The 72089-nt window shown below is 37.5% G+C and overlaps 1 protein-coding gene and 1 non-coding gene across 2 annotated transcripts; one reads left to right on the forward strand and one right to left on the reverse strand.

The window, feature by feature from the left end:
• The first annotated feature begins 19218 nt into the window (after positions 1-19218).
• On the forward strand, positions 19219-19325 carry LOC131615350 (small nucleolar RNA R71). The gene has a single exon (XR_009287769.1). It is a non-coding gene; the product is annotated as a small nucleolar RNA R71 (small nucleolar RNA).
• Positions 19326-44093: 24768 nt separating this feature from the next.
• Positions 44094-44852, reverse strand: LOC131613775 (uncharacterized). The gene has a single exon (XM_058885417.1). It carries the CDS (start codon positions 44850-44852, stop codon positions 44094-44096), a length of 759 nt encoding a protein of 252 aa, XP_058741400.1.
• Positions 44853-72089: the final 27237 nt, after the last annotated feature.

Genomic DNA, 72089 nt, shown 5'->3' on the forward strand with positions numbered 1-72089 from the left:
TCCTGCGAGTAACCAAATCATATTTATTATAGTTTGGAAGACTAGCGGTTGTTTACCGGAAATCACCGTAAACAAATTGGCACACCCGGTGGGACAGTGTCAAACAGATTGTTATTAATCGATTGTTTTGTTTTGTCTAGAAAATATCAAGATCTTGTATGAACCTTAGGAACGGTAAATTAACAAACAGTGCACAACCGATTCCCAAACGAAGGTACAACAAGAGAATGGTCGCTACGGCCAGTGCAGGGGGAGATCAAGATCCCCCACAAGGGTCAGGAACCGGAGCGGCAAATTCCACGCATGTTTCGACTTCTACTCAAGGAGCGCAAGAGATACCGGCTCCGACTGGATCAAGACCCATGGATAGTTCTCAGGCTATACCTGAAAATAATACATCAACGACAGGGACTAATCAAGTTTCAATATCGACTACCGCGCCCTCGTCTTCGAATGCTGCCGGAATGCAATTTGCTTCGACAAATGCTGGAAATCAGTTATTTACCCTAGGATCATCCGCGTTCGAATGGAGAAAAAACAGTCAATATGGCATGCCAAATCCATACATGACAGGTACACGGGGGGCAGGACCCACATATACTACAAATCCCACAGCGTTTTCGCCAAATGTTGGTTCAGTAGGACGAAGCGCACGAAACACTGGCTTCTCCGCCCAAATACCCAATTTTACGACAAGCAATCAAGCAGCATTCCGACAAGAGATGGACGCAAGTAATCACGATATGTTAGGAACCCTGGCCAGAGAATTATCGTCAATCTTAAATCCTTTGGCAACAAATATTGCTAATACTAATCGGGAGAATGTGGAAACTTTTCAAAAGATATCATCCCAAATGAATCGAATGGCAGAATTTATGGGTGTTCCACAACCCAAGCGAAGAAATAACCAATCCTCTTATCGAGAAGGAGACCCCATTCTAGAACGTATCCAAAATGCAGTGCCTCCGCCTGGTACAACCACTGCTGGCGTAATTCCCCCACAGAGAACAACAACGGTCGAAAGGAATCGGGTAATAGATTTAGAGCCTTCGAACCGAAGAACTATCCCCGTTCAACAAGAGTTTGAGGAGGAAAGGCCCAGATTAAGGGTAGTAGGTAGGGACAAACACCCAGACGAAGTAGTTCAGAGGGTCAGGAGAGAAAACCTAGCCACCGAAAATAGCCTAACTGCCATGATAGAGAGAGTTATGGCCAATAATGGCCTCCATACTGGACTTCGACGTCCAAATTATACATCTCCCATAGCAGATTATATCATGCAAACAGAGTTGCCAAGGGGCACCAAAGTGCCAAAATTTACTAAGTTTTCAGGGGACACGAATGAATCAACAGTAGAACATATTGACAGGTATCTGACAGAAGCCAGAGACTTAGCAGGGAATGAGGATTTAAGGATTAAATACTTCCCTAATTCGCTGACAAAAAATGCGTTTGTTTGGTTTACTACTTTACCTCCAAATTCTATAGATGCATGGGCCCACTTGGAGAGATTATTCCATGAACAATTCTACATGGGTCAAACCAAGATAAGTTTGAAAGAACTGGCTAGCATCAAGAGGAAATTCTCGTAGTCTATTGACGATTACTTAAACAGGTTCCGTTTGCTGAAATCAAGATGCTTCACGACTGTCCCGGAGCATGAATTAGTCGAAATGGCTGCATGTGGCCTAGATTATTCAATTCGAAAGAAACTGGATACTCAATACCTGAGAGATATGGCCCAGTTGGCAGATAGAGTTCGACAAGTCGAACGGTTAAAAGCAGAAAAGGCTAGAGCTAGTAAGAGTTATAAGAAGGAAAAAGTAGCATACGTCGAAGCAGACGAAGTTGATGGCGAACCCTTCGAAGACTCATGCGACATGGAAGAGGTTGAAATAGATCTCGCCGAGTTAAAGGAAGCGCCACCCTATGCTTGCAAATTACTTACCCCTTCTAATGGAAGGAATCCAGTAGATAATGATAAAAGTGATAGATTTCCCAAGAAAACTTATACGTTTGATGTCATTAAGTGTGACGAAATATTTGATTTATTGGTAAAGGATGGCCAAATGATAGTGCCTCCAAATTCTAAAATTCCTCCGTTGGAACAACGGAAGAAGAGAGGTTTTTGTAAATATCATGGTTTCCTAGGCCACAAAACCTCACAATGTTTTCTTTTCAGGGATCTAATCCAGAATGCTATCAAGGATGGACGTTTGAAATTCGCTGACAAAAGTAAGAACCCTATGAAGGTTGATGCCGATCCTTTGAACGTGGCTGACACTAATTTGTGTGAACCATTTGATGTCAACATGGTGGAAGTGTCTGAAATTCATGCTGCTGGATCAAAGACAATTTCAGATGGAAAGCAGGCTACTGAAAGCCTAAGTGACAACCCGATCCTCAATACTGATGTTGAAGGATCCTTCGATGCTGAAATGACTGAAGATCCGAAAGGAGAAACAAGTGAGTCCACTGAAGACCTCACGATTAAGCTTCGACAGATACAAATTTCTGAAGTCCCTCCGGCGGTTGTTAACATGGTCAATGCTAGACGTCCCTTATCTGAAATCGAAGAACTAGAAAAATGGTTGATGTGGGAGAAAGCAAACCTTGAGATTCCGCCAAGAGGAAACATTTTGAAGGATTATCTTTGGAATTGCCATATAAAGAATGGTGGAAAAGGGGTGATGTGCCCAAGATGTTCAATTATGACAAATCGGAGGATCCAGGCCAATTTCGAGAGGGCTTTGCGAGAAAGGTTAGAGCAACCTTGGAGAGGAGGAAACCTATTGTTGAAAGTGTACCCAAGGTCTGAAGAAAGCTTGGTTAGGTTTTTGCTTAGGTGCCACAGTGACAATTCTGAAGTCGCGCTATGCCATAGATGTGGTTCAGTCTATGACGAATTGCTGGCAGGATCATTCGAAAGGGCGTATCTTTACATGGGCCGGGAGACTCAGGGGCTTTGTCCTAACTTATTTGGGTTCGATAATCGAACCCCATCGAGAAGGCCTGACAGCCCACACCCTAGAGCTCGAAGAGTTACATTCAAGGTTCCTGCAAACATACCCAAGGATAGATGGGTGCAAGCTGGTGCCAGAACCGACAAATGGCGAAGTTGGGACCAAGGAGGAAGAACTGCAATGGCATATAGAAAGCAATTCCAGACTTCCAATCGAGAGATGTATAGGTTGGAAAACTACAAAGGAAAGAACCCTATGTCTAGGTCTCAATGGAGAAGGCATTAGAGAATGAAGAAAGCCCAAAGGGAAGTCAAACCGAGGGAAGTTGGAGAGACAAGTAGCAATCAAATCCCAATGCAGGGGGCAAGGACAAGTAAACCTCCGCTCGAGCGCAAGTTGTTCGATTCTAAAAATGAGAAAGAAGAGGAAAGGGGTCATTCCAACCTTTGGAAAGAAGATGATAGAATGACAAATGATTTTGACTCTGATGGAGTATCATCTATAAACATGAACTGCAATGTGGTATATGTACTCCCTCATGAGTTTAATCAAGAAACTGAAGTAGAAGACTGTGAAGAAGCTGACGTCGAAGAGATGGCGAAACGCAGACCTGTGTGTTACTACGTGCTGAACAATGACGCAGTCGAAGAGCAGAATGCCTTCTTCGAAAGACCTGATGAAGGTATGCGAAACCATTTGAAGCCACTCTACATAAGGGCTAAGATCGAAAATGTTGGAATTAATAAAGTCCTGGTAGATGGAGGGGCAGCAGTGAACCTAATGCCCCAATACATGCTGAAAAGAATAGGTATGTTCGATACTGATATAAGGCCACATAATATGGTTTTGTCTAACTACGAAGGCAAAATAGGGCAAACCTTGGGAGTTGTCCAAGTGAATCTCACGGTGGGATCAGTCACAAGGCCAACTATGTTTATGGTCATACCTGCGAAAGCAAATTATAATCTCTTGCTCGGAAGGGAATGGATCCATGGGGTTGCTGTTGTGCCTTCGACAATGCATCAAAGGTTAACTATTTGGAGAGGAGATGGCATAGTAGAGAATATTGAGGGAGACCAGAGCTACTACATGGCTGAAGTTAACCAAGTTAATAAGACTAACTTCGATAGAAACCTGGCAAACATAGGACCTTGCCACGCTGCGGAAGACATATACACCCCTAACAAGAATGCATTGTATTACTTGTCTTTGCACACAAATGGTTTCCAGTGGAACAGGGAAGTAATGGATGGCCCAGAAGATACCCCACCAACGGAGCAATATCCAACAATACGGCCAACAGGCTGGGATGACGAAGTTGATGATGTCTGAGTCATCATTTTTCGAAAAGATTTCGGCTTACGTAGCCGAGAATAAAAGAAAGACGGCTCTCGAAGCCGGATTGTCAGACATGTTGTTTAAGGAAGTTCTAAAAAAGGAAGTAACTCCAGATTTGGGGATAGATACGATCCCCCACCTACCTGAAGATTTAGTCCAAGTCAAAGAGATTTCAGGAGAAGAGATAGGTCAAAGATTGGATGCAATCTACGATGAAGAGCCTTTGGGATTCGAGAAGGACCCAATGGGATCAAATATCAAAATGTTAGGCTAAGATCCACTCGAAGAAGTAAATCTCGGAGACGGAGATCAAAAGAGGGTAACATACGTCAGTGCGAAACTAGAGCCAACGCTGAAGTCAAAAGTGGTTGCGTTGTTGAAGAAGAACAAAGATTGCTTTGCATGGGATTACGATGAGATGCCTGGTTTAGGGCGCGATTTGGTCGAATTAAAGTTACCCATAAAGGAAGGAAAAAAGCCCATCAAGCAAACTCCTAGAAGGTTCGCACCAGAAATTCATTCGAAGATTAAAGCAGAAGTCGAAAGACTCCTACGATGTAAGTTCATCAGAACCACAAGGTATGTCGAATGGATTGCTAATATTGTACCGGTTATTAAAAAGAATGGTTCATTAAGAGTATGCATAGATTTTCGTGATCTAAATGCCGCAACTCCTAAGGATGAATATCCCATGCCTGTGGCAGAAATGTTAGTGGATTCAGCCGCAGGTTTCGAATATCTAAGTATGTTGGATGGATACTTTGGTTATAATCAGATTTTCATTGCAGAAGAAGATGTGTCTAAAACAGCTTTTCGTTGCCCAGGGGCAATAGGCACCTATGAGTGGGTTGTAATGCCTTTCGGTTTAAAGAATGCTGGGGCAACCTACCAGAGCAATGAATTCCATATTTCATGATTTTATAGAAACGTTCATGCAAGTATACATAGATGACATCGTTGTTAAATCTGTCTCAGATTACGATCATCTCGATCATCTAAGCCAATCATTTGAAAGAATGAGAAAACAAGGCTTAAAGATGAATCCCCTCAAATGTGCTTTCTTTGTGCAGTCTGGAGATTTCCTGGGCTTCGTGGTTCATAAAAAGGGGATAGAAATTAATCAGAATAAGACAAAGGCTATTATGGAAACCAAGCCTCCATCCACGAAGAAAGAATTGCAGTCCTTGCTGGGGAAGATAAACTTCTTAAGAAGGTTCATCTCTAATCTGAGTGGACGGACGCACGCAAGCCTTCTCCCCTCTACTTCGTCTAAGGGAAGGGAAGTTCGAATGGCGTGTCGAACATCAAGAAGCTTTTGATAAAATTAAGCAATACTTGATCCATCCACCAATCTTATCTCCCCCAAATGGGAAGAAGCACATGCGCCTGTATATTTCAGCTTCAGATAATACAATAGGCAGTATGTTAGCACAAGAAGATGAAAATGGCATTGAAAGAGCCATTTATTATTTAAGTAGAGTACTCAATGATGCAGAGACTAGGTATAGCGCAATAGAAAAACTCTGCCTTTGTTTATATTTCTCTTGTATCAAACTCAAGTATTATATAAAGCCAGTTGATGTTTATGTTTCGTCTCATTGCGATGTTATCAAACATATGTTATCAAAGCCAATATTGCACAGTCGAATTGGCAAATGGGCTTTAGCCCTTACTGAGTACTCACTTATATTTCAACCTCTCAAGGCAATGAAAGGTCAGATTGTATCAGATTTCATTGTTGACCATGCAGTGGTTGAGAACCCTCAACAATATGTAGATTTGAAGCCTTGGAAGCTATACTTCGATGGTTCGACTCACAGAGAAGGAACTGGTGTTGGAATATTGATAATTTCTCCTGATGGAATTCCAACAAAGCTCAAGTACAAGATTGAAGGTCCTTTATGCTCCAACAACGAAGCTGAATATGAAGCACTAATTGCTGGACTTGAAGCTTTGTTAAAATTGGGGGCAACCAGAGTCGAAATTAAAGGAGACTCCGAACTAGTGATTAAGCAATTAACAAAGGAGTACAAATGCATCAAAGAAAACTTGATCATGTACTTTGTCATAGCAAATAGTCTGCTTAAAAAATTCGAATACGTGGAGTTAAACCATGTTTCAAGGACCAAGAATCAAGAAGCAAATGATTTGGCACAGTTAGCCTCAGGATATAGGGTATCAAAAGAAAAATTAGAAGAACTGATCGAAGTTAGAGGGAAAGCAATGGCTACCAAACATTCCCCAAGTGACCTGGAGAATTCACAATTAGGCTTTGCTAGCAAAGAAGAATTCGAAGTGTTAAATATAGACTCTTTAGCAGACACAGATTGGAGGAGCCCAATTGTGAACTATCTAAAAAATCCTTCGACAGACACGGATAGAAAGGTGAAATACAGAGCCTTGTCATATTTTCTAATGGGGAACGAATTGTTCAAGAAAACTCCTGAAGGGGTCTTGTTAAAATGCTTGGGTGAAGCAGAAGCATATTTGGCCCTCTCAAATGTACACAGTGGAGCATGTGGGGCACATTAAGCAGGGCACAAAATGAAATGGCTTTTGTTTAGATATGGAATGTATTGGCCTTCTATGTTAAAAGATTGCATAGAATTCGCAAAAGGTTATCAAGAATGTCAAGAACATGCAGGCATTCAACACGCTCCAGCAAATGAGTTAAGCCCAATAATAGAACCATGGCCTTTCAGAGGTTGGGCACTAGACTTAATTGGAGAAATTCATCCTAAGTCTTCTAAGGGTCAAAGATACATACTAGTAGGAATAGACTATTTCACAAAATGGGTCGAAGCGATACCACTGGCGAATGTGGACCAAGAGGCTGTGATTGAGTTTATTCAAAGACACATTATATATAGGTTTGGAATCCCGGAAAGTATAACCACAGACCAAGGATCAGTATTCAGTGGGCGGAAAATGCAAGACTTCGCCAAAGAAATGGGTTTCAAATTGTTCACTTCTACACCTTACTATGCTCAGGAAAATGGAAAAGTCGAAGCAGCAAACAAAATAATAATCGGTCTCATAAAGAAACATGTGGAAAAAAAGCCTAAGAGTTGGCACAAAACCTTAGACCAAGCGCTTTGGGCTTGTCGAACATATCCAAAAGAAGCTACAAACACTACGCCATTCCAATTGACGTTTGGGCATGACGCAGTACTCCCAGTTGAGATATATTTGCAGTCAGTCCGGATACAAAGACAGGCAGAAATCCCTCCTAACATGTATTCGGAATTGATGATGAATGAATTAGTAGACCTGGATGAAGACAGACTTCGAGCATTGGAGATGATAAAAAGACAAAAAGAAAGAGTGTCCAGAGCATACTGATCGCGACTTTACGTGTCTATAAATATGATAACTGCAAGTGCACAGTCGTGTCGTGTAGTTTTAAAAGATATCGAATCCACAGGGACTATGAATCGATCTACCGTTATCTAAGGTTACTATGTAAAGCTAGGAGTACTAAAATTTTCGATTGTTCCTAAGGGAAAGTGATTGTGAGAAAATAAAGAATAATAATAAAAGACAGGCGTCAGTATGTATTTCGTTTAACTAAAGGTAATCCGAAGGTCCATTGGTTTTCGCATAATTAAATTAAAAATCTTTACTAATTCCAATTGATTAAAAATCCTCGTCTCAAACTTTCGCTCTGTTGAGTCAGACTACTGTCCTAATCCTAATGTACGCTTTCGCCATCCCATTAGATTTTAGAAGAGCTTTTTGGAAACAATGTAATTAATAAAATGCTTGTTTTACGAGGTTGTTATCTATTTAAATCTCCTAATCTCAAACTTTCGCTCTGTTGACTCGGAGCAAGCTAATACCCCTAACGTACGCTTTCGCCATCCCGCTCGAGTGTAAAAACAATTTTTGAAAATAAATAAGTTCCAATTAGTTTTAATACGCTTTCGCCATCCTTAAAACTAATGTCCTATGTCTACTATCCAGTTAAAGATCTCAAACTTTCACTCTATTGATTTTAACCTTTGACCGTCCTAATCCCTCAAACTTTCGCTCTATTGGTTTTAAGACTTACTAATTAAATTAGACATACAAACCAAAAACAAGTGATATTTAATAAAACATAATTTAAGCCAATTTATTTCGGACCCCTACGGTTAACTTACTTTACATACCGACACCTCTAGTATTTTAGCCAGACATATTAATACGATTAAACATACATATATTGGTTTGGTTCATAATAATAAGCATATTAAATGGCATATAATATATCATGCAGATAAATAATATAAATAAGGCGGTAAATAAAAAAAACCTGAATTAAAATAAATCTGGATTGAATTGAATCTTGAAGTACTCGAACTTCCACCACAAGTTGGCTGGATCGTTCTTCAGAATTTAAATGGCAGAAAATAAAAAACAAGGAAAATAAAGCGATAAATCTAACGTAAGGCTAGATCTATGAAAAGTTCACAACAATTTCCAGTGTAGAAATCGTTGTGAGAAAATAGACGGTTAAATGAAAACAGAATAAGGAAAAGCAGTTCGCGGTACAATTTCGGCAGCACTTCGTTGGCAGGAAATCGGACCCTTTGGACTGAAGTGGCTGCCTCTATTTATAGGTGAGGCTTTGCAGTTGCTTTGCGTGAAAAACGGGACTTTTTGCAGACCGGGACTTGGAGACGTGCGTCTCCTATTCTTCAGGGAGACTGGGTACGTGACCTGAGACGTGCGTCTCAAGTGGAGAAGATGTAGGAACATGGAGACGTGCGTCTCCCTTTGCTGACGTGGCATGGAAGATGTGGAGACGTGCGTCTCCACTTGCTGGGCAGGTTTGGGCCACGCAATTTTGTTCCTTTGTGGGCTGGTTCGTCTCTTTTGGGCCTTTTGGGTCCTAATTGCACCCCTCTTTAGTTTCGGCACCCTTTTCGTCTTTTAAGCATAAATATTGGTCATTTAAGCTCGATTTTCTTTCCTTTTCGCAAATAGTCGGAATTGAAGTGTAAAACCTGAAACAAAGCAAATACACGCGTAATATCATAATAAATTGACATAATAAATGGAAAATGCTATAAATATCTATGGTTTTTAGGTTAAATATACGATATAAAATCGTGTTATCAAATTCCCCCAGACTTGAACCTTTGCTTGTCCTCAAGCAAAATAAGAAGATAAAGATAAATGAAACACACTTCCACCACGTCGTTCAGTCATACTTAGCTACATAGTGTTCTTATTCGGAAGTAACGAATCTTAGCAATAAACCTATAGTAACAACACTAAACAACTCCCAGCATGCATACCAATCCGAATCATGCCATTATAGCTCGACCTATTTGACTTGTCATCATGTTTCACCCTTTTCATTCGCGCGCAATCACATTAAGCCCATTATCTTGACACGCACATAGCAGAGTAGTCGGTTAGTGACTATGATCCTTCTCATGGAGTTCTGGCACAATATGTGGTATACTCCTTAGCATTCACTTGTAGATTGTGGGGAATCGGACAATAGTCCTTCCTACCAAGTTCATTACCAGATGACTTCTGAACCAATCGACAGTGAGTTTTTAAATTCTTTGTATATGAGATTTGCGACCGTTAGGTTAAATGATCTTGTGAGGATCACCTTACTTAGTAGGCACATTTCTTCTTATAGCTGAACACATAATTATTATGAGGATCATACACTTATATTCATCGACTCTCTGCGTAGTTTGTATCTAAGACGGTGCCGACTGCTAGAATAAACTACTAAGGGTTATTTCAAAACTTAAAGTCGATGGTTTTGGTATAACGGGTATTCAAATCGGTTATGTATACTCGGGGGTTTTAGAGTGTTGCGACAATAAGGATATTGATTAATTCAGTTTCGGTTCGTTGAGTGATTGAGTAGCTTCGTATTTCTTGAACGTGTGGGGTTTGCGTTTATCGTTTAGGAGCAAAAAAGTTTTGTTATGGCTCAAGAAAATGGAAGAAATTGAAATAACTACGGAATTATACATATAAGACTTAAATTCCATAAATATTCTTTATTGAATTAGAAAAACATTACAAGGAAGGGAAATAAACTGAAGGGAAATAAAACTAAAGGAAATATAAATAATACGACTCCCCCAGACTTAGATGATGCAATGTCCTCAGTGCATAAGAACTACTCCTCATTGTTGCGGTTTCGAGAACTGCTCGCGCCTCTTGTACGAACACGGCGACGTCTATCAGGAGAGTCATTAACACGAATGTCAAGATCATGCAAATATGTGGCAATTTCAGCGTATTGACTTTCGTTCCTAATAGCATAGTCACGGTGCTCCTGTTGCATCTCTCGGATGAGCCTAATTGTTTCAGTTTGGTTTGTCTGCATAGCTTGAACGAGTTGATCTTGACGTTGAATAGCAGCATACATGGCTTCAAGAGTGATAGGCGGAGGGTTGTTTGGAGGAGGTTGGTTGACATCAGCTTGTCCTTGGTTGAGCTCTTCTTCATTTGCATCCATCGGTTCATTAGGATGATCAGGTTGGTTATCTTGAGGATTGTCTTCAATAACCCTCCAACGCTGAACATAACGGATGTTGATTCTTTCAGGACATGGAAGGATGACATAAGGAATCAGAACTTTGTTGACGACCAAGGTGTATCGGCCATCATGGCGTGGTGAAACCAAGTGGGAGTCACGGCAATAGGTGAGGTCAAGTGATTGAGCAGGCATCATGAGATGAGAGAGTGAAAGGAGCTCGTCACCAAGACCTAAAGCACAGGCCAAGGAAGTAATAATTCCGCCAAACAAAAAGGGATTTGTAGCGGGGGCGTTGACACAGCCTTGGATGTGTTGGAGCATAAACGGTGCGGCATTAAAACGGACGTTGTTTAGCGCACAGTAAAGGAAGAATAGTTCATGTTGATTTACCTTGTGGTTGTTGGATCGCGCAAAAATAGTATGCCCCAAAACACGTTGAAAATAACGTATAGCGGGGTTTTGAATGTGAGAAGCATGTAGGGCCCTCCAACCAGTTTGAACTTCGCCAGTGAGGTGAAACCATAGGTCGAAGGCATGTTGTTCCCATGAACGACCATTGAGTTCTTGAAAGATAGTGCGGAGAGCATTCGGTGATGTATTGAAATTCAAGTACGTAGCCACAACTTCTTGGTCCAGTGTATATTCACGGTTGAACATCCTAAATTGGATGCTACCGGTTGAGAGTGGTTGATCAGAAGGAGTGTCGTAACTGAAAGAACTCAAGAATTCTAAGACGAGCGGCTCATAAGTGGGTACGAGTTCGGTACAGAGATGGTGTAGGCTAGATTTAGTGAGTAAACGGGTAACACCATCAATGAGGCCTAGAGTTTCTAGACATTCGGTGTTCACAAATTTTGTGGGAACAACCGATCGTTCGTAGAAAGCGAGGTATTTGGTTCTTTGAGCATTATTGTCGTCTTCGCGGAATATAATATTGTTAAGGTTAGGGGGTGGTCTCTCAGGACGCACACTACGGATGATTGAACGTGGAGGCATGATGAGTTTGAAGATGAAAAATAGAGATGGTATTAGAATGGTAGAAAAGAAATGGTATGAAGGTTGTGAAGAATAAGAGTGGTGGTGGTGTGGTTTTATAGTGAGGTTTGAAAATGGTGTGGTAAATGGAGAATTAAATATGGAGTAATGGTGGTGTTTGAATTTTTGAATAGAATAGAGAAATGGGAAATGAATGGAGTTTAAGAGGTGAATGATGGAGGATGAATGAGGTTAATGGAGTTTAAATGGAATAAAAAGGGGAAGAATGAGGAGAATGAATTTTGAAATTCAAATTCAAAATTTAAGAGGGAGAGAGGAATGGTCTGCGTGGTCAAATGCAGACTGCTAGCCTTGGGAGACGTGCGTCTCAGGCAGCCAGTCTGCTGGGGCAGAGCATGGAGACGTGCGTCTCCTGTCCCCTGTTTCGTTCCAACTGGTCCCACACAGATGGAGACGGGCGTCTCCTGTGGCAGACAAGTGGGTCACGCATGCAGATGACCAGCCAGTGCTGACTGATACCATTAACAGCAAAAAGTGTCCATCAGTTCAGAACAGTGTCTTATTTTAATACTATTAACAGCAAAAAGTGATAGCCAGGTAAACATATATAGCAGTTAATAGCAGTGTATTATAACACAGCAGCAGAATATTATAACACAGCAGCAGTAGTGAATAAAATATTGCATTTAAAATTAAACCAGTACTGAGTGTTAACAATAGCAGAATGGAAAAGTGCAGAAAATGTAAATCTAAACTAAGAATAGAAATTACTAAAACTAGAAATAAAAATCTAATAATCTAATACGGTAACATCTAGCCACGTCTATTGTTGTTCTGATTAGACTGAATGTGTTTGAAGACTTCGTCGAACTGAGCATTGACGGTGTCGATGAAATCGAAGAAATGCATTTGCAAAGTGTGAAGCTCGTTTCGCACATGTTGTACATCTTGTTGTAGTGCATTGATTGCTTGTTCGTGCGTGTTCAGATTGGGCATTCTTTGATTCACCGAAGCGGTAGATGTAGCGGGTTGTTGTTGCTCGACCTCGACATCAGTCATATCAACAGTGTGATCTTCAACGGAATCTTCAGAACGAGTTTCAGGTTCATACTCAGATACAGGCTCGTCAATAGGAAGAGGTTCATAATCAGGAATGGGTTCATCAACAGGAAGAGGTTCATAATAACCAGGAGGTGTTTCAGGTTCAGATTCAGATGCGGGCATTTCCTCATCAAAATGTTCATAAGCTTGAGGAGTCTCAGGTGATGGCTCTCTCTCAGGAATCTGACCATAGTAAAGCCAGTTGGTAGGGTTGTGCACACTTGTCCTAGGGTTCGGTAAGGTGAACTGATACCAAACTTTGTTATCAATGAGCAATTCAAAACGATCAGGTCCAAGATTACCGATGATACCTCGATTGAAGCAGAAATTGATGTCCATAGAGGTATGGGTACCAAAAGGTGTCAATCTAAGCAAAGGCACTCTCATTCCTATGGCATTAGCGATCATAGTGACAAATCCGCCAATCCTAATGGGTGAAACTTCGTCTTGCGTGATGCGCTCGAAGTTTGTTAGCATGAATGCGATGGCATTGACCGGGCGATTCTGAGATGTACAAAACATGATGAACAGCTCTTCTCTAGTAACTTCAGTGACATTATCAGGCTTGCCAAAAATATAGTGAGCAAGGATCTTGTGAAAGTAGCGGAAAGCAGGATTGTGGATGTTCTCAGATTGAAATTCATTCTCTTCAGGGTTGTCGTTTCCAGTGATCTTGCCCCAGTATTTTTCCAACTCCCAGTATGGAAGATTTTCTTCAGCTACTTGGGCGTATGCATCAGGTCCATGAGGTAGTTCTAACATTTCAGCAAAATCTCGGATGCAGAAATTAAACTCCATACCAAAGAGTCTAAAGAGAATAACTCCTTTTTTCAGTCCTTGTCCACAGTTTGGAAGATAGGTCAGGGAGCTCAAGAATTCCAGAGTGAGCTTCCGATAAGTGCTAAACTTGCGGAACAAGTGAGAACCAGTCCAACCGATTTGGTTAAGCAGGTGTAGGATGCTTTCTTCGATACCAAGCTTCACCATAGTTGGTTGGTGAGGATAGCAAGTCAATTCCATGTGTCTTTCAGCCAGCTTGTTAAATCTTGCTTCTTGTCCTCTACCACGGAACACAACTTCCATATTGTCAACTTCTTGCATCGTAGTTAGTAATTAAGTGAAAAACCTAGAAGTTGAAAATATTAGGATAAGTTAGAATTAGGCTAGTGTTAATTTAAAATAAAAAAGTCAAAATTAAGCTTAGGTAACACGTTATAATAATAGATATAATTATAACGGAAATATTTTCTCAAATCAAGATAGTAGTTATAATTATAATAATTATTATAAGATGTATGAAAAATCAAAAATGATTAAAATTAAAATTAAAAATAGAATAAAATTTTAAAAATGAAAAATAAAAATAAAAATAATAGGAAAATTAAAGTTTTAATAAAATAAAATAGAAGAATAAATAAATGTGGGTTGTCTCCCACCAAGCGCTTTGTTTAACGTCGTAAGCTCGACGATTTAAAAATAGAAAACTATTTTTTCGAAAAAGCGGGCAGTTCGTCAAGTTTAAAAACTTCGATGTTTTCATCGTATTCGAGATGATGGTAATACTTAAGCCGTTGCCCATTTACGACAAAAGGTTTGACGGTTTCTCCTTTGATTTCTATCGCTCCACTCGGAAATATGTTAGTTATTTCGAAAGGGCCAGACCATCTAGATCGTAACTTACCAGGAAATAATTTTAGTCTAGAATTAAATAAGAGCACTTTATCGCCTATGCTAAAATTTTTCCTAGATATACGCTTGTCGTGCCATTTTTTCGTTCGCTCTTTATAGATTTTGGCGTTTTCGTAAGCGTCTTGTCTAAGTTCTTCTAATTCGTTTATGTCTAGAAGTCGTTTCTCACCAGCGGCAGTGTAGTTTAGGTTTAAGTTCTTAATGGCCCAATAGGCTTTATGTTCTAACTCTACTGGTAGGTGGCATGATTTTCCATAAACGAGTTTGAATGGTGTAGTTCCTATTGGAGTTTTGAAAGCTGTTCTATAAGCCCATAAAGCTTCATTTAGCTTGGTTGACCAATCTTTCCTCGATATAGCAACAGTTTTCTCCAATATTTGTTTTATTTCGCGGTTAGATACTTCTACTTGACCGCTTGTTTGTGGATGATATGGTGTGGCTATTCGATGATTTACTCCATATTTTCGAAGGAGTTTCTCAAGTATTCTTGAAATGAAATGGGAACCACCATCGCTAATTACCAGTCTTGGCACACCGAACCTAGGAAAGATGACGTTTTTGAAAAGTTTAATAACTACTCGTGTATCGTTTGTAGGAGAAGCGATAGCTTCTATCCATTTTGAAACGTAATCGACGGCTACGAGTATATATTGATTTCCAAACGATGACGGAAACGGTCCCATGAAGTCTATTCCCCAGACGTCAAATATTTCTACTTCTAGAATGCCTTTTTGAGGCATTTCATCGCGTCTTGAAATGTTTCCAGTCCGTTGGCATCTATCACAGCTTAGTACAGCAAAATAGACGTCTTTCCACAGGTTGGGCCAGAAGAGTCCAGATTGAAGGATTTTGGTGCAGGTTCTAGATGTGCTATGGTGTCCCCCACACGGTGCAGAATGACAGTGTGTTATTATGCTTCTTATCTCTTCCTCGGGTACACAACGTCTAAAGATTCCATCGGGGCCTCTTTTGAAAAGGAGTGGGTCGTCCCAATAGTAATGTTTTAGGTCATGGAAGAATTTCTTCTTCTGTTGGTAGCTTAGATCAGGAGGAAGCACACCAGCAGCTAGGTAATTTACGAAATCTGCATACCAAGGTGTGTCAAATCGGGCTAAAGCTATTTCAGCTAATTTGTTGGTTTCAGAGTTTGGACGGTATGGTTCGAATTCATTTGCTTCTAATTGGGCGATGAGTCTTTCATAAGGGAAATCATCGTCAATTGGTACTTGTTCGGGTTTCAGATTTTCCAATCGAGAGAGGTGGTCTGCTACGACATTTTCAGTGCCTTTCTTATCTTTAATTTCCAGGTCGAATTCTTGCAGTAACAAGATCCATCTCAAAAGTCTTGGTTTAGCGTCCTTTTTGGTTAGGAGGTACCTAATGGCGGCGTGGTCAGTGTATATGATTATTTTGGCTCCTACCAGGTAAGAACGGAATTTGTCTAATGCGAATACGACAGCTAATAATTCTTTTTCTGTCGTGGCATAATTCATCCGAGCTTCGTCTAGGGTTCTACTCGCATAATATATGACATGTAGTTTCTTATCCTTTCTTTGTCCTAGAACGGCTCCTACAGCATAATCACTTGCGTCACACATTATTTCGAAAGGCTCATTCCAGTCGGGAGGTTGCATGATTGGCGCAGAGATCAATGCTTGTTTAAGCGTTTGAAATGCTTCAGTGCATTTATCGGTGAAAACAAATTCGGCGTCTTTCATGAGTAGTTCAGTTAAGGGTTTGGTTATTTTAGAGAAATCTTTAATGAAGCGTCGGTAAAAACCAGCATGTCCCTGAAAACTTCTTATTTCTCTAACGGTTTTGGGAGGTTGAAGGTTTTCGATAATTTCGATTTTTGCTTTATCTACTTCGATTCCTCTATCTGATACGATGTGTCCAAGTACAATTCCTTGTCGAACCATGAAATGGCATTTTTCCCAATTAAGGACTAGGTTTACGCTTACGCATCGTCTAAGCACCATTTCAAGGTTTTCTAAACATGTTTCAAAACTTCCTCCACAGACAGAGAAGTCGTCCATAAAGACCTCCATTATCCCATCTAGGAAGTCGGCAAATATTGCCATCATGCATCTTTGGAAGGTCGCAGGTGCATTGCAGAGTCCAAAAGGCATTCGTCTATAGGCGAATGTACCATAAGGACAGGTGAATGTGGTCTTCTCTTGGTCGTCGGGGTGGATAGGAATTTGGAAAAATCCGGAGTATCCATCCAGATAACAAAAATGTGAGTGTTTAGCTAGGCGTTCGAGCATTTGATCTATGAAAGGTAAAGGGAAATGGTCTTTTCGGGTAGCTTTATTTAGCTTCCTATAGTCAATGCACATCCTCCATCCAGTTTGGGTACGTTGTGCTACAGATTCTCCTTTTGCGTTAGTGATTACAGTGACTCCTCCTTTCTTTGGTACGACGTGAACGGGGCTAACCCACTTACTATCGGATATAGGATATATTATTCCAGCTTCTAGCAGTTTTTGGATTTCCTTTTTAACCACATCGCTCATAATAGGATTTATTCGCCTTTGATGTTCCCTAGAGGTTTTACTATCGTCTTCGAGCATAATGCGGTGCATACACAGAGAAGGGCTTATACCTTTTAGATCTGATATGTTGTATCCTAAAGCGGTAGGGTATTTTCTTAGGACATTAAGTAATTTTTCAGTCTCGGTTCGTCCTAAGTTGGCGTTCACTATAACTGGTCGGTTTAGTTCTTCGTCTAGAAATTCGTATCTAAGATCGGTAGGAAGTGTCTTCAGCTCTATAGCAGGTTTCTTTGGTCCAGGTATAGGATCAGGGGTTAAAGCTAAGCATTCACTCAGGTGGTTATCTTGATATTCCTCACGCCAGTTGTCATCTTCAAAAATTGGCGGCATAGGAATTCTTAGGGTTTCGGTTTCCTTATTTGGTTCGAATTTTATTTCCTTGACACACTCGTCGATTATGTCAGCAGAACAGCATGTGTCAATTATAGAAGGTGCTTTTAGGAATTGGGAAAGGATAAATTCTATTTTCTCTTCTCCTACTTCGAAAGTAAGCTTTCCTCGCTTTACATCTATAATTGCACCAGCGGTCGCTAAAAATGGTCTTCCTAAAATGATCGAGATGTTAGAATCTTCTTGGATATCCATAATGATGAAGTCAGTTGGGATGTAGAATTGACCTACACGAACAGGGATATTCTCTAACATTCCTACAGGATATTTAACTGAACGGTCTGCTAGTTGAAGAGACATTCTTGTTGCTTTAAGCTCACCTAGATTGAGTTTCTTACAGGTTGAAAGAGGCATCAAACTAACACTAGCTCCTAAATCGCACAAGGCTTTCTCTATGATGGTTTTTCCAATTACGCAGGGTATAGAGAAACTACCAGGGTCTTTCAGTTTTGGAGGCATGTTGTTTTGGATGATAGCGCTACATTCAGCGGTAAGTGTTATAGTTTCGTTATCCTCGAGTTTCTTTTTGTTTGATAAGATTTCTTTTAAGAACTTAGCGTACGAAGGCATCTCAGTTATGGCTTCAGTGAATGGTATGGTTATGTTTAATTGCTTCAGAAGTTCTACAAATCTTTTAAATTGCGCTTCGGTTTTTGATTTAGCTAATCTTTGAGGGTAAGGAATTGGTGGCTTATAAGGTGGTGGTGGAACATAAGGTTTCTCTTTTTCGGGTTCCACTTCGTTATTGGTCTCATCAGTCTTAGCAGTTTGTTCGTCGGTTGTTTTCTTTTGGGTTTCCTTTGGCTCTTGTTGTGACATGGGTACGTTTTGGGTTCTAGGATCTATGGGTCCATCGTAATTAGTTCCACTTCGTAGTGTTATCGCGTTCGCATGTCCTTTAGGATTAGGTTGTGGTTGAGCAGGAAACGTGCCAGCAGGGGCAGCAGTAGGTGCTTGTTGTTGAGCTACTTGTGAGATTTGAGTTTCTAACATTTTGTTATGCGTAGCTAAAGCATCTACTTTGTTCGATAGTTGTTTTAGTTGCTCGCTATTGTGGATGTTTTGATTCAGGAAGTCTTTATTGGTTTGTTGTTGGGAAGCTATGAAGTTCTCCATCATGATTTCTAGGTTTGACTTCCTAGGGGTGTTTTGAGCAGCTACAGGCGCTTTTTGGTAGCCAGGTGGTACAGCAGGTGCTTGTCCAGGCGCGTACAACGCATTGTTGTTCTTATAAGAAAAATTCGGGTGGTTTTTCCATCCAGGGTTGTACGTGTTAGAATAAGGGTTTCCTTGAGCGTAATTTACTTGATCAGATGGGACTCCAGTCAAGAGTTGGCATTCAGCAACTACATGCCCAGTCAATCCACAAATCTCGCAGTTAGGTGCTACAGCGGCAGCGGTGGCTGAAGGAGTGATGGTCAAATTCTCGATCTTTTGAGTTAAAGCGTCTACTTTAGCGTTAACGCGGTCTATACCACTAATTTCGTACATTCCCCCTTTGGTTTGGGCTTTCTCTAGAGCGGCGCGTTCTCCTCCCCATTGGTAATGGTTTTGTGCCATGTTCTCTATGAGTTTGTATGCTTCATCATGGGGTTTGTCCATTAATGCTCCGCCAGCAGCGGCATCTATAGTCATTTTAGTGTTATATAAGAGACCACCATAAAAGGTATGGATGATCAGCCATGGTTCGAGTCCATGATGAGGACATATTCAAAGCATGTCCTTGTAACGTTCCCAAGCTTCGAAAAGCGATTCGTTATCTTTCTGGGTAAATCCGTTGATTTGACCTCTAAGCATAGCAGTTTTGCTAGGCGGAAAGTATCTTGCTAAGAATACTCTCTTCAATTCGTCCCACGTAGTTATGGAATTGGAAGGCAGGGATTGAAGCCACGCTCTCGCTCTATCTCTCAAGGAGAAAGGGAAAAGGCGTAATCGAATAGCTTCGGAACTAACGTTGTTGGCTTTGATAGTGTCGGCGTATTGCACGAACACGGATAAATGGAGATTGGGGTCGTCTACAGGGCTTCCAGAGAATTGATTCTGTTGAACAGCTTGGACCAGTGAAGGTTTCAGCTCGAAATTGTTCGCTTCAATCGCAGGTGGTGCGATACTTGAATGCGGTTCAGCGCGCGAAGGAGCGGCATAGTCTCTAAGAGGACGAATAGCAGCCATCTCTAACTTCGGGGTGATTTGATTGATTTGATCAGTAAAATTCAATTCCTGATTAATCGGAATTTCTGCTACTTCGGGAAGGTTGCGAGCTCGACGTTTAACGTTAATGAAACGTTCGATCTCGTTAATTCGTTGTATTAAGTCTCCTCCTTGTGAACGAGTATTTGGCATACAATCGTTCAAAAAGAAAGGGAAGAATTTTCCTAGTCTCTACGGTGTAACAGTGAGTTACGATATCGACTTAAATAGTCCCCGGCAACGGCGCCAAAAACTTGATCGCGACTTTACGTGTCTATAAATATGATAACTGCAAGTGCACAGTCGTGTCGTGTAGTTTTAAAAGATATCGAATCCACAGGGACTATGAATCGATCTACCGTTATCTAAGGTTACTATGTAAAGCTAGGAGTACTAAAATTTTCGATTGTTCCTAAGGGAAAGTGATTGTGAGAAAATAAAGAATAATAATAAAAGACAGGCGTCAGTATGTATTTCGTTTAACTAAAGGTAATCCGAAGGTCCATTGGTTTTCGCATAATTAAATTAAAAATCTTTACTAATTCCAATTGATTAAAAATCCTCGTCTCAAACTTTCGCTCTGTTGAGTCAGACTACTGTCCTAATCCTAATGTACGCTTTCGCCATCCCATTAGATTTTAGAAGAGCTTTTTGGAAACAATGTAATTAATAAAATGCTTGTTTTACGAGGTTGTTATCTATTTAAATCTCCTAATCTCAAACTTTCGCTCTGTTGACTCGGAGCAAGCTAATACCCCTAACGTACGCTTTCGCCATCCCGCTCGAGTGTAAAAACAATTTTTGAAAATAAATAAGTTCCAATTAGTTTTAATACGCTTTCGCCATCCTTAAAACTAATGTCCTATGTCTACTATCCAGTTAAAGATCTCAAACTTTCGCTCTATTGATTTTAACCTTTGACCGTCCTAATCCCTCAAACTTTCGCTCTATTGGTTTTAAGACTTACTAATTAAATTAGACATACAAACCAAAAACAAGTGATATTTAATAAAACATAATTTAAGCCAATTTATTTCGGACCCCTACGGTTAACTTACTTTACATACCGACACCTCTAGTATTTTAGCCAGACATATTAATACGATTAAACATACATATATTGGTTTGGTTCATAATAATAAGCATATTAAATGGCATATAATATATCATGCAGATAAATAATATAAATAAGGCGGTAAATAAAAAAAACCTGAATTAAAATAAATCTGGATTGAATTGAATCTTGAAGTACTCGAACTTCCACCACAAGTTGGCTGGATCGTTCTTCAGAATTTAAATGGCAGAAAATAAAAAACAAGGAAAATAAAGCGATAAATCTAACGTAAGGCTAGATCTATGAAAAGTTCACAACAATTTCCAGTGTAGAAATCGTTGTGAGAAAATAGACGGTTAAATGAAAACAGAATAAGGAAAAGCAGTTCGCGGTACAATTTCGGCAGCACTTCGTTGGCAGGAAATCGGACCCTTTGGACTGAAGTGGCTGCCTCTATTTATAGGTGAGGCTTTGCAGTTGCTTTGCGTGAAAAACGGGACTTTTTGCAGACCGGGACTTGGAGACGTGCGTCTCCTATTCTTCAGGGAGACTGGGTACGTGACCTGAGACGTGCGTCTCAAGTGGAGAAGATGTAGGAACATGGAGACGTGCGTCTCCCTTTGCTGACGTGGCATGGAAGATGTGGAGACGTGCGTCTCCACTTGCTGGGCAGGTTTGGGCCACGCAATTTTGTTCCTTTGTGGGCTGGTTCGTCTCTTTTGGGCCTTTTGGGTCCTAATTGCACCCCTCTTTAGTTTCGGCACCCTTTTCGTCTTTTAAGCATAAATATTGGTCATTTAAGCTCGATTTTCTTTCCTTTTCGCAAATAGTCGGAATTGAAGTGTAAAACCTGAAACAAAGCAAATACACGCGTAATATCATAATAAATTGACATAATAAATGGAAAATGCTATAAATATCTATGGTTTTTAGGTTAAATATACGATATAAAATCGTGTTATCACATACAACAAAAAGGTGAAAGGTAAAACTTTTAGCAATAATGACTTAGTTTGGAAAGTTATATTACCCATAGATCGAAGGAATCAAGCACTTGGTAAATGGTCCCCACACTGGGAGGGACCCTTTCGAATCTTGAAAGTATTTTCGAATAACGCTTACGAGATAGAAGAGTTAGCGGAAGATCGCAGGATTTTGAGAGTAAACGGGAAGTATCTGAAGAGATACAAACCAAGCATGCATGAAGTGAAGATTGCAATAACGTAGATATCAGAGTATACTACATAAGCCAAAATGGTTGAACTAACACCAAAATGGCTTTGTTATCCAAACAAGCATGTATATCAAAAAATTAAAAGAAGAAGACGAGTAAATTTCAAAATATCTTCCATAAATATTAAGAGGATACATTCATGACAAGAGGTTTGGTGTCCAAAACATGGAAGATTACAAAAAGAAACTAAAGCGAATAAAAACCTAAACTAAAACACCTCCTAGTTGATCCTCTGGTCTAAACCTTCCAAAGGCAGCAGGGGCAAGCTCTCCGCCTCGAACATATTCATCGACCCAGAGTTGCGCATCCTTCTCACTATTCCCTTTTTAAGGAATATGTAAGACAAGAGCCTTCCATATGGAAGACAGGTCACAACCCCTTGACGGGAAGCAGCCATGGAAACGGCTTCGACAAGCCCTTTGAAGATCATTAAAGGGAAGTTGATTTTCTTCCCACGAAGGGCACAGAGGATAGACTCCAAGTCATCCACCATGGTGCTGTTTTGGTCATGGTTTCGTGGTTGAAAGTTACCCACGAGCAGTTGATGCCAAACCCTGATGACCTTGGCACTATAAGGGTCGTTGTCTATGAGAGTCCTCAACAGAAGATGAGTCGTCATGTTGAAGCTATTATCATCAAAGGTTTCGCCAGAGTTGTTGCATCTCATCAAGTTAGAGATGGTGGAAGGAGTGATTCTGATTTGGGCACGTCGAACTTCAGAGACTATGGTAGTTCTTCCCTCTGGATCTATGTGTAAAGACGCAAACATCCAGAAATCAGCCAGCATGTTGGGATAAACTGGTCCTTCCAGGATTTTATAGTAGAAATCAGGTTCTTGATTGGCGAAGAGAGCACCAATGCTGATGAAGTTTTCATCAAACTATTCTTCAGAAATTTTGAACTCTTTCTTTATGCAAGCTCTGATGTTGTTGTAAGTAGGAGGTTGCGCCAAGAAGAGAAGGAGAAGGTTTAAAAAAGGTTTGTTTTTAGGCTGTATGTTTCTGAGAAACAGAGAAAGAGAAACAAACTTTTGAGCAAAGGTTTCAAATAAGTGTGAAGGAAGAAATGTGATATTGAACCTTTATATAGATCTGGGGCAATAGACGAACGGTTTAATTTTTAATGATTGATTAGACTGCGTTTGGTATTCCAAAGAGGAGTTATGGCTTCCGCTGTTTCCCGCCCTTGGAAGTTGAAATGTAATCATGAGAAACTGGTGCACGCACGTCTTAAAAAAGACGTTTTGAAGAAAGTGACGTCATCTTTTAATAATGGTTACGGCTAGGGGAGTGGAAACGTCAAGTCTAGACTGAAAGGGGTGCGAAGGATAGTCAGGTCACGTGCTTATATTTATTAAGATTACTGTGACAATTAAATATATTTTGACAAGATTTGAAGAATTGCCAGAGTCTTACTCATGATCATTTCAAAATGGTATAGAATATGTAAACTGGCAAACAAAAGGTCTACATAGATATATCCCTGGTGGAATTCGATTACAAGATAAACCAATGTGCATTATAGAAAAGTCATTACAAGAGTCGAAAGGACTAATTAAAATCTCTAGGAAGAGTGTCTTTTATCTTCGAATACTGAATCACCCAGGAAGACATGCGAAGTTCAATCAGGGCCCTTTGTTTCTTCAGTTCGTCAATTTCAGGAACTAGTTTTCGTGCAGCCTTGAAATGTTGGATTCCTAAACGTGCAACTTCAGTCAATTCCTGCTCATTGATTTGTTGAATGGTTGCCTTGCGAGATTCAGCCTCCTTTATCTTTTCTTCAAGCTGGACAATCTCTTGTTTCCAGGATTGGATATTCTGCTCACATTCATCATACTCTTTCTGTTTCTCTGAGCGTTTAAGCTTGAGAGCATCACCTTTCTTCGACGCATCAGTAGCGGCTTTCCAAGATGAACTATGAGAAGCCATCTTCGTAGTAAGTTGATCCTCAATATGGCAACGTCGAAGAATGTTTGATTGGAGTTGTTCAATCAGGGAACCCAACAAAACAATCACCTCTGAGACTTCTTTTGAAACCAGAAGAAGATCCACCTTTTTCAGAAGTTGATTCAAGCTATGACTTTTGATAGGATCCTTGCTAAGAATTTCGACGAGGTTGGTTTCGAAGAACTTTTCCTTTATCTGATGAAGAAGGACGAAAGTATCCTCTTTATTACCAGATTCTTGTTGTACAGCTGGAGAAGTTTCGAGCTCAGAAGGCGAAATATTATCAATATCCATCATAGCCTTGAGGAAGCTGAGAGGATCAGTTTGTTTAAGCTGCTCCAATTCTGAAGGAGTAGGCTTTGCTGGGGCAGGAGTCGAAGTAGTTTCAGGATAAACTATGGTCCCAAAAGGTGTGGTTTCGTGGGGAACTACTGTGGCTAACTTGGAGGTTTCTTCCATGACATCTTGTTCAGATAAAGTGTCCTCACTACCAGATGGATGACCAGCTGCATTGTTGCTACCTGAACATTATTGGTCTACTTTTTCGTTCTTGTGGGTAGGTGGAGAATCATCAGTTGAATGGCTCCCTTCGACTGCTGTACTAGGAATGATAGTCGCAAGAGGCTGAGCGTCTTCGATCACTGGTGAAAGCACATGAGATTTACCTGCATGAAATAATTAGAACATGTTATGGTAAGGAAGGTTTCAAGAAATCTCTTCGCTGTAAAAAAGAATATGCATTTACCTTGGAGGTTGTCAAGATCAATATTAAGAGTGAAGGATTTGAGGTCAGAAGTGGCTGTGCCAACATCATCCTACAATCATAAGGTAAAATGTTAACTTAATTATTTTAAGTTAAAAATTTATAAAGATGATTAGGTTGGGAAATCCAAATACCTTAGCTAGGATGTTATCTAGGCTCGAATTGTGGCTCTCGACAACGAAAGCGTTACTACCACCTTTCAAAGGTGATTCTTCAGAAGATACCTTGTCACCCGGAGAAGTAAGTTTCGAAGACCCAGATCCCTTTTCTTTTCCTGAAGGAGTAGCGGCCTTCTGCCTTTTCTTTTGGGCTTGTCTGGTTCGAGGTGGAGATTTGTCATCATCATCTGAGACAACTATTGGAGAGGTTTTTCGCTTCGAATGTGGTGGAGGCTTCGAACTCTGAAAATATAAATTGGGTGAGGTAAGTATGATTCATGTAACATACAAATGAAAGATAAAGTATGTATATACCATGGGTTTCTTGTCAGCAGTGATAGAGTCACTCTCACTGGGCTTGTTGCTTTGCGAAACTTCAGAAGCTTTCTGCGCAGGGAGTTGTTTGATCTTTTTCTTTCGAGCAACAGTTGTAGTTGAAACTGGGATTAGTATTTCAGCGGAAAAGGAATGTTAGTAAAAAATTTGTCTAAACCCAAACCTTCAGGTATTGGAGTCAAGACACGAACATGTTCAAGATCTATATGGAGATGTCCTTTGAAAGTATCCAGGGTATGCTTAGTCGAGACCACTTGTTCAGCGCGTTTTTTAGTGCTTTCTTAAAGAATTTTAAAAACATTCCCACACACGAACCAGTCTGGGAAAGGAGGGCTTAAAGCCACACCAAAATCAGCGCTTGGCAGTGGAGGGAATTTTGGAGGATTAAGTTTGAAAGCCACTTCATAACGCAGTTCTGGTCGAACAGACGAGGGCAGTTTCAACTTATCCAGTTTAGCAGAAAACTTTTCGCGCAAAGTGACTGCAGCCTCACGAACGGTCCGACTAAGATCATCAGGCCTGTAAATGGTTTCAAAGAACTTTTGAAAGGCTTGTATTTCTTTAATATGAGTCGAAGTACCTTTTTGAAATTTTTCCTGCACATCAGCAAAAGCTTCAGTTAGTTCGCGAGTAAGGCTCTCAGCGTCAAAGATTTGCGTGGTGTAATAGTCCGTCCACCATTGTTGAAAATCCGGAGTAGAGTAAAATGAGGGATCGAAAGGGATAGGTGAAAGATTGGTCACACCAGCATATCTGGCAATTTTTGACTCACATTCTTCTTTAGTCAGATGTAAAGTGTGTAAACACATGTGGTTCCTTTTCTCGTACAGACATTTGGGTTTTACTTGAACCAATCCAAATTGCCTTGATACCAGATTTGGTTGGTAGCAGAGGATAACATATTGGCTTTTGGAGGGGCGAAGACGGTGATAGAATAACCTTGGGGTAAGGAAAGCTCCCCAAATAGTCATAGATTCAGTCTCTTGATCTTGAGATGTTGGTGGAAACTTTCGAGTGAACCATTCGGGACCCACTGTCCTATTTACGAACGGAGCCATCGAAGGGCTGAATTGATGACACCGAGCAAACATCATGACATATGCTAGAAAGTGCTCGCGAAGTTTACCAGTCTCTTCTTTTGGGGTTTGCGAAGCCAACCTGGTTCCTTCTACAGTTCGATTTTTAATATCTGGATCTTCTTCATTCACAACACCTCGAAATGGGAGTTGAGCCTCGAAAGTAGCATTGAGCCACAGTTGGAGCAGCCAAAAGGGGCCAGCAAAAAGCAAAGAACCTGTTTTATAATTCTTTACAAGGTCTGTTGCTTCACCTAGGTTCTCATAGAGAAACCCTAGAATTAACTAGCTCAGGTTTAGTTTTGTTCCAGCATAGAGTTGATTAGCCATACAGAGATATCTTTTTGCCACTTGTATGGACCTAGAACAGAAGACGCACCTCGAAAGCCATAAGGCTAAGAAAGCAATGTGCTCTTCGTCTGAGACTACTTCATTATTTTCGTCATGATACTTTTGAATGAATGCAGTATAAGTAACAGTTGCTTCATTGAAGTTAATAGTATCGGTATCCATGACGTTGGGGTCGAAAGGTTCTCCGGTTGGTCGAAGCCCCGTAATGGCAGCTATGTTGAAAAGCGTGGGGGTGATCATTCCACATGGAAGATGGAAAGTGTTGTGGGAAGCATCCCAGAAATAAACTGACGCAACTAACATGGTTTGGTTGTATTCTAAACCAGTCTTGGACAGTTGGATTAAATCATAAATGCCCAGTTCTTGCCAAAAAGAAGCCTTGTGTTTCTCTACTCTTGCCAACCAGGCATAGTATAGTTCAGGGTCTTTTGCTAAGGGAATTGACCTAAAAACTTTCACAAAATTGGTTACATAGTTTAACCTAATTTTCTCTAGGGATGAAGGGTTTACGATCGAAGTGTTTTCTGTATCATCAGGCTTTGATGAAATAGGACGGCCATCTTCATCTATTTTGTTCTTACTAACTAACGGCCCAATTTTATAATAAGCAGGAAAGAATTTATTCAGAGAAGGGTTAGTTTCTCCTGGTAAAGGACCCATGAAAGCATGAGTTTTCCCAGAAAGTTCAAAAGGAATGATTACCTGAGAAGCGTAAATGGCGCGCACTTCCGCAGAATTTGGGTTTGGTATGTACTCTTGATCCCCCATCTGTGTAGATTGTTGAAGTTTCAAAGCTGGTTGAAGAATATTTGAGGAAGACGCCATGAGTAAGTTTGATTTTTTGGAATGGGTTTGAATATAATCAGGAGTGTTCTTTTCTGTGGAGAAATAAGGAAATCAGAGGTGAAAGTTATGTGAAGGTTAAAGTTTCGGTATTTAAAGGTTTAACGGAAACCCTTTCAAATCTTTTGGGTAAAAGCCAAGAGACACGCGGCAGGCGTTGATTTCATCCAACGGCGGTCGAATAGTTATTAGCTTTACTCCTAGTATATAGGAGTAATGATAAGGAAGTAAGACCAGAACGTGGGAATGTAAGTTATGAGTAGACATCTTTGAAAATGACAAGACGTTTTGGAAACAGAGTCAAAAATGATTATGACGTCAGTCAATGATCTTGGAACTCAAAAACGAAATCTTGTTACAGCAAGAAACGCCTATTTCTTTTGTTTTTCGAAACAGGCATTTATTGGGGGCAATTTGTTAGCTGAAGATTTTGTTTAGGAAGAAATGTCCTTCGAAGGTCCGAAATTCGAAGGAGGTGGTTACTGATGACCATCTTTGAAGATAGGGAATGGCTACTGATGGCCATGCTTCGAGAATGATGTTTAAGTTGAGACAAAGATAGTGAGCACCAAAGCTAAATTTGAGAAGAATAGTCTTTGGGACTTAGACGTTTTTGCGAAATATGCGAAGTACTGAAGCTTAGCGTGTTTTTGTGGCGTTCTCGATTGTAATTATGTTGCCACGCGTCAAAGGAGGATTCAGGCGGGATGATTTGAATTTCGAAACAGTTTATGTAACCGCACGAAGACAGATGGCATCCCTGGATTTTCTATAGGCAACGTGGCATTAGATTAGTCTAGGACCGTTAGGGTCGAAATTAGTATAAATAAGGGTCTTAATGTTAGGATTTCGTGTGTTCATTTTGTACAAATCACTCACATATTGCTCAAGTATCAAGTGTTAAGAGAAAGAGTTCGCTGAGAAATGTACGTATGACACCAACACCAATTTAAATACATGTGTATTTTCCTTTATTCAAGTATCTTTCGATATTATTATGCTTTCTTTTATTTTTTGTCATTTACATTCTCGCACTCTTTATTTTCATGTCGTTTATCTTCGAAATATTTAACTTTTCTGCACTTTAGGATTCTCGCACTTTTACAAGTTTTGTCTTATGTTTTATCTCTAACTTTCGCTAGTGTTATATTTACGTGTATAACAAGGTGATTGCTAATCTTTATTTATTTGATTAAGCATTTCTTATTTCGAGACACGCCAATCATAGACACAATTAAAACTATCATGAATAACAACCTATTTGACTATGTCCTAGGATCAATCTAGTCGATCCTGCGAGTAACCAAATCATATTTATTATTGTGTGGAAGACTAGCGGTTGTTTACCGGAAATCACTGTAAACAACACTATATGACAGTGTATAACTGGCCAGCTAGTATTATCAAAAGAATCGAGATTTGGATGCGTAATTTCATTTGGAGCGGCAATCTGGAAAAGAAAAAGTTTGTCACCGTGGCCTGGAAGCAATATTGCGAGAACATTAAAGAGGGAGGGTTAAGGATCACTTCTCTCAGGCATTTTAATACGGCAACCAATGTTCATCAGTGCTGGAACTTTGCGACAATCAAGCAGGATTGGGCTATGTTGCTAACAGCCAGAGTTAGAAGAAATTGTGGCTACATTAGATACTCCATCAAATCATCTCTTTGGAATAGTATCAAAGATTATGTTGGCTTAGTTTTGGAGAATACTCAATGGATTATTGGTAATGGCAAGGCTACTAATTTTTGGTTGGACAATTGGTTGGGAGTTCCTTTGATTAATACCTTCAATATTCCTGCTCGTTTTCACAAAATCCTGTCCTCAAAAGTCTGTGATTTTGTTAAAGACGACAGCTGGAAATTTCATGAGAACGTTATTACGGTTTTCCCTGGCCTTATAGCCCTCGTCAGTTTAATCAATTTACCTCTGGTTCAGTCGGCTGATGGACTCTTCTGGACAGACTCTGTTAACGGTTCTTTGAGCTTGAAGCTAGCCCGCAATTTCCTTCACCCTCCAATGACTTCGACTTCGTGGAAATGTTTCCCTTAGAATCCTAATATTCCTTCCTCTCTATCTATGATAGTATGGAGGCTTATTAATAATAAAATTCCCACAGACAATATTCTGTCTAGGCGAGGGATTCATTTTTTTCCTTCGATCTGCAGCCTTTGTCGTGCGCATCAGGAAATGATACAACACTTATTCTTCGACTGTTTGTATGTGAGGAATTTATGGCATTGGCTTATTGATGTTTCTGGTTCGTAGTACCGGTTTGTCTCGGTTAGGATTGTTTCGACGTAATTAAGGGTTGTTCTTCACCGCATGCTGTTGACGTTTTCACGGCATGTGTGGTAAATATTATGGTGCAGGTGTGGAATGTTAGACGCTGGCCTATAGATCTAGAGGGGGGGTGAATAGATCTCACTAAGTTTTTACAGATTTTTCTACAGACTTGAGCGAAAGCGGTTCTGAATCGACTTGCGTCTATTCTGGACCGCTATTGCAAAGGTCGTATGTGTTTCAAAACCAAATAGTAAGTGGAATTGATGGTGAAGTAATATGATAGCTAACCAATACGTTTAACAACTGAAATCCAATTAACTTCTAGATTGACAACTTTGATTTGCAATGCAGTAAGATTGGATTAAGCAAAAACACAAACACTTGGTGATAGGTTCAAATTGATAGTGATTCAAGTTGTGGTGAATTGTGATGTTTGTGCAGAATTTTAATTCACAATTTTAACACTTGAATCGTTGATCAATTTTGCACTTATAACCAATTATGAACAGAAAGTAAAAGAGAAAGTAAAAGCGACAAGAACACGATATTTGTTTAGGCAGTTCGTCGATCGTCCTCGCTACGACTACGTCTGCCCCCAATTCCAAATTGAAATTGGGTAATCTTTCATTAATGTTGAAAGTAGTATATACAAAGAAGATAACAAAGCGATAAACGATAAACCAATTATGTCGATCCTTTGAATCTTCTTCCCCCTTAATCTTGAGCCAGATCAAGGTTATCCAAGAGCTTCACTTTGATTCCCTTCTGCAGTGTCTTGATTCCTTGAACTCCCCGTTCCTCAATCGTTACACTCAGCCGAATCCTCAATGAACGCCTCTTGATAAAAACCCCCAAGAACCACCCGTCGTGGAGGACAAAACCCGCAGATTTTATTCACCAACAAACCCCACAAACCTTCACCCACTAGGAATCTTCAATTCCGTTCCATGGACGTTATCGAACTCATCACTAACCCGCAACGCAAGAATGATTATGTGTAATTGTGTTGGAGATGATGAAGAACGAAGATGAGAAGCGTTTGTGTATCTTTCAGTCGTTGGTGTTGCTTGAATAATTACCCTTGCACAATATATATGATTGCATAACAGTTAGAACCAAGAAAAACTGATTTTTGAACTTTCTTGATCAGTTAGGTCGACCACTTGTAGTGCTTAGGTCGACCTAACAGAGCTTGCAGAATTTTTCTCTCAGTTAGGTCGACCTGTTGAAGGAGTAGGTCGACCAGAATCCTCTTCTGATGCATTCTGGGGACATTTTCACAGATTAGGTCGACCTAGTTGCCATGTAGGTCGACCTAGCAGACTGATGTGAAGATTTCTTCATTTTGAGTCGACCTAAATGGTCTGTGAGTCGACCTAGCAGAGGTATATGGATTTTCCTTCATTTTAGGTCGACCTAGGTTGACAGTAGGTCGACCTAACTGCTGATTTTCTGCATTTTTCATGTCCCGCTTGTGTTAAGTCGACTTATATGCATAGTGGATCACCTTGTGCTTTCATGAGTGATCAAATGCTTTGCTTTTCTGATTCCTCCTTGTTGTTTGAATGCTCATTTGAGTTTGCCATAAATCAAAAACCTCTTTGAGTGTAATCTTGTATTCACAAACTCCCCCTTTTTGATGATGGCAAACCAATACTCAAAAGCTTTGGTAGTAAGTGACAAGGACTCAAAAAAGCTCCCCCGTACATCCAGCATCTATCTCTCAACAGGGCAATCTCTCACCAAAGCTCCCCCGTACATCCAGCATCTATCTCCCCCTTTGTCAACATCAAAAAGAGAAAACAGGAGAATAGAAGAGTAACAAGAGAACCATAGATAGTTAATGGTAGAATGAGACACATATGTGAGCAGGAGCAGTTTTTATGCATGAGGTCACTATAAGCATGTTAATTGATAGCATATTATAGTATCAATGATATTTTTGGAAGTGAACAACAATTACGTTACCGCTTTTTCAATATGACGCCTGGCTTGATGATGAACTACCTTTATGCTAAAGAAATGTTAGCAAGACAAATAGATATATACATAAAGTAAAGAAATAATATTAAGAGAAAACAAGCGTAATTAGCCCAAATTAGAGATATCGAGTATCCCTAATTCCCTACGAATGTTGAAATATTGCTCCGTTGCTAGCGGTTTGGTGAAGATGTCAGCTAGTTGCTTCTTGCTTTCTACATGTTCAAAAGTAACGTCTCCTTTCTCTACATGATCTCGTAGAAAGTGATGCCTTATTTCAATGTGTTTGGTACGTGAATGTAAGACAGGATTTTTACTCAAGTTTATGGCGCTTGTGTTGTCGCACATGATAGGTATGTGATCAAGCTTAATACCAAAGTCAAGAAGTTGTTACTTGAGCCATAATATTTGTGCACAGCAGCTTCCAGCAGCTACATATTCTGCCTCAGCAGTGGATAATGCAACCGATACTTGTTTCTTACTATGCCAACTTATTAATGAGTTTGAGAATAGATGACACGTTCCACTAGTGCTTTTTCTATCGGATTTGCAGCCAGCAAAATCTGAATCGGAGAATCCTACCAAATGACACTCATTTCCTTTTGGATACCATAGGCCATATGTAGTAGTTCCACGTAAGTATCGCAGAATTCTTTTGACAGCTTTCAAGTGAGATTCTTTTGGACAAGATTGATATCTTGCACACATACACACACTAAACATGATGTCTGGTCTTGAGGCAGTAAGATACAATAGTGAACCTATCATACCTCGGTATAATTTCACGTCAACCTCTTTACCTTTCTCATCTTTGTCTAGATTTGTATTTGCTGCCATAGGTGTGTCAATTTCCTTTGCTTCACTCATTCCAAATCTTTTGAGCAGCTCCGTACAGTATTTAGTTTGATTCACAAACGTTCCATGACTGAGTTGCTTGATTTGTAGGCCAAGGAAGAAATTTAGCTCACCCATGAGACTCATCTCAAATTCACTCTGCATAAGCTTAGAAAAGTCTTTGACAAGTTTTGCATTAGTGGACCCAAATATAATATCATCTACATAAATTTGGACTAAGAGAATATCCTTATCTTTTCTTTTAATAAAGAGAGTGGTATCAACTTTACCTCTAGAGTACCCTTGACTAAGGAGAAATTTGCTCAAACGTTCGTACCAAGCCCGAGGGGCTTGTTTAAGACCGTATAGAGCACGTTTCAGCTTATAAACATGAGTTGGATACATGTAATTCTCAAAGCCGGGTGGCTGAGCAACATAGACTTCTTCATTTATATAGCCATTTAGAAAGGCACTCTTAACATCCATTTGGAATAGTTTGAAGTATTTAGAACAAGCATAAGCAAGTAAGAGGCGAATAGCTTCGAGACGTGCTACAGGAGCGTATGTCTCTTCATAATCAATACCTTCCTCTTGATTGTAACCTTGGGCAACTAATCTAGCTTTGTTTCTAGTAATAACACCGTTTTCATCAAGTTTGTTACGAAAAACCCATCTAGTGCCTATTACTTGATGATCTCCCGGATGAGGGACTAAGTCCCAAACATCATTCCGTTTAAATTGGTTTAATTCTTCTTGCATGGCCATTAGCCAATGCTCATCAAGTAATGCATCCTTAGCGTTTTTCGGCTCAACTTGTGAAACAAAAGCAAAATGATGGCAGAAGTTACTTATCTTTGAGCGTGTTGTAACGCCCCTTGAGATGTCTCCTATTATATTATCAATTGGATGGTCTTTCACGTTTGTCCAGGCCTTGGGAAGTTCTTCATTGTTTGAGATGCTTTCTTTTTCATTTTCATTGTGAGACTCATCTTTCTCTCTCTCAGCATCTTTCTTTACAATACTTTCATCCTCATCTTCCTTATCCTTGACAATGTCTTCAGTGGATGGGCCTGCATCATTAAATGAAAGACCCTTCTCGACATATTTTGCATAAGATTCATCAAAAGAAACGTGTACTGACTCTTCTACTATAAGTAATCTCTTATTATATATTCGATATGCTTTGCTAGATTGTGAGTAACCAAGGAATATGCCCTCATCAGCTTTAGCATCGAATTTGCCAAGATTATCCTTACCATTGTTCAAAACAAAACACTTGCAACCGAATACATGGAGATGAGATACATTTGGTTTTCTACCCTTTAGTAATTCATAGGGAGTTTTGTTCAGTATAGGACGTATTGTTATCCTATTCAAAACATAACATGCTGTACTAATCGCGTCAGCCCAGAAATACTTTGGTAGATTACCCTCATTCAGCATTGTTCTTGCCAGCTCCTCTAGAACACGATTTTTACGTTCAACTACTCCGTTTTGTTGAGGTGTTCTAGGAGCTGAAAAGTTATGCTCAATTCCATGTTTATCACAGTATTTTTCAAAAAGAATGTTTTCAAATTCTCCACCGTGATCACTTCGAATTGCAACTATTTTGTTGTTCATTTTGTTTTGACATAATCTTGCAAATTGAGTAAAGGCTGAAAAAGTTTGATCCTTACTAGGTAAAAAGATTGTCCAACAAAATCTCGAGTAATCATCGACAATGACAAAACCATAGGTGTTTCCACCTATGCTTTTAGTCCTTGAAGGGCCAAAGAGATCCATGTGAAGTAGTTCAAGAGGGCGTGATGTTGAAACCACGTTCTTTGATTTAAAAGAGATTTTTGTTTGCTTTCCCTTTTGACAAGCATCACATAGATGATCTTTTGAAAACTTCATTTTGGGTAAACCGATTACTAAATCTTTTGAGACAACTTTATTTAGTAAGTCAAAATTTATGTGGGCGAGACGTCTATGCCAAAGCCATGAGTCATCGCCTAGAGCAACTAGACATTTGGTACTAGACTTAGATACCTCATCCAAGTTTAGCATGTAGATGTTGTTTACTCTTAAGCCCTTAAACATAATGTCTCTTTTCTTAGTATGTTCTATTGTGCATCCAGAATTTGTAAACATTACTTTAAAATCTTTGTCGCACAATTGACTTATACTTAAAAGATTATGTTTAAGACCTTCTACTAGCAGCACATCAGTTATAGTAGTGGTAGAAGGGTTACCTACACTTCCTTTACCAAGTATGGCTCCCCGATTGTTATCTCCATAGGTGACATACCCCTTTTTCTTTGCTTGAAACTCAACGAAAAGAGATAGGTCTCCAGTCATGTGTCTTGAACATCCGCTATCAAGGAACCACAACCTTTCGGCAATGTCAAGACACTTTTCCTGCAAGATTAATTTAAAGAGGGAGGTCCCCAATTTTCATTGGGTCCTTGGTAGTGAGTACACAATTTGTTGCACTTAGGCAACCATTGAAATACTCCTTTAGGAACTAAAATTCTCCTAAATTTGCATTTTTCAATGGTATGTCCCTTTTTGCAACAATAATGACAGGTAATATGATGAGAATATGGAGTTTTGCTAGTTGATACTTTTGGTACAAAAGTGTATTTACTATATAAAGGAGTATACGATCTTTTGAACTTGTTTGGATCAACCGCAAAAGTCACTTTTGGTTGTAGAGCCTTGTCTAACTTGGCTTTTAGATCTCTCACTTCTTTTTGCCAAATGTGACATGTCTCACAACCAAACCATGATGTAGGATCTAATTCAACTTTGTCCTTTTGAATGTCTAGCATAGATTGTTTTAAAGCTTCCATATCCCTTTCGGTTTTCTCAACTTTTGATTCAAGATATGAAAATATTTTCTTATTTGAGGCCAAAAGTTTGAAAGCTTTAATTGCATCTCTATGTAATTCTTCAAAAGCAAGTTTTAGTTGAGAATGAGATACCTTATCTACGAGTTCAGGTTTAAGATGACTTACAGCTTTCTTTTTCTTGTTTTGATGAGCCATGAAACATAGGTTTGCTGATTCTTCTTCATCGCTTGACGAGCTTTCACTAGATGAATCACTTTCCCATGCTATGTAAGCTCTTTTAGATTTGTTATGACCTTTGCTTTGGTTCTTCTCCTTTTCTTTCTTAAGGTATGGACAATCCGGTTTGTAGTGACCGGCTTTCCCACAATTGAAGCAAAGACCTTTGATCTTTCCTTTGTTGTCGTCATCTGGTTTGAACATGTTTGATTGCTTTCTATAGTTGATCAATCCTTTGTCGGAATGTTTTGCTCCATTTTTCTTTAGATATTTGTTGTATCTTCGCACAAACAGTCCCATTTCCTCATCATCGGAGTCTTCGTCATCACTTGTGTCACTATCCTTTGGCTCTCGTTTTGAGGTCTTGGAGCTCGAAGCTTTTAGAGCTATTGACTTCTTCTCTACCTCTTTCTCCATGTTCTTTTCTTTCTTTGTCCTCTTCTCATGCATGTCAAGGCATTTAAGATGCTGTTCATGTTCCTCTAGTTTACCAAAAAGAGTGGTAATGTCTAAAGTGTTGAGATCATTTGCTTCCTTAATTGCTGTAACTTTGGGCTGCCATTCCCTGTTCAAACACCTTAAGATTTTGTTAGTAGCAACTGCATTGGAAACAGGTCTATCAAGAGAATTTAATCGATTTTTCAGGTGAACGAATCTTTTCTGCATGCTTTCGATGGTTTCACCATCTTCCATGTGGAAAAGTTCGAACTCTTGAGTTAACGTATTGATCCTAGCTAGTTTGACATCATCCGTTCCCTCGTGGGCAACTTGCAATGTGTCCCACATAGCTTTAGCTGATCTACAATGGGAAACGCGATAGTATTCATCAACTCCTAGAGCTGAGATTAGAATGTTTCTCGCTTTCCAATCGTATGCATATTTCTTTTCATCTTCAGCATTCCAAGTATCTTCTGGTTTTGGAACTACTGCACCAGCTGCATTTGTCATAGTGATCTGAAATGGACCATTGACAATAGCTGTCCAGATGTTCCTATCAATTGCATTGATATGGACACACATACAATCCTTCCAATAGCCGTAGTTTTCTCCGTTGAAAACTGGAGCTCTATTATGAGCCCCTTTAGGTCCAGAAGCCATCTTTCCAATAAGTGTTTCACGTAGCACGGAATAAACCAGAGCTCTTGATGCCACTTGTTAGACGCTGGCCTATAGATCTAGAGGGGGGGTGAATAGATCTCACTAAGTTTTTACAGATTTTTCTACAGACTTGAGCGAAAGCGGTTCTAAATCGACTTGCGTCTATTCTGGACCGCTATTGCAAAGGTCGTATGTGTTTCAAAACCAAATAGTAAGTGGAATTGATGGTGAAGTAATATGATAGCTAACCAATACGTTTAACAACTGAAATCCAATTAACTTCTAGATTGACAACTTTGATTTGCAATGCAGTAAGATTGGATTAAGCAAAAACACAAACACTTGGTGATAGGTTCAAATTGATAGTGATTCAAGTTGTGGTGAATTGTGATGTTTGTGCAGAATTTTAATTCACAATTTTAACACTTGAATTGTTGATCAATTTTGCACTTATAACCAATTATGAACAGAAAGTAAAAGAGAAAGTAAAAGCGACAAGAACACGATATTTGTTTAGGCAGTTCGTCGATCGTCCTCGCTACGACTACGTCTGCCCCCAATTCCAAATTGAAATTGGGTAATCTTTCATTAATGTTGAAAGTAGTATATACAAAGAAGATAACAAAGCGATAAACGATAAACCAATTATGTCGATCCTTTGAATCTTCTTCCCCCTTAATCTTGAGCCAGATCAAGGTTATCCAAGAGCTTCACTTTGATTCCCTTCTGCAGTGTCTTGATTCCTTGAACTCCCCGTTCCTCAATCGTTACACTCAGCCGAATCCTCAATGAACGCCTCTTGATAAAAACCCCCAAGAACCACCCGTCGTGGAGGACAAAACCCGCAGATTTTATTCACCAACAAACCCCACAAACCTTCACCCACTAGGAATCTTCAATTCCGTTCCATGGACGTTATCGAACTCATCACTAACCCGCAACGCAAGAATGATTATGTGTAATTGTGTTGGAGATGATGAAGAACGAAGATGAGAAGCGTTTGTGTATCTTTCAGTCGTTGGTGTTGCTTGAATAATTACCCTTGCACAATATATATGATTGCATAACAGTTAGAACCAAGAAAAACTGATTTTTGAACTTTCTTGATCAGTTAGGTCGACCACTTGTAGTGCTTAGGTCGACCTAACAGAGCTTGCAGAATTTTTCTCTCAGTTAGGTCGACCTGTTGAAGGAGTAGGTCGACCAGAATCCTCTTCTGATGCATTCTGGGGACATTTTCACAGATTAGGTCGACCTAGTTGCCATGTAGGTCGACCTAGCAGACTGATGTGAAGATTTCTTCATTTTGAGTCGACCTAAATGGTCTGTGAGTCGACCTAGCAGAGGTATATGGATTTTCCTTCATTTTAGGTCGACCTAGGTTGACAGTAGGTCGACCTAACTGCTGATTTTCTGCATTTTTCATGTCCCGCTTGTGTTAAGTCGACTTATATGTATAGTGGATCACCTTGTGCTTTCATGAGTGATCAAATGCTTTGCTTTTCTGATTCCTCCTTGTTGTTTGAATGCTCATTTGAGTTTGCCATAAATCAAAAACCTCTTTGAGTGTAATCTTGTATTCACATGGAAGGCTCGGAACTTGTGCAGGTTTGAAGACAAATCCTTACATTGGAAAACTTGCTTTACTCATATTAGTGCAGTTTTTAAGATGGTAGGAAATAACACAAAAAAAGCTTCCTCCTCCTCCATGAGTAACTTCTCCTTCTTAAAAAGGTTTGATACTAATATTAATCCTTCGCATTCTATTCGTTTGATGGATGTCCTTTGGTCGCCTTCGCCGGTGGGATGGATAAAAGGCAATGTGGATGGGTTAGCTACGGGCTCCCCTTTGATTAGCTATTATGGGGGTATTTTTAGAGATCACAAAGGTGATCACCATGGAAGCTTATGTGATTTCTTAGGTGAAGGAAGTGCGGAGTTTGTGGAATTTTGCGTTGTTATGTTGGCTATAAACTTTGGTTGGAATAAACTTTGGTTGGAATCTGATTGTATGCTTGTAATTAATGTTTTTTCTAACACTAACCTTGTGCCTTGGAATAAAAAGTCTCGTTGGCTTAGATGTCTATCTTACACGATTACTATTGATTTCATGATCTCCCATATTTACAGAGAAGGCAATTTTTGTGCAGATTTCTTGGCTAGTTTAGGCCTTAGATCTAGAGTTTTTTCTTGGTTTCCTCATGTTATTAATAACAATGTTAGGGACTTCTTGCTTGACAAGGAGGGTACCCCTTAGGGTTAGACTTCTTCGTTAATGAGTTTTGGTATGATCCCCTTGTGATCTTGTAATTCCTTTTTTTTGTGTTTTTATTGAATTTCTTTTGGTTTAAAAAAAAAAAAGATCATGTAAAATAACTGAAATCTAGACTCAAAGTAAAAAAGAAAAGAAGTAAAGTCTTCTTAATATTAAAAATAAAAAAGAAACAAATTAAAGTAAAATATACGACACAATGATTTCTATGGTGAGGGTGTAAGTAAATCCCTCACCAGTAAGACCATTATAGACATAAAGTAAGAGCCGATGGATTAAGAATAGATATATAATTTGAATGGGTAGTACCACATTGAATTACATTTACACCATTATCGTTTTTTCTTTCTTAACAAAATGCATTTTCTGTCTTAACACCAAAAAAAAAAATGCATTTTCTGTCTTTAATACAATCACTACGACCCTTTTCTCTTTTGTTTCTTCACCATCTCCAATTCTTCTGACAAAAAATCTTAATGATAAGTGTTTCTTCAATGCCTCAACCCTAACTTTAAAAAAAAATTAAACTATAAAAAATTTAAAATTTAAACAAATCTATATCAACTTGTTATCACATGAAACTATTATATAAAAAAACTTATCGAAGAGAACAAGGAGGGTCAAATCAGTTAGCAGTTGTAAATCAGAAATGCAAACTCCTTAACACTGTCGCCGCTGCCTTGGTATCAATTTCCATCTTAACACCGCCGCCACCTTAGTATCTATCATTGTTGGAACGCTGCTGCAAAAACCCAAACCAATCTCAACAGGTTTGTATTTGCATTTTATAATGTTTATCTTTCTCCCACGGATACACAAACGTGTCATAAAAATACAATTCCTCTTCGCTCTTATATAGAGCTCTTAGCTCCACAAATTCCGGTATCTTCTCCACAAACTATTCTTGATTTTTTCTCCGATTATCGTCATCAGAATCGGACCCGTATGTTATATTCCTCTGTTTGTCGTAGTATTTTCTCTTGGATTTGTCCAGTTCAGACGAACCGGGTTTGGTGGTGAGTTTATCGTCGGCCCATTCATGAAACGATGATGAGCCGGTTGGTTTTGGTTTGGTTCGAGGGAGTTTGGGGATTTGGCGGTTCGACGGTGGGGGTTGGGTTTGGGAGGTCGGGGCGGTTTATGAGAATTCTAAATGTTTAGTTTTATGATTTTGAATTTAACTTAATTTTGTGTTTGAATTTGAAAATTGAATTGATATTTTTTTAGGGTTTTGAACAACCAGTTTCTTCGAATAGCTGATGAAGATTTACAAAAATTGTTACAAAAATTGTTCATAAGTTTGATGATTTTTCTTTAACCAGGAAACGAAAATATAGAGACCAACCCAATACTAAAGTTAAACAACTCAAGAAAAATAAGTGATTTTTTCTTTTAGGAAATTGATTTTAGGTGTAGTTTATAATCTGAAGTTATTTACATCAATGTTGATATAAAGTATGGCTTACTTAATTGGGTTAAATACGTTATTGGTCTCTATAAATGTGTGACCCTGCATTTTTAATTTTTATAAAATTTTCCTTCAACGAATGATTCTTTTAAAAATTTTATGCATGTAATTTCAGTCTCTGCTGTCAAAGCAATGTATATTTTACAATGATTATTTTGCAGACAAGTTCATCATGTTTTAAAAAGTTCCTGAAAAAAAAAACTCAAAATTTAATTTTTTAAGTTGAGATTTTTATTACTTTTATCATTATTTTTTGAAATTTGAAAAATTCAAATTTAATTCTTCTCGTTTTAAAAAATTCTAAAATTTGATAAATAAATATTTTAGAGTATTCTAAACATATATAAAAAAAATTATCCAAAAATTTAAAAATTAAAGGGTAATTAAACACTTTTTAAAATTTTAGAAAATAGTATGGACCGAAATTGTATGCATAAAAATTTTAGAAGGACCATTCATTGAAGGAAAATGTTATAGTGACTAAAAATGCAGATCGGATATTTATATGGACTAAAAATGTATTTAACCCTATTTAATTTGAGTATTGATAATAAGAATTTCATGAAGTTTCACAATGATTATATAATAACCTTGATCTTTTCTTGTGCAAGCAATAACATAAAATAAAAGTAATATATCTAATACATAACGAGGCCAAAACTCATTTTGAGTTTCTGAGTCTTTGTCTTACTCCTTTTTAGAAATTGCTATACTGTGTTATGTTTTTTTTGTAAGCAAGTTTCATTGAAAAAGAGAATAGAAATTCTCAAACTCGGTTACAAAAGAGATCCGATAAAACAAATCGGAAGGGGAAAAATTACACACCAAGTGAAACCTAAGAGATATAAAACAAATGATTTTTACAAAACTTATAAAAGTTACAATTGGTATGTGTAATATTTCCTATAAGTGACCACCTCCAAACCATGTGTTTAATGTTACCAACCACTTCCATAATATCCCAACCTTCCTCTTTAAAAATAATGTCATTCCTAAGAATCCACAAGCTCCAAACAATAGCCAACCAAATGCTTCCTTCTTTACCTTTTCTAACTCCCTTACTTTTACAAAAAGAACACCACTTAACAAAACTCTCCAAGAAGCTACCTCCTTTATAATCCACAAACTCAATCTAATCCGCTACTTCCTTCCAAATTAAACCGGTAACATGACAAAACAACAAAGAGTGGGACGAAGATTCCGGAGAAGAACTACAAAAAACACAAGAAACATCGGAATTACTATTAAAGATACCACGATGAGAAAGCAAGTCTCTAGTAGGAAGCCTCTCAATAAAATATCTCCACCCAAAAGCTTTAATGTTGTGAGGGACTAACATCTTCCAAATTTCAACTAAAGCCTTGTCATTAACGTTATCCGGTCCAAGAGGAATATACGGTAAACTAAGAAAAAGATAACAATCTTTCACCGAAAAAACTTGCCCCTCCCCCTCCTTCCAAATAACTTTATCTTTTTCTTCCACATTAGGAGAAACCACTTGAAGAAGATTCCGAAGAGAAGATATATCATCTAAAGAAAAGCTAGAATTGATATTAGGAATACCAAAATCTCCCCATTCCCACACACCCGAAAACCACCCACCCATACTTCCTACCGAAGCATTCTTCAAAAGAGACAAGGAGAAGAGATGAGGATAAACGTCCCTCAATCTACCGCAAGGCAACCAAGAGGCGGACCAAAAAGAAGTTGCATACCCATTACCAATATTAAAAGAAGCTTTGTTAGCAAAAACATCTTTTGAGTCCTCTTGAATTAAAGAGATGATATCCTTCCACCGAAACGATTTAGAATACTTAAAATTGCCTCCTTTTTCCCCGTGAAAGGCTATAAGATTAATGTCTCCATACCGAGCCTTCAAAGTAAGATACCACAAAGCATTTTCTTCCGATAAAATCCTCCACCGCCACTTATTAAGGAGCGCCAAATTAAACTCCCCCATCCTTCTTAATCCAAGACCCCCTTTTTCTATCGGAAGGCATAGAACCTTCCAACTCACCCAATGGATCTTTCTAATCTCCTTCGCTCCACCCCAAAGAAAGTTACTTTAAATCCTAGTAATTTCCTTAATAATTTTGACCGGAGCTTTGTAAAAAGATAAAGCAAATATCGCTAAGCTACTTAGAACGGATTTGAGAAGAGTAATCCTACCTCCAAAACTAAGCCACCTCTCCTTCCAAGAAGATAATCTTTTCTTTATTTTAGGCACAAGGCTACTCCACGTAGTAATCCTCCTAGGATTAGATCCTATAGGAATACCAAGAAAAAAGAAGTCTTTGTCCTCCACCCTACAAGAAAGAAAAGAAGAAGCAACTTCCAAGAAGTTAAGATTTACATTAAAACCAATAATTTTGTTTTTGAGATAGTTTATTCCAAGACCCGAAACAAGTTCAAAACCCCTTAACACCGCTTTAATAGCCCGAGTATGATTCCAACTTCCATCACCTACCAACAAAGTATCATCCGCAAATTGAAGGATATCGATATTACACTTCCCGTTAATATTAAAACACATAAAATCACCATTTTCCACCGCTTTATTAACTAACCCCTTAAGGCCTTCCGCTACAATCACAAAAATAAAAGAAGAGAGAGGATCTCCTTGTCTTAAACCCCTCTCCACCACAAACTCCTTAGTAGGACTACCATTTACCAACACCGACATATCACTTGTGAAAACTAAAGCCTCCATCCACCGCAACCAAAGAGAACCAAACCCCATCCTTCTAAGCATATATCTAAGAAAATTCCAGTTTACTTTATCATAAGCCTTTTCGAAGTCAACTTTAAAAAGAAGACAATGTTTACCTTCCTTTTGAGCGAAATCCACCACTTCATTAGCCACCAAAACACCGTCAAGAAGTTGCCTACCCGGAACAAAAGCACTTTGACAATTAGAGATAATTGGACCTAACACCTTCTTCAACCTACAAGCCAAAAGTTTAGACAAAGCTTTGTAAATACACCCAACTAAACAAATTGGCCTATAGTCCTCCAATCCTAAAGGATTAGAAACTTTAGGGACCAAAGTCAAAAAAGAAGAAATAATGGATTTGGAAAGATGAGCCCCTCTAAATAAATCCTCAAAGCACTTCACCAAATCTTCTTTTAAGAAAAACGGACCCGGACTCTTCGAACCATCACAACTCCAAACCGCCTCTCGAGTCTCCTCCTCCGAGAAAGGCTCCTCGAGAAAACCTCTCTCCACCGAGCCCAAACCCTTGAAAACAATCCCATCCAACACCGGCCTCGACACTTCCGGTTTGAAAAACTTTACTTGAAAGAATTTACGAACTTCTTCCCTCACCTCTTCCACTGATTCCAACAAGCCACTACTATAAATGATAGGCCCAATATGATTCCTCCTCCTCCTCTCTTTCATAACACTATGGAAATACCTACTATTGGAATCACCTTCGTTAAGCCACCTTAACCTAGATTTTTGAATAAGCATATTTTCCTTAATCTTTAAATTCAACCAAAACGAACTACTAGCCTTCTTGATATTAACCGCATCAATATTCTCCACTACTTCAACTTCATCCGACCCCTCATTCATTATCCTAACCTCCTCTTCAATATCCAAGTCTATCTTACCAAAGACCATTTAATTCCACCAATGAAGTCTTCCTTTAAGAATCCGAAGTTTCTCCTTAAGAATGAAATCCCCCCACCCCTCCACTTTAATTTCTTTCCACTCCTTCTCCACAAAAGGAAGAAACTCCTTATTCGAGAACCACTCCTTATTGCAACAAAAAGTTTTCGGACCCCAATTAGCACGATCTATCACCAACCAAAGAGGGCAATGATCCGATATGTCTCTCATACCAATAAATTGACCCACCACACCCCAATCTCTAATAATATTATCCGCCACCAAAAATCTATTAATTCTACTCTTAGATTTGCCATCTCCACTAAACCAAGAGAACTTCTTTCCTTTAGAAGGCACATCCACGAGGCCGCTATCAACTATAAAAGAAGAGAACTCCCTCCATTCGGAATTGCTACCCACCATGGACCTCCCAAATCTTTCCTCTCTATTTTTTACCGCATTGAAATCCCCTTCTATCAACCATTCTCCGTCCACATATTTATTCTTTAGCCTCAAAAGCTCCCGCCAAAGGACTCTCTTAGCACTCAAAGAACAAGGAGAATAAACATTAAACAAATAATAAACCGATTCATGCCACATTAATTTAATTCCCAAAAAACCCACACCATGAAAGCTACAAAGAACCTTCACACTACTATCTTTCCAAAGAATAAGTAAACCACCCGACAAATCATTAGAGCTTGAGAAGGAAAAACCAATGTCTTCTAACCTCCAAAAACTCCTAGCCAAAGCATCCGATACCGAGATCATCTTCGTTTCTTGAATAATAAAAACATCCGCCGACCCCTGTTAGAACAAGATTTGTTCTTATCAATTATCTTAGTTTTGATGATAACAATAATATGAATTTTGCTTAAGATAATATGGTACTCTAATCCAATGCAATTTCCCTTTCAGGAAATATATAAAGAGTACGCATAATTCAGCGCTCAGAAGTTGTGTCTCAAATGGTTCAGCATGCAACATCAGAACATGGTCTGGCAAGACATCAGAAGATGGTCGAAGCAGAATCAGAACATGGGTCTATGGAAGCATCAGAAGAACATGAGATCAGAAGCACTGAAGATCAGAAGATGGTATCACGCTCAGAAGCACTTCAAGGTCAGAAGATCAGAAGATGCTATGCACCAAGCTGTTTGACTCTGATGATATTCAAACGTCGTATTCACAAACATCAGATCAGAAGGAAGTACACGTGGCAGACTACGCTGACTGACAAAAGGAACGTTAAAGCTACTAAAGGCTACGTCAGTAGACACAGCGTGAACAAGGCTCGAGGTAGTTGACAAAAGCGTATAACATTAAATGCGATGCTGTACGGAACACGCAAAGCATTAAATGCATTCAACGGTCATCTTCTCAACGCCTATAAATATGAAGTTCTGATGAGAAGCAAGGTTAACGATTCTGCACCAAAACAACTTATATCAAACTTGCTGAAACGCTGTTCAAATCAAAACTCAGAATCTTCATCTTCATCAAAGCTCACTACATTGCTGTTGTAATATTTTAGTGAGATTAAGCTTAAACGATTAAGAGAAATATCACAGTTGTGATTATCGCTTTTAAGAAGCATTTGTAAACTCTTGAATAGATTACATTAAGTTGTAAGGAACTAGAGTGATCGTGTGATCAGTATACTCTAGGAAGTCTTGGCAGTTGGCTGAGCAGAAAGTCTTAGGAGTGAACTAAGCCTAGAGTGATCGTGTTGATCAGTAGACTCTAGAAAAGTCTTAGGAGTGAACTAAGCAGTTGTTCCTGGAGTGATCAAGTTGTGATCAGAAGACTCTGGAAGACTTAGTTGCGGACTAAGTGGAAAACCATTGTAATCCGTGCGATTAGTGGATTAAATCCTCAGTTGAGGTAAATCATCTCTGCGGGGGTGGACTGGAGTAGCTTCGTTAACAGCGAACCAGGATAAAAATATTTGTGCAATTTATTTTTACCGTCCAAGATTTAAAGTCACACTTATTCAATCCCCCCCTTTCTAAGTGTTTTTCTATCCTTCAATTGGCATCAGAGCGCCGGTTCTAAGGTGCAAGCACTTAACCGTGTTTAGAAAAGATTCAGGAAGAGAAAAACGCTTCATTTAAAAGATGGTTGATGAAAGTGAAAAGACTACATCTACATCTGGCTCTGCTGAGCAATACAACGGTAACAATGGTTATACTAGACCGCCGGTATTTGATGGTGAAAACTTTGAATACTGGAAAGATAAACTGGAAAGTTACTTTCTGGGTCTAGATGGTGATCTATGGGATCTTCTGATGGATGGTTACAAACATCCAGTAAATGCCAGAGGCGTGAAGCTGTCAAGGCAAGAAATGAATGATGATCAGAAGAAGCTTTTCAGGAATCATCATAAATGTAGAACTGTTTTGCTGAATGCTATCTCTCATGCTGAGTATGAGAAGATATCTAACAGGGAAACGGCCTATGACATATATGAGTCCTTGAAAATGACTCATGAAGGAAATGCTCAAGTCAAGGAGACAAAAGCTCTAGCTTTAATCCAGAAGTATGAAGCCTTCAAGATGGAGGATGATGAAGACATTGAAAAGATGTTTTCAAGATTTCAAACTCTGACTGCTGGATTGAGAGTTCTTGACAAAGGATACACCAAGGCTGATCATGTAAAGAAGATCATCAGAAGCTTACCCAGAAGATGGGGTCCTATGGTGACTGCATTCAAGATTGCAAAGAATCTGAATGAAGTTTCTCTGGAAGAGCTTATCAGTGCCTTGAGAAGCCATGAGATTGAGCTGGATGCAAATGAGCCTCAAAAGAAAGGTAAGTCTATTGCATTAAAATCTAATATCAAGAAATGCACTAACGCTTTTCAGGCTAGAGAAGAAGATCCTGAAGAATCAGAATCTGAAGAAGAAGATGAACTGTCCATGATTTCCAGAAGGCTAAATCAACTCTGGAAGACCAAGCAAAGGAAGTTCAGAGGCTTCAGAAGTTCAAGGAAGTTTGAACGTGGAGAATCTTCTGATGAAAGAAGATTTGACAAGAAGAAGGTCATGTGCTATGAATGCAATGAGCCTGGACACTACAAGAATGAATGTCCAAATCTTCAGAAGGAAAGTCCCAAGAAAAAGTTTCATAAGAAGAAAGGTCTTATGGCAACCTGGGATGAGTCAGAAGATGATTCAGAAGATGAGCAGGCCAACTGTGCGCTGATGGCGACAGAAGATGACGGATCAGAATCTACATCAGAATCAGATTCTGAAGAGGTATTTTCTGAACTTACTAGAGATGAGTTAGTTTCCGGTCTAACTGAACTTCTGGAACTCAAGTCTCAAATTAGTCTCAAATACAAAAAGCTGAAAAAGCAATTTGAATTTGAAACAAAGAAGCTTGAGTTGGAGAATTCTGAATTAAAAGAAAAACTTTTAAAATTATCCAATAATGTTGGATCTCCTTCTGATTCAGAAAAATCCACTCCCAGTCTAAACCATATTCTGAAAGAATATGATTTAAGTTTCAGGAAGTTCTTATCTAGAAGTATTGGCAGAAGTCAGCTAGCTTCTATGATATATGCCGTATCTGGAAACAAAAGAGTTGGCATTGGTTATGAGGGTGAAACCCCATACAAACTTGAACCTGTTGATGAGATGAAAATCACATACAAGCCATTGTATGATCAGTTCAAGTATGGCCACTCACATGATATTAGGCACACTTCACATGCACAAAGTTTTCACATTACACACACTAAGAAGCATGTGACACAACCTAGGAAATATCATGAAACTCATATTAAGAATTATCATGCTGTTCCTCTTATTGCTTATAATGTCAAATCCAAGTTCAATCAGAACTTGAGAAAATCTAACAAGAAAGGACCCAAGAAAATGTGGGTACCTAAGGATAAGATTATTCCCATTGCAGATATCCTTGGCTGCAAGAAGGACAAAGCACAACATGTCATGGTACCTGGACTCTGGATGCTCGCGACACATGACAGGAAGAAGGTCTATGTTCCAAGACCTGGTGCTTAAGTCTGGAGGAGAAGTCAAGTTCGGAGGAGATCAGAAGGGCAAGATAATTGGCTCTGGAACTATAAAGTCTGGTAACTCTCCTTCCATCTCTAATGTACTTCTTGTAGAAGGTTTAACTCATAACCTCTTATCTATCAGTCAATTAAGTGACAATGGTTATGATATAATCTTCAATCAAGAGTCTTGCAAGGCTGTAAATCAGAAGGATGGCTCAATCCTATTTACAGGCAAGAGGAAGAACAACATTTATAAGACAGATCTGCAAGATCTTATGAGTCAGAAGGTGACTTGTCTTATGTCTGTTTCTGAAGAGCAGTGGGTCTGGCACAGGAGATTAGGTCATGCTAGTTTGAGAAAGATCTCTCATATTAACAAACTGAATCTTGTCAGAGGACTCCCTAATCTGAAATTCAAATCAGATGCTCTTTGTGAAGCATGTCAGAAGGGCAAGTTCTCCAAACCTGCATTCAAGTCTAAGAATGTTGTTTCTACCTCAAGGCCATTAGAACTCTTGCACATTGATCTGTTTGGACCAGTCAAAACAGCATCTGTCAGAGGAAAGAAATATGGATTAGTCATCGTAGATGATTATAGCCGCTGGACTTGGGTAAAATTCTTGAAACACAAGGATGAGACTCATTCAGTGTTCTTTGATTTCTGCATTCAGATTCAATCTGAAAAAGAGTGTAAAATCATAAAGGTCAGAAGTGATCATGGTGGTGAATTTGAGAACAGATCCTTTGAAGAATTCTTCAAAGAAAATGGTATTGCCCATGATTTCTCTTGTCCTAGAACTCCACAGCAAAATGGGGTTGTAGAACGAAAGAATAGGACTCTGCAAGAAATGGCCAGAACCATGATCAATGAAACCAATATGGCTAAGCATTTCTGGGCAGAAGCAATAAACACTGCATGTTATATTCAGAATAGAATCTCTATCAGACCTATTCTAAATAAGACTCCCTATGAATTGTGGAAGAATAGAAAGCCCAACATTTCATATTTCCATCCTTTTGGATGTGTATGCTTTATTCTGAACACTAAAGATCATCTTGGTAAGTTTGATTCCAAAGCACAAAAATGTTTTCTTCTTGGATATTCTGAACGCTCAAAAGGCTACAGAGTATACAATACTGAAACATTGGTTGTAGAAGAATCAATCAATATCAGGTTTGATGATAAGCTTGGTTCTGAAAAACCAAAGCAGGTTGATAATTTTGCAGGTTATGACATTGACATATCAGAAGTTGTTGAGCCAAGAAGCAACGCATCAGAAGCAGAGCTCCTCAGAAGCAAAGAACCAGAAGATCAAGTATCAGCTTCTCTGGAGGATCTAAGCATATCTGAAGAACCATCTGTCAGAAGATCATCCAGACTCATCTCTGGTCACCCAGAAGATGTCATTATTGGAAAGAAGGATGATCCAATCAGAACAAGAGCATTCCTTAAGAACAATGCAGACTGTCAATTAGGTCTTGTATCTTTGATCGAGCCAACTTCTGTTGATCATGCTCTAGAAGATCCAGACTGGATAATTGCTATGCAAGAAGAACTAAATCAGTTTACAAGGAATGATGTTTGGGATCTTGTTCCTAGACCAGATGGATTTAATATAATTGGCACAAAATGGGTCTTCAGAAACAAGCTTAGTGAGAAAGGTGAAGTGGTAAGGAACAAAGCCAGATTGGTGGCTCAGGGTTATAGTCAGCAAGAAGGGATTGACTACACAGAAACCTTTGCACCAGTGGCCAGGTTAGAGTCTATTCGTCTATTAATTTCTTTTGCCACTCAACATAACATCACTCTCTATCAGATGGATGTTAAGAGTGCCTTCTTAAATGGTTATATAGATGAAGAAGTTTATGTCCATCAACCTCCGGGTTTTGAAGACTCTACGTCTCCTAATCATGTTTTTAAACTTAAGAAATCATTATATGGATTGAAACAGGCTCCCAGAGCTTGGTATGAACGCTTAAGTTCTTTTCTTCTGGATAATGGTTTCACTAGAGGAAAAGTGGACACTACTCTCTTTTGTAAAACCTTTGAAAAGGATATTTTAATTTGTCAAATATATGTAGATGATATTATTTTTGGAACATCTAATGCTACACTTGGAAAGGAGTTTGCTAAGTCTATGCAGGCTGAGTTTGAAATGAGCATGATGGGAGAACTCAAGTACTTCCTTGGAATACAAATAAATCAAACATCAGAAGGAACGTACGTTCACCAAACCAAGTATGTGAAGGAACTTCTGAAGAAGTTTAATCTTCTAGACTGCAAAGAAGCCAAAACTCCTATGCATCCAACATGCATCCTAGGTAAGGATGAGGTAAGTAAGAAGGTAGATCAGAAGTTATACAGAGGTATGATTGGATCTCTTCTATATCTGACTGCTTCTAGACCTGACATTCTGTTCAGTGTTTGTTTGTGTGCTAGATTCCAATCAGATCCTAGAGAATCTCATTTAACTGCTGTTAAGAGAATTCTAAGGTATCTGAAAGGTACTACTAATGTTGGCTTAGTTTACAGAAAATCTAAAGAATACAACTTAGTAGGATTCTGCGATGCTGATTATGCTGGAGACAGAATTGAAAGAAAAAGTACTTCAGGAAGTTGCCAATTTCTTGGAAGTCATTTGATCTCCTGGTACAGCAAGAAGCAAGCAACCATTGCTCTATCAACAACAGAAGCAGAATATGTTGCTGCTGCTGGTTGTAGTACACAGATGCTCTGGATGAAGAGTCAGTTAGAAGATTATCAGATATTTGAGAGTAACATTCCTATATTCTGTGATAATACTTCTGCTATATGTTTATCTAAGAATCCTATTCTTCATTCAAAAGCTAAACATATTGAGATAAAACATCATTTCATAAGGGACTATGTTCAGAAGGGTGTTATATCTTTAAACTTTGTTGATACAGACCATCAATGGGCTGATATCTTTACAAAACCCCTGGCTGAAGATAGGTTTAAGTTCATTCTGAAGAACATCAGTATGGATTTATGCCCAGAATGAGAAGATGAGAAGTTCTCATGTATGAGTATCTTCTGAAATGAATGTGGAACATTTTTTTTTAATCAGAAGTTCTGATTGAAATCTTTTAGAAATTATGATTCGGTTATTACTAACGTTTCATTGTCTAAGTTGATTCAGAACCTCTTTTAAAGCAAAACAGCTGTTACGTTTTATCTCGGGATGGTAAACCTGTCGTTACTATTCATGGATAAGCGCGCGTGCAGTTGAAGGGACGCCGACCATAGGTAACTGTGCTAGTCACCTCATTTGTCTTTATTATCTCTCCTCACGTCACGTAACATTAAATGCTAGTCTTCATTCGTTTCACTTTATTTTCTTTTAAATACTCTTCAAAATGGTTTTTGGTTTCCTATCTCTTTGTTTTCCTCTTAAAGTTTTCTTTCTCTCTCTCTCTCTCTCTCGTTTTTCATTTCTTCTCTCAAAACCTAGCGTTCACCCTAAGCCTGTTGAAGCTCCATGACTCAAAGGCGACAGATCTCTGTGCATCTCGGGATGGCTCTTCTAATACCTCTCAAGTCAGATCCTTCTTTGATGTTGTTATCAACTTTCATCCAAAGACAGAAGACTTTCTTGAGTTATGGGAGGAGGTTAAGAATGATATTCTTGACTTCTATGTTGAGGGAAAGCCCCGTTTGCAACATTAGCTCTCTGTCTGTGAACTGTCCCTCACTTCCTCCTTGGTTCTGGGATCTCTCCTACAGTGGAGGTTTCAGTCTGGAAGACAAGAAGTCCTCCGGGATTCTTGATGGGTTGACACAGAGCGTGTCTAGCTAGGGTTCTGTTTTTATTTTTTGTAGTGATTTCCTCTTTGGAAATCCTTTTTTGTATTTGCTAGGAATGTTTCTCATCTTGTTAAACATAGGAACCTTTTGTAATACCTTTTGATTATCAATGAAAAGTTTCCTTGTGTTTTACATTCCAGTAAATGTTTTCTATTTGTCTTTTGCATCTGAATCTTTTGAAATATTCTTTTTGATGTTATGACAAAAAGGGGGAGAAAGATAAATGATAAATGATTTGATTAAATCTATCAGTTGCTGGGTAAAGGCTCCCACACATTCACTAACAAGAACTGCAAGTTCTATATGGTTTAAGTGTTTTGCAGGTACAGAGAAGTGAAGAAAATCTTCAAAGCAAACACTAGAAGCAAAACCATGGAAACTGAAGCAAGCTGAGTGCTATCAAGCTTCAGAGATCAGAAGCAAGAAAGAAGAATGAATCAGAAGCACTGATAATAGAATTTGAATATCATTGTCTATCTCGTTCTGACAAAATTCTATTTGCTCTGATACATATAATGTTATGGCTTTGATACATTATTTGCTTTGATACATTATTTCAGCCTATATGGCTCTGATACATATAATGTGTTCAAACATACATTTTATGTTCTAACTCGTTCATGCTGACTCTTGTCGTTTAGTTTTTGTTCTGTAACATTTCAGGATGTAAAGATGCTCTGATGATGCTCTGGTACATTCAACAATGTTCTGATACAAATCTAGCATGAAGTGATGTTGGTAGACATTCAAAGTTCTGAAGCTATCCGAGGGAAGCAGAAATCAGAAGATGTGAATGTTCTAAAAGACCCAGAAAATTCAAGTTCTGAAGCTGTCCTGAATGGAAGCAGAAGTCAGAAGCTGTGAATGTTCTGAAGATCAAAGAAATTCAAGTTCTGAAGCTGTCCTGAATGGAAGCAGGAATCAGAAGCTGTGAGTGTTCTAAGGATCTAAAGAAATTCAAGTTCTGAAGCTGTCCAATGGAAGCAGAAGTCAGAAGCTATGAATTCTCTGAAGGCAGAAGCTTATATGATCGTCTCTACCGAAATAATCAGGGAAGTCTTTTATCAAAGTTCTTCGAGTATTTATTTCAGGGGGAGATTATTTATCTCAGGGGGAGATTGTTAATCTCAGGGGGAGACATATTCATATGCTTATGCTATAGCTGTGTAATTTGTCTTTTGCCGTCTACTCTTTCTGATCGCAAATTCATATCATTTATATATGTTTTTGTCATCATCAAAAAGGGGGAGATTGTTAGAACAAGATTTGTTCTTATCAATTATCTTAGTTTTGATGATAACAATAATATGAATTTTGCTTAAGATAATATGGTACTCTAATCCAATGCAATTTCCCTTTCAGGAAATATATAAAGAGTACGCATAATTCAGCGCTCAGAAGTTGTGTCTCAAATGGTTCAGCATGCAACATCAGAACATGGTCTGGCAAGACATCAGAAGATGGTCGAAGCAGAATCAGAACATGGGTCTATGGAAGCATCAGAAGAACATGAGATCAGAAGCACTGAAGATCAGAAGATGGTATCACGCTCAGAAGCACTTCAAGGTCAGAAGATCAGAAGATGCTATGCACCAAGCTGTTTGACTCTGATGATATTCAAACGTCGTATTCACAAACATCAGATCAGAAGGAAGTACACGTGGCAGACTACGCTGACTGACAAAAGGAACGTTAAAGCTACTAAAGGCTACGTCAGTAGACACAGCGTGAACAAGGCTCGAGGTAGTTGACAAAAGCGTATAACATTAAATGCGATGCTGTACGGAACACGCAAAGCATTAAATGCATTCAACGGTCATCTTCTCAACGCCTATAAATATGAAGTTCTGATGAGAAGCAAGGTTAACGATTCTGCACCAAAACAACTTATATCAAACTTGCTGAAACGCTGTTCAAATCAAAACTCAGAATCTTCATCTTCATCAAAGCTCACTACATTGCTGTTGTAATATTTTAGTGAGATTAAGCTTAAACGATTAAGAGAAATATCACAGTTGTGATTATCGCTTTTAAGAAGCATTTGTAAACTCTTGAATAGATTACATTAAGTTGTAAGGAACTAGAGTGATCGTGTGATCAGTATACTCTAGGAAGTCTTGGCAGTTGGCTGAGCAGAAAGTCTTAGGAGTGAACTAAGCCTAGAGTGATCGTGTTGATCAGTAGACTCTAGAAAAGTCTTAGGAGTGAACTAAGCAGTTGTTCCTGGAGTGATCAAGTTGTGATCAGAAGACTCTGGAAGACTTAGTTGCGGACTAAGTGGAAAACCATTGTAATCCGTGCGATTAGTGGATTAAATCCTCAGTTGAGGTAAATCATCTCTGCGGGGGTGGACTGGAGTAGCTTCGTTAACAGCGAACCAGGATAAAAATATTTGTGCAATTTATTTTTACCGTCCAAGATTTAAAGTCACACTTATTCAATCCCCCCCTTTCTAAGTGTTTTTCTATCCTTCAACCCCTTTTTAATAATATGACTAATTTTTCTCCTCTTTATTCTACTACCACCCCTCTAATATTCAACGAGCCTACTAACATCAAGACAGAAAATTAGGCACCTTCCCTCCTTCTTTTCTAATACTATCCTTAATCTCCATTTCCTCTAACTTTTTTTTTTATAATCCATCTTTGTTTCCTTCACCACCACACCAAGAATAGAGATTGTTGTCAGTAGTTTATCCCCTGAAAAAGAATTCAAAAAATTTTGATTCCTACAATTACTCCTCAAAATGTTAGACTCATCAGACTGACAACCATAAAAAATACACCCCTTACTAACATATCCTTGGACACCCTTTGGAATACTATTTTTGGCTTGCATATGAACCAAAGGAGCAGCCACTGCCACTCCCATTCCATCCAGCGATACACCCCCCGAAGCTCCTTCTGCACTCTTTTTTTAAAAATTAACTTTCACTGTGTTTTCTGTTTTTTAATTTTTTTAACATAGATATTTTGTGACTTTTCGGTTTCCACACACACGTACATAAATCATTGGCAATTAATAGTCATTTTTCCAAGAGACAATATTGTTGTCGTCTTTTGTTCACTTCATCGGAAAATAAATCAAATCATGAGGAAAATTGTTACATCGTATATGTGAATTTTGTTATAATACATTATATATCCTAATTAACATAAATTGTTACAAAAATAATTTTATATTTTATATGGCTTTATAAGGATTTTTTTCTTCTGAATTAGTACTTTTGGGATTCATCAAATAGCAAATGTGATTTTGGTGTTGTCTACTGAAGCTACAACTCATCTTCATTGCATGTTGGTAATTCAAGTATGGGAAATGACTTATAAATGACTTATAAATTGTTCATTTTGAAGACTATATATGTGCATCCTAGCTATTTGGTGCAATTAAATTACCCATAACTGTTTATAAAAATATAAAAATAGCGACCTAAATGTGGTCTGTGTGATGTTAAAACAATATGAAAAATAGCGACCTAAATGTTGTCTGTGTGATGTTGAAAAAATATTCATCGTATATGTATTGATAATTCCACATCAGAAGTATAGTCTTCAAAAGTATATATAAGGATAATTCCACATCAGAAGTATATTCATCGGGTATGTATTGATAATTCCACATCAGAAGTATATGAAATTATGGACCCTGCTATGTGTATATATAATGATAATGTGCCAAAATCTATAGCAGGTGTTAGAAAAATACATACAAGATAAGTTAATGTTGCCACTTACTACCCCTTGTTTATCGGTAAGTTTTTATGAAATTGTGATTTCTATTTTTCAATTTTGATAACATAAATATTTTATGTGACTTTTGTGTTTTCACACACACGCACATACAACATTAGCAATTAATAGTCATGTGTCCAAGAGACAATGTTGTGGTCGTCTTTTGTCCACTTGTTCACATTTGTCCACAGATCCAGCGTAGCACACCCATGCATGACTACGACGCAATTTCATGCTTCCACCATTGGATAGTGGCCAGATCAAATCCAATGCACCTAATGCAAGGCACACCATACACCCTCAAGGCTCAAACAGCACCGGATCCAGCGCCCCCTATCAGTGTTTTGTCTTTCCTTCTTCTCCTTTTATTTTCAGTTTTTTTTTATTATTTATTTATGTTTTTTTTTATTAATTAGCCAATAATTATTATATAATTAGGTTAATGTATTTAGGTTAATTAGAATAATCATCTAGAAATTAGGATTGACATCATGATTAATTATAATTTTGTTTTCTTAATTATTTTTTATTTTGTTTTAAATTGGATAATTTAGTTAATTATTTTTAGTTAGTAATTTTAAATAAATTAGAATTAGCTATTAATTTTAGGATTTAATTACTTTAATTAATTTAGTAATAATTTTTTAGGTTAAATAATTATAATTAAATTTTAAATAGGTTTAGATTTTAATTTTAGGTTTACAATTAGGTTTAGCCTTAAATCTCACAAACCATAATAACCCATGAAACCTTAAGGTATTAATTCTTGGAGAGGGATGCCTCTTTCTCGGGTTGGTAAAGAGGTGATGATAAAGTCGGTGCTTCAATCTATACCGTCCTATATTATGAGCTTGTTTATCCTTCCTGATGGTATTGTCTCAGATATTGAGAAGATGCTTAATTCTTTTTGGTGGGGTGGTGGAACCAATCATAACTGTATTCGATGGATGGCTTGGGATAAACTTACAGATACAAAGAACGAAGGGGGTCTTGGCTTCCGGAATCTTAAATCTTTTAACTTGGCTATGGTGGCTAAACGGGGTTGGCTTCTGTTATCCAAGCCTCACTCGTTGGTTTCCAGAATCTTTAAAGCTAAGTATTTTCCTAATTCGACGTTCTTTGAGGCAAATTTGGGGAACAATCCCAGCTTTGTGTGGCGTAGTGTTTGGCAAGCTAGGTCTCTTTTGTCTCTGGGGTGTAGGTGGAGTATTGGGGATGTTAGGAACATTCCTTTGATGGGTTCTCCGTGGCTTAGGGGTAACATAGAGGGAATGCTGAATGGCTCGCAAAGACAAGGTGTGTATGCCATGTCTGTTCATGATCTCCTATCTCCATATGGAAAATTCTGGAATGCTGGGTTAATCAATGAGATGTTTGGTACCGAAGAGTCGAAGATTATTCTTCAAGTTCCCTTAGTTGAAGAGGTGCAGGAAGATAGATGGATTTGGGGAGAGGAGCAAAATGGGGAGTATAGTGTGAGGACGGGTTATAGGGTGTGGCGGCAGGAGTCCTCTCTGTCGGTGGGTGCAGGTGTTTCTGGGAAATGGCGTAGCCTTTGGAACATTAAAGCCCCTCCTAGGGTGAAGCATTTACTGTGGAGAATTTTCCGGGTTTGTCTTCCGACGAGAGTGAGGTTGCGTCAGCATCATGTGTCTTGTCCCGATATTTGTCCTTTTTGTGAGAATGCTAGGGAAGCTCGTGGCATGTCTTTTTTGGGTGCTCGGTTACTAATAGGTGTTGGCGGGCAGCAGGTTTGTCTCATATTATTGATTCCCGTATTCTTTCTTTTCATGATATTACCTCCCTTCTTCTTGATATTTGTAGTAAGGAGGACAAGTTGAGTGCGGGTAGAGTTGCGGTTATGATTGAATTGATGTGGAAGAACCATAATAATGTTATTTGGAATCAAGAGTGTGATGTTTTTTCTAAGCTTGGTTTGAATGCTTTTTGTAGTTGGAGTGAGTGGTTTTCGGCACAAAGTTATCATGGTCCTTCTGATAATATGCCTCAGATCCAGTCTTGGATCCCGCCGGCTGAAGGTAGAATAAAATGTAATGTTGATGCCGGTTTTAATACTCGATGGGGTACTACCAACAGGGGATGGTGCATGATAGATCAGTTAGGGAGGTTTCCTTTTGCGGGAGTAGCTTTGGATTTTTTCAATTATCCAATTATTGAAGCTGAAGCTTTGGCTCTTAAAAAAGCTATCCATAGTGCCATTGACTTACTCATGGAGAATGTCATTTTTGAAAGCGACTCTCAAAGAACGGTTCAAGCTATCTTGTTAAACCAACAAGGTTGTTCGGATTTTTGTTCTATTATTTCTTCCATTAATAGTTTGCTGCTTAATATGATTCCTTGGACTAGGCGTAGTAGCTTTAATATGATTCCTTCTTGTATTGAACACATTTTGATTAATGATATGAGTTGAATTTCTGTTTGTCAAAAAAAATAGGTAGGTGTTGCCCACTAACCTTTAAGGTTTAGGTTCACCTTTTGTAATCAAACATTGAATTTCTTCAAGTGCAATTCTCTTCTCACCTCATACTCCATTGGTTGTCGCATGCCTTTAATGTTAATTATCTATTTTATTTAAATTTCGTTTTTTATTTAAAATATTTGCCTTTATTTTAAATTATTTTATTTAAATCATTTGCCTTTATTTTTATTTATTTTAATTTCTTCCATTTAAATTCTAGAAACTATGTATAGGGCACAGGGTTTTATTGTAATAGTTTAGGTTTAATTTCCTGCCTTTATTTTTCTACCCTACAGGTGTTTATGGTAATAGCGTAGGATATTTAATTCTTTTTTATTTTCTGCTGTGGTTAGTAATCCTAGGGAGTGCAAGCCTTGTTAAAATGGATTTATCTCACTAACTTACAAGATAAAATATATGAATTAACCACATGATTGATTGCACACACACACCTTTAGGGTAACCTCTTTTGTTGTCTGTTGCCTTTCGATTCAAAAATAGTCAAGTCCCTCGAATACGAGGATACCTAAGCAAATGTCGCTCTAAGTTCATAAATCATCATAAGATCATAGTTCCTTCGATGTTGCCTTAACAAAAAATGATCTTGTCCCTCAATGTTGCCTCGGTTAAATGATGATTGTCCCAATTTCTAAGGTATCCTCAATAGTTGTTTAGAAAGACTATTATATCCTTCCCTAAGACTTCCTGCCCTCTTTATGGTAGGGACAGTCTTATGGCGAACGATAAGCCTCGATGACCCTTTTCAAATCCAATGAAAGGACTACCTGCCCTCTTTATGGTACAGACAACCCTTTCAAACGAAATCTTAAAGAACAAGAAAGACAATCTTAGGGTAGGTGCTCTTTAATGCTTGCTCACACATTCAAACTTTCAAATTACTTTTCACACCCCTTTTTTCAAATCAAATTCAAAAAGACTACGCTTACTTACAAGCTAAAGTCCTTATTCAAATCTTTTCTAAACACACACGACACTTTTCAAACATTTCAAACAAACAAGTGAGCTATGGAATTAAGAGCCCATGGATAACCATGGATACAAATGGTGCTTACACCTTCCCTTTGTATAACCTACCCCCCGAACTCAAAGTCTTTCAAAAGGTCTTTCCTGTTCTTTTTGCCTTTCCAATTGGATAAAATAAAAGTCGGTGGCGACTCTTGCTATCCGTAACATTTCAAAAAGTCAGTTCTCCCACCGTATAACACACATGTTTGTGCAATTAATTTTAGTTTCCTTTGAAGTATTTTAATTAATATTTTATCTCTTTATTCCAAATTTTATGCTTTGGTTGTTTGTTATAGTGTTTGCAGACTCAGATGAACGAAGTGGGAGAAATCAGTGTGAAAAAGTGCAAAACGGAAGAAAAGCGCATAAACTAGCTAAACGCGTCCCGAGACGCGTTTTAAGTTGGAAAAAGTCATGTCTGCTGGGAGGACGCGTCCCCAGACGCCTGTGGACCAAGGGAAATACAGTAGACTGATCAAACGCGTCCCCAGACGCATCTCAGGCAAGAGAAGGAGCCAGAAATTATCCCCTCTGCCCACACACGTCCCCAGACGCGTGTCACTGGTCAACACACGTGCCCACACACATCTAGAAGTACAGAATTGCGAAGGAAACATCTCCCCCTTCCAAGACGCTTCCTCAGACGTGTGTCATTAGGCCAGACGCGTCCCTATACGCGTTTGTGCGTGCTATTTTGGGCTGGATTGTCTGAAAAGCCAAGAAAGGCATAAATAAAATTAGGAAAACGCGTTGGCACAAGGGTTGGACGGATTGGGGTGTTAAAATACACTATAGAAGGCTGGAGAATTCATATTTTATGCAAGGATTGAAGATTCCTATGAGCTTTTGCCATTGAAGATCTGATCCTTTCGTTTATCTGTAATGTCTACAATTCAAGCTATGTTTTTTATTATTTTTATGAGTAGCTAAACCCCCCCATTGCTAGGGGGTGACCCTGATTCTGAATGTAATGACTTTATTTCTTTGATGCAATAACAATTTGTTTTCATATAATTGGTTTGTTCTAAATTTGTTCTGTATGCTTTAACCGTCGGAAAAACGGATATCGAATTTGTATGAATAATTTAAGTTGGACAGCAATTGTTCATTGACCTGAGTAAGAACATAGGATAATAATTATCACCTAGGACTAAGGATACTTTATCTTAACCGGAAATTCTTGTTATTTGAATGCTTGATCACAAGAATTAAAGTTCCAGCCGTTACTAGAAGATCTTGAATTAAATGACTTGTGACGGAACTAAGTATCAGAATATTACGTATCAGAGCAATATCTCAGCGTTTAGTGCAAGAAGCATTTTTCTTATCAAAGCTTGATCAGAACTTTTGCTTCTAAGAAATCACAGTCAAAACCTGGGCAATCGAAAACCTCACTACTTTGATCTTAGAGAGCTTGTTGTAGTGAATTTCTGAACACGATCTTCTTAGAACGGAGATCAAGATGCAAATACTTATTGTTCTTGTGCTTCTTTCAGAATTTGTTTCTTATTCTTTGATCTGGGTAAGCATCACAACTTTTGTAACATAAATAAATGATTATGGAGCATATATGTTCTTATTAAAATTATGTGTTTGTTATTATCAAAACTATTTCAAAGATGTAGAACCAAACTTTGTTCTAACAACTTGTTCCCAATGCTCTTCAAATTTTCCATCATTGGAGCGATGCACGTGTAATATGATGATGAGATTTTGACGTTCTTCCCTAAATCACCGATTGGGTTTTTGTTTTTCTTCTGCTGCTTAGTTGGACAGATCCTATTTTTGTTTTTCTTCAACTGGTTAATGGGCAAACGTTTCTACAAGCCTGATCAAAATACAAAGGGCAAACCTGATGGCCCATTTTCTCCCCCCGCCCAATAGATCCACTTGACCCATTATCCACTTGGTTAACGACTGTTGGAATACCACACCCTCCTGAATCCCCCACACGTCTAACCTCTATGTTGTCCCCTCCATCATTTAATTCATTAAATGCATTTTGCTATAACGCCTCATCTTCCGACATGTCTATATTTTCATGTAAGTCAATAATTACCTTTTTCTCCTTGGACGAAAAAACCTCCTTTTTCTGTGAAAGATTTAGATTGCCACAAAAAGTATCTTCCTCAGCATGAAACTTCTCTCCACCAGTCCCATCATAGTCATCGACGTCCACCCTTCCTATCTCCTCTGTCACCCCCAAAAAATCGTCCTCCGCTTCATAACCTTCCTCCTCCGTGTGAGCATAGGAATCTGTATCATTTTCTCCCCAGCCTCTCCTTCCTTGGGACATAGCAATAATAAATTATGGTTCTTCTTCCATGCAAACAGTAAACGGAACCCCATATACTAAAACCTTAATTATAACATCCACCTTCTCTTTCCCCCAGCTCTTATAAAACCCTTGCCTCATCCATCCTAGATTTCACCATCGTCTCTTCATCACACTTTTCATAACTACCTCTGATTTCTTCTAATGATTTAAACAAACGTTCTCCCCAAGCATGACATGGGTGTTGCACCCTGATTTTTACCCAATGATTCCATCTCATTCGCATCATTGCATTTCATCAGATTATACTTTGTGTTTTCTAATCTTTTACGATTTTATGATTCTAATTTTTAATTCAATTTAAATTAAGTTGAATTTTAAATTAGAGTTAATAAAATCATTTCTTTTTATCATATTATTTGGTTGTTATTGCTTTTGGTTTTTCTTTTTATTTTATGTTGATAGGCGCAAAATAGAAGTGAGGTCTCAAAATTCCATGTCCAAAAGATTGCCAAGGCCCATTATCATTCTTGTTATTCATCAACTAGTAAGCCTTTTTAATAAAGGTCCAAGCCATTTATTTAGTTTCAAGCCATATTTCTTTTAATCACTGTCATGAGGTAAAAAGAATTGTGGGACCACCTTCAAATGTTCCTCACGTTACCACTATACAAAATATCACACATTCCTCTTATTTCAATTGTCCATTTTTCTACAAACCATAAAAGACAAAGAGCTAAACAAACTTTTTCCCAGCTCACCACAATAGTACACGGTTTCTTCTTCCTCTCCATCATTCCACTCTCCACTTTTTCAGCTTGCAATTTCATTCCACTACTAACAGAATTGTTTCCTTCAGTCTTATCCAATTCTTAATGAATTCTCCATAATACCCTCTCAATGTAGGTCTTTTAAATGGTCCCCACACATCACAATGTATTAGATCAAAAGCTAAAGCAGCATGATTATTATTGGAATTAAAAGGTAAACGATGCAGTTTTGCAAGAGGACAATGAATGGTCAGCTGGTGACTGTTCAAAACCTAATGATATGAGTGTGGAACTGAACTTTTGGTACCATTGTCGAGAAGCCTGCCTTAAGCCATATAATGATTTGTTAAGTTTACAAACCAAGTTCTCCCCCTGAATAGGATAACCCTGAGGCAATTTCATGTACACTTCCTCATCAAGATCTCCATTAAGGAAAGCGTTGTTAATGTCCAACTGAATAAACTTCCACTGTTTTTGAGCTGCAATAGACAGAAATATTCTAACAGTTGTTAACTTTGCTACAGGCGAAAAAGTGTCCAGAAAATCCACTCCAGGTTGTTGTGTGAACCCCTGAGCTACTAGGCGTGCCTTGTACCTATCAAGTGATCCATCAGCTCTGTATTTTACCTTATATATCCACCTGCACCCAACATCTCTTTTACCTTGAGGTAGAGATGCAACCGACCAAGTGTTGTTAGCTTCCAAAGCAGCTATTTCCTCTACCATGGCATGTCTCCATTTAGGGTCTGACACAGCTTGATGAAAGTAGGAGGGTTCATATATTGTGGATATCTGGTTTATGTAATCTTTGTACAAAGGTGTAAGTTTTTCATATGACAAGTGAGCTTGAATAGGGTATTTAACATGGCATTGGTAGTCTTGTAAATAAGATGGAGGTCGATGGTCTCTATTGGATCTTCTATCGTTTTGAGTTTGTGCAGCTGATACAGGCACGTTTGCAACAGGTAAATCATTGTTATCATGTTGATGTTCTTCATGAACTTGAGGTGTGGCAGGTGGTGTGATAGGAAGATTATGAAGAACCAACGGATTTTGGTCAATTTGAGTGGAGTGGTCATGTATAGTGTTAGGTAAAACTGTGTCAGGAAATAGATTAGGAAAAAAAGTATCATCTTGAAGTGTATGGAAAGGGAATATAGACTCATGGAAAATCACATCTCTTGTGATGATGATCTTTTTTGTTTCAAGCACTAAAAGCTTATAACCTTTTGTGCCTGGTGGATATCCAAGGAGGATGCACGGTAAGGCACGAGGAGTAAATTTATTTCTATGTGCAGGAATCGTAGACGCAAAGCACAAATAACCAAACACTCTTAAAGAGGCATAGTCAGGTAGCTTACCATGTAATAGCTCATAGGGAGACTTGTTACTTAAGCCAGGAGAACGTGTCCTATTTATTAGGAAAGCACTTGTGGTCACACAATCACCCCAAAACTGGATAGGAACCTTTGATTGAAACATCAATTCTCTTGCCACATTGAGTAGATGCTGATGTTTCCTCTCCACTACAGAGTTCTGTTGTGGTCTATGAGGACAAGATAATTGATGTAGAACTCCTTCTGCTTGTAGGAACTCAGTTAACTGCAACTCTTTGGCATTGTCACTGCGAATTGCCTTAATACAAGCATTAAATTGAATCTTAACATATTTAAAGAACAGTTTAATCAACAAGGTTGCTTCAGATTTATGTTTCATCAAGTGAATCCAAGTATACCTTGTGTTGTCATCCACAATGGTTAAAAAGTAATGTGAGCCATTATATGTAGGTCTTTTAAATGGTCCCCACACATCACAATGTATTAGATCAAAAGCTAAAGCAGCATGATTATTATTGGAATTAAAAGGTAAACGATGCTGTTTTGCAAGAGGACAAACATTACAGATCTCTGTATAAGCTGTATCTGAAGGAAACAATTCAGGAATGACATTTTGAATAGTTTTCAACACTTGATTAGATAAATGACCTAATCTAGCATGCCATGTTGAAATGGAAACATTGCTAACTGAGTTACAGTTTTGTACATCTAACAAAGGTTTATTATTAAAAGCACTAAAAGATGATGTAGACTCCACTTTGAGGAAGTACAGGTTATGACTTTGATCACCCTTGCCAATCACCTTCCCCTTGTGAATGTCCTGGATAATGAATCCATTATCAGAAAACAGAATGGATAAATTTGAATGTTGTACCAGCTGACTAACAGATAACAGGTTTATATTGAATTGAGGAATGTACAACACATTATGTAATGTCAAGTTGTTTCCTAAATTGACTATGCCTATGGCAGATACACAGACTTTGGTGTTATTAGGTAAGGACACATATTTGTTAGACAGAGATTTGTAAGAGCTGAACAAATTTAGAGTATGAACAATGTGAGATGTGGCTCCTGAATCTACAATCCAAACATGTTCTGAAGGGTAATTATTGTGATGTGATGAGGAAAATACCATACCTACTGAAGCACATGAGGAAGAGGCTTCTCCAAGAGTAGTTTGTCTTGCCATTTGTCCTTGAATGTAAACAATGAGTTGTTGATATTGCTTTGTGTTCAAAGGTGTTGCATCATCCAAGATCTCTGTATTAACAACATTAGCAGCAGATGGTGTAGACGATATAACCTTGTTTTTTCGATATCTAGGTGGATATCCATGTAATTTGAAGCATTTGTCTTTGATGTGTCCAAGAATCCCACAGTGAGAGCATATAGACCTATCCTTCTTTCCAATCTTGGACTTAGTACCATGAGAATCATTTACAGCATAAGCTAAAGCTTCAGTATTATCACTGGCAATGGAATTAATCACCCTTTGTTTCTCTTCTTGAATTACAAGCGAAAACACACGAGGAACAGACGGTAAAGGATCCATAAGAAGAATTTGGCTTCGAATGGAATTGAAACTCTCATTCAGACCTAGCAAGAATGTTAAAACGTATTCACGATTGATGTGTTCAATCAAGGGATTAACACCTCCACACACACAATTGTGAATCGGACGAAATTCAGCTAGCTCTTCCCAAAGACCCTTGAGCTTAGAGTAATAGGCACCAAATGAGAGTGTACCTTGAGTGCAGGTGATGAAGTCTTTGCGAAGCTGAAACAGACGCGGTCCATTGTTCTGCAGAAATCGTTCTTGAAGATCATTCCAAATTGCTGCTCGTTGGATGCATAGATCACACTCGTCGTGAGTTCTTTAGACACAGAATTCAAAAGCCAAGATGCAACGACATTGTCGTTGCGTTGCCAGATAGGAAATTGAGGATCATCATCTGGAGGTTGCGGAATCGATCCATCCACAAATCCAACTTTGTTATTTGCACGAAGAGCTATGAACATTGCGCGACGCCATGACGGATAATTATCTTCCGTCAAGAGATGCGATACCAGAACAAGGCCAGGATGATCCGAGTGATGGATGAAAAACGGATTCTGCTGTTGATCTTCCATGATGATGCAAGAAACGAAGCAAATCTTGATGAAACAGGAAATGCGGAAGCTAGAATACAAATCTTGGAATGAGATTTGATTCAAAAATCCACTGATACCATATCAAGTGTAGCTCAATGATGAAGAGAATTGAGCTTTTAGCCATGGAAACATCAAAAAAGGAGAAGAAGAAGATTGAATCTAACAGAAATGTAACTGTATTCTGTTAGTTTGTTTCATCAAAAACTCATCAAAAAGAATACAAATGTCAGCCTTCTATTTATTTACATGAGAACCTTATCTCCTAGCACTAAAAGACTATACTACCCTTAATAACCTTCACACCTGCACCACTATAACCATAACCTTCAGCGTTTTCATCAACTTCATTAACACTCACCACAACACTTTATCCTTAGCTCTATACATATCGCAAAAATCGTTAATCATCAACACCATATCGAACCTGTAACTTCAACATTCAGCAACACAACGAATTCCACCGAACAGCGAACAACAACGGATTTCGGCGAGGAAAATCTTCCCTCGGTAATGTCCAGAGTCGGTAATTTTTGAGCTTACCATAATAATCTCTATGTTTCGCTGAGTATAACTTGATTGTGTGATGACATGTATAATTGTTGTTGTTAGACTTTTTTAGGTATGGTTCCATGTTTATATGTGTTTGTCTGTTGCAGCTTAGAACATTGAGAGAGGAGATTTGGGGTTGGGTTTGAATTTCCATGAGATAATAAGATTTGAAGTTTAGGGTACGAATTTGATTTGTTGTTGTTGTTTTCTGAATCGAGTACGCCGAGAGTTAGAGGTAAGAGGCAGAGATCAAAGAGAGTAGCGTGAAACAGGGCAGTAGAAACAGAGAGAGTTGAATGAGAATTTAGTGACAGAGGCGTCCAACCCTGTAACAAAGAAAGAAGTGTTGGACACCCCCTCCTGCACCTTCCTCTTCCCTCTCTCCGTCCCTACATCCCATTTTACCGTCCCTCGCCACCAAGGCCTCTCAATCCATTTAGGAATACGGATCCTCAGCAGCATGTTAAATGGCAGCCAATTTGGCAGCTTATTAATAGCCTTTAGATTCATCAAACATATATTTATAAAAATATACTAATTACCTTGCAAATTGGTAATGTATTAATTAAAAAGGAAATAATTATTATGAAATCAAATATTCTATCAATTCAATTATATATATTTTTTAAATATAATTTTTAATTTAAGATAAAATCAATCAATTTTTAATTTAAGATAAAATTAAATATATTTTAAATATATTTTTTAATTTATAGATAAAATCAATCAATTATTTAACCTTTAATCAAATATTCATAGATAAAATCAACCAATTTTTAATTTAAGATTCCCAGTTTATATATTTTGTTTTTAATTCATTTAAAATTTTCTTATAAATTTTAGTTTATATAAATTTTTCAATACTAATTTTAGTTCCATTTTAATAATTTAATTTATATTAATTTATTTGTAATTTTAAAATGAATATTAAATTGATAAATTAAATATTAATTATTTAAATTAAAAACGACATAAATATACTAAAAATTAAATAATTAAAATAAGAATTTATAAATTAAATTAAATGTTAAATAATTAAATATAAAAATTTCAATGGTAATACCTAATTAAGTTTTTTTTTAAGAAATAATACATAATTATTTGATTTCATACTAATTATTTCCTTTTTAATTAATACATTATCAATTTGCAAGACAATAAGTATATCTTTATAATTACATGTTTGATAAATCTAAGGGCTATTATTAGGCTGCCAAATTGGCTGCCATTTAACATGCTGCCGAGGATCCAAATTCATCCATTTAGAGGCCCTGTTCTACTTTTATAAATTGGTCCTTAGTAAAAAAGTATACACAAAAATTAAAAAAAAAATTTAAGTGGTAAATAACATTAAAAACTAAAAAAAATAAATTATTTATAAATATTTTAATGTCACTCCTCCGGACTTAAGCAACATATTTATAGTTGATGCTGAATACTTTCTTTTCTTTATGATTGTAGTTTTTTTTTAATATAGAATTTCTCTATTTATAAAGAAATTCATATACTGTCAATAAAAAAATTCATCATTTTGTAAAAAAATAATTCCTTAAAAATTATTTGAAATATTAATACCAAAATATTTCAATTAATAAATAATTAAAAATTTAACTTGTAAAATATCATAGTATCTCGTGTCTCTTTATTTTTATTAAATCTCACAACTATGAAAAAAAAAATCATATCAATACATCAATTCATACGAATAACTAAATATAAACATAAAAAAAAATTGCTTTTTAAAACTATGAAATCCTCAAGTTTGAGACTAATACTATAAAGATTTTATTAAAGTTGATATATTAGCATGAAAAAAAAACTAAACTAATTAAAAAAATTATAAAACTTTATAAAATTGTGTTATGCTAGACTTACATAAGTCACATTATTTAAAAATAATTTAAATTTATTAATTTAATTTATTATGTATTTAATCATAAATAATTAATTAAAAATAATACCAATATAACTAGAAAATCTATATTATTATAAAATGAAAGGAAATAATATATTTTTCTATATAAAAAAATAATCAATCAATTCACACATAATAATGTTTTAAATTTTACCATAAATTAATATTATCTAAAGTTTAAATTTAAAAAATAAAATAAAACTGGAAAGTTACTAGGGCAGACTGAATTAGATTCGTTAACTTTTGGCAATGAATTTCAAAATTTTATTATTATTATATGATGAAACAAACACAAAAAGTAAAAAGTACTGTATTTAGTTTATGCAAAATGATTATAGAAAAGAAAAGCGCATGCATCATGAGTCGAACACGCGACTGCACTTTAATATTATCACTTCGCTACCGCTGTGGTCCACAAGCATTAACGTCTGTAGTTTCAACAAATTTTATATATACATATTTTACATTAATAATTTAAAAAGCCCAACCCAAATTTTTTGAGACCCCTCTTTTTTGGAAGCCCTGTGCAATGGGTCAGGTTGCACAGGCCCAAAACCGGCCCTGCTCGCCACCTTCCCTTGTTGCGTCCAACCCTGCTCCATCCTCCTTCCCCCTCCTTAAATGCTGATTTTTGATCCACCATACAAGCACTCTTGCCCTAATCCAAAATTTAGAGAGAAGGGAGACTCTCTCTCTAAACTTTTTAGAATTTCAAAGAGACAATATGAAATTCTTGAAGTGGTGTAACTTCAAGTGACCATACTTTTTATGGTGGAGTATGATTTTCGACGAAGACAACGAAAGTTGATGTATTATTTTCAATTAAGGTGGAGATTGATGAAATTGATTGAAAATAAACATGTTGAGACTCTTCATGATGGAGAATATTAATAGAATTTTAAAGAAAACGCTGTCTTAGTGAAGTTTAATAATAGTATTTTTTTCACAAAGTGCTATCATAACTCCATTGTATATATCATATAATAGCGCCCGACCATAAAGTGCTATTAAAGATATGTTTGTTTTCTTTTTAATAGCAATTTATTTAAAAATGCTATAAAATTAGACGATTCAAAATATCAATTTTGGTATAGCGATCTCAAGTTCAATTTCTATTAATTACAAATTTTTCTTCTTTAGTGTTTTATTACTATGATTTCATTGAAAGCATATAGAGTAGTCATATTTGTGTCTGAAATGTGAGGATTTTCATAACGACGGAACTCGTATGAATTAAATAATTATTTATTTGTAACTAGAGCGAAAATGTTGTTCTGAAAGTTCTGTTTTGAAAATAAAAACTTTACAACGAAAATAGAAATACTGAAATACCGTTTACGCCTCGAAAGAGGGATAAAATTATTTTAAAAAGGAAAATTAAATTTGTAGTTTTGCACTATTAAAATAGACAATTACATAAATTTGTTATAATTAAATGCTATAAATCATATGAGCGACATAGGTAGACAAAAATCATTATTTGATCTCTCTTCATTATTATCAAATTAAACCTATTATTTCCGTCTTTCGCACAAAAACAACTCTTTACCATAATTTTAAATAAACATAAGAACAATAGATAACAATACTTTATAATTGGTCTCTATGAATACAATATCTTTTATACTATAGCCTATTAGTCTTGTCTTATGCATTGGCTATTTGTTGTTGATTAACTCGTAGATGTGGAGTTTCTAAAATTTGAAGGTTATCATCATCTAACACCACCCTTTTTCAAGCATCATAAATATTCATACCGAGAATCTAAAGAAAAAAAAGTACATCATAAAAGGATTACATAATGGATTACACTTTTTCCACATATTTTGCAGCCACATTATAAAAGGATTACATTTAGTTGTTAGTTATGACCAAATAGAACTTTTTAATGTGGAGCGATTTTTGTATTTGAAAAAATGTGAGGGTTGGTAAGGTGGTGTCATTTGGATGACAATTTGTTGGAATTTTTAAATCATGAGGAATGACATAATATTTAGAAACAATGAATGGAATATTTTTGATGTGGGGTGGAACATAAAGGTTTTGGTTTGGAGATGGTCTTTTATCGAAAAAATTACTCGTCCAAATTGTAACTTTTATGAATTTAGCAAAAACCCTGTATTTTATTTATCTTAAGTTTCAATTGGATGGTCATCTTTCTTTTTGTCGAATCTTAACACAATATTTTTTGTAATCAGGATTGTGAACTCTTAATTCTCCTTTCAATATATCTATTATTAATCTATTATTAATATATAAAAGCAAAAGTACCTGGAAATTACACTAAAAGCCCTCTGAAAAAACTACTAAAACTTTTCTTATTTCATGGATAGAAAAGACTTTTAACAAAATAACTCAATATTATTGATTTGACATTAATTACGGGTGATGTGTCACCCTCTTAATTTTTGTTGGTATTTTATTTTTATTTTCTAAAATATATATTACAAAACCCTATTAGGTATTAAATGTTAATGTTGCTATTAAATGTAATGTTCAATACATATACTTTTCCCATGATGTTGATCAACCGGTTTTACGTTGAAAACATAAAATCCTCCTCTACCTAAAAATGCAATAACTTTTGGCCTTCCAAATTTCTATATTAAATGTAATGTTCAATACATATACTTTTGGCCTTCCAAATTTCTATATTAAATGTAATGTTCAATACATATACTTTTCCCATGATTTTGATCAACTGTTTTTACGTTGAACAAATAAAATCCTCCGGAAAAATGCAATAACTTTTGGCCTTCCAAATTTATATACATTTCTTAGGTTATATATCTACTACTAAACCAATGGAAATTCCCTCTTCCCTCCCTTTTTTTTTCAGGCTCTTATTATTCTGCCTATTTATTTTACAAGATGTACCATTTTTATTTTTGGTTTTGATTTTGATTTAAAAAATCAACTGATTTTTTTTTGTTCTTGCAGTCTTTGTTTTTCAAGATGTATTTTTTTTGTCATTCCATTCGATTGTTGCCGCAATTTTTTTGTAATTCCGAAACTTAATTTGTTCCCTCTTCCATCTCTTTCAATTTTAATCTGTTCTGGAATGGTTTTACAATTTTTTTTCATTTTGTTATTTGTTTTAGGGTTTGAAGCTCTATGAAGCCATAACCATGGCTAAGGAAGGAAGGTGAAGGATGGGAAACTCCCAAAATTGGAGGTTGAAGTACAAACAAGTTTTTATTATAATTGGATTTGCTATATTTTCAGATCATTGAGGTGACAAGGCTACTATAATTATCAGAAATTCCGGTTTGTCCACAATTTACGATCTGCGGTTTCATTTGCGGTTTCATTTCTTCTATCACGGTTTCGGTTTCGTAGCTAAGATTTATTAGGATTGTTTTTTTGGAATATTTGGTTTTGATTATTGTCTTAAAACTAGGTTGAGAACATTTTGAGATTTATGAAATTATAATTTTTTTATTTGTTTATTTTAAGGTTTATGAAATTATAATTTTTTATTTGTTTTTTTTGGCATTTAGTTGTTATTAGAAGGAAGTTCCATTCTTAAACACTACTCCAATGAACCGATAAATCCTACAAACAAATGCATTAACTGTGTATTTGTAATATCATAATATATCACTATATTGTCTACTCCTATAATCAATTTATTTTATTTTTTTATTTTATTTTATTTTATTTCTTATTATCAAATATCATAAGAGTCATTAATGAATTGTGGTAGTAATAAATACATAAAATCAAAATTAATAAATATATTATAAATTAGATAATAATATAATATTCAATTAGATGTCTTTATTTCGTTTCCAATAAATAAAAATTATAATAATTAACTAATTGAAAATATGTTTAACACAAATATTTGATGGAGATAGAAACTAAATTGAAAATTGATGTGTCTAATGTGTCCACTTTCACTCATAACTATTGTATTTTA

Source organism: Vicia villosa, linkage group LG6, assembly GCF_029867415.1.
Source record: "Vicia villosa cultivar HV-30 ecotype Madison, WI linkage group LG6, Vvil1.0, whole genome shotgun sequence".
NCBI lineage: Eukaryota > Viridiplantae > Streptophyta > Magnoliopsida > Fabales > Fabaceae > Vicia > Vicia villosa.

Coding starts and splice junctions, on each gene's coding strand:
- LOC131613775 (XM_058885417.1), bottom strand. CDS start 44,852: ATGATCTCGGTATCGGATGCTTTGGCTAGGAGTTTTTGGAGGTTAGAA.